General features: G+C 37.0%; 1 protein-coding gene across 1 annotated transcript; it reads right to left on the bottom strand.

The window, feature by feature from the left end:
• Positions 1-27,677: 27,677 nt before the first annotated feature.
• LOC149216390 (uncharacterized) lies at positions 27,678-59,235 on the bottom strand. The gene is given in 14 exon segments (XM_089389935.1): positions 27,678-30,946; positions 31,043-31,381; positions 31,505-32,639; positions 32,761-33,497; positions 48,310-48,335; positions 48,476-50,174; positions 50,177-50,620; positions 50,717-51,049; positions 51,176-52,307; positions 52,429-52,868; positions 56,137-56,274; positions 56,497-56,784; positions 57,061-57,130; positions 58,668-59,235. Coding segments are annotated over 14 exon segments (10,113 nt in total). The 5' UTR covers positions 58,940-59,235; the 3' UTR covers positions 27,678-27,886.
• Positions 59,236-72,089: the final 12,854 nt, after the last annotated feature.

The following is a 72,089-nucleotide window of genomic DNA, read 5'->3' as shown; positions in this document are numbered from 1 at the left end:
TGTTCATCCCAAAGCTTGGGATGCTTGCTGCAATAACCCCTGAGAAATTGGATCACTGTCCGGTTGACTACCTCTGTTTGGCCATTTGTTTTTGGATGAAAGGTTGTGCTTTTCTTCAGTCTAGTGTCCATTAATTCCCACAGACTTGACCAAAACTTCCCAACAAATCGGCAGTCTCGATCATATATTATGGAATTGGGTAACCCAAAATGCACCCAGACATGTTGAAAGAACAATTTCGTTGTTTGTTCAGCTGTAATATGCTTATTACAAGGTATTAAAATACACATTTTGATGAACCTATCCACAATAACATATAAATAGTCATGACCATTTCTAGATTTTGACAGTCCTCCAACAAAGTCCATGGAAACACTTTCCCAAGGACTGGAAGGGACTGGCAGTGGAGTGTACAAGCCTAGTTTTCTATTGGTGGGCTTGCTTTTAGCACACATGGTACACCCTCTTACATATTTAGAAACTATTTCATGCATTTTTGGCCAATAGCAGTATCTTTGTAGTTGTGCAATTGTTTTGCTTACACCAAAATGACTTGATATCAGAGAAGTATGTGCTTCCCTAATTGTACTAATTCTCTCTGTTTGTGGAATGCATAGCTTTCCCAAATGATACAAGAGTTGGTCCTTAATGCAATAATCCACTTCTTATACCTTTTTTCCATTACTTAAAGCTGCATATACATCTTTAAAGTCTATATCTTGAGCATATTGTTCAATGTAGCTTTCATGCATTACTGAGTTATGCTTAAGTATAGTAGATGCATTTATGATTGGTCTGGACAACATATCTGCAACTTTATTGTGTATGCCTTTTTTGTATCTGATGACTAAATGAAACTGTTGTAGGAAACCCATCCACCTATAGTGTCTTGATTGTTGCAACTTAGTTTGTGAGTGCAAGTACTGAAGTGGCTGATGATCAGTATGTATTACTGTTTCTTTGCCCATTAAGTAATGTTTCCACTTTTTCACACTCTGGACTAATGCATACAATTCTTTATCATATGTAGGATAATTAACTACTGCAGAATTAAAAGTCTCAGAATGGTAGCATATGGGTTTACCATGTTGAATCAACACTGCTCCCATGGCATAATCACTGGCATCTGTTTCGATCTCAAATGGTTGTTGAAGATTTGGCAATGCTAGTACTGGTGTTGTACTAATTTTTTCTTTCAAGGTGTCGAAGGCTTTCTGCTGTTTGCCTCCCCACTGAAACACCTTGTTCAATCCTGTCAAAGCATGTAAGGGAGCTGCAATTAAGGAAAAGTTAGCAATAAACTTTCTCCAATATTGTGCTGCCCCTAGGAAGCTTCTAACTTCTGTAGCAGACTTGGGTTTAGGCCAGTTTACAATGACTGCAACCTTAGAGGGATCTATCTTCAATTCACCACCCCCTACAATATGACCCAAATAATTCAAAGATGTTTTACCAAATTCACATTTTGATAATTTAACGTAGATATTTTCCCTTTTCAAAACATCTAGAGTCTGCTTTACATGCTTCAAATGTTCTTCCCATGTTTTACTGAATACAAGAATGTCATCCAAATATACAATTACAAAATCATCAATAAAAGGCCTGAGTACATCATTCATTACTCTCATGAAAGTGGCTGGAGCATTATTTAAGCCAAAAGGCACAACTAGCCATTCATGCATCCCTTGCTTTGTTTTGAAAGCAGTCTTCCATGCATCTTGCTCTGCTACTCTGACCTGATGGTAACCACTACATAGGTCCAACTTGGAAAAGTAAATAGCCTCTTTTAGCTGATCCAATAGATCATCTATGCGAGGAAGGGGATAATGATTCTTGATCATTATTTTATTCAGTGCTTGGTAATCAATGCACATCCTCCACGAACCGTCCTTCTTTCTCACCAACACGATTGGAGATCCGCATGGTGATGTGCTTGGCCTTATGAACCCTTTCTCGAGCAGCTCCTGTACCTACTTCTTGATTTCTGAAATTCTCTAAAGCAGATAACCTGTACATTCTGATGTTAGGCAATGGAGCATCTTGCTGCAAATTAATATCATGTACAATTTCCCTTTTTGGTGGCAGACCTTTAGGTTCTTGAAATAATATATCATATTCTAAAACAACCTTTTCTAAATCAGCTTGTTGTTTAGCATCACAGCCTTCAAATATATTGGTTTTTTCAGGTTTCTTTTCCTTTACAACCATCAGTAAAAATTGCTTGCATGAATTTACAATCCTTTTCATTTGCCCTGAGTTTATGAGAGTATAATTATTTTTGAGTTTGTGAGCTCTTACAGTGTATTCTATTCCATCTTTAACAAGTTGATACTTATTTTTTGCTCTATAGAAAATTGCTTTTCTATCATACAAGTAAGGACTTCCTAAAACAATTCCACATATATCCAAGGGAATTACATCTAACTCAACCTCATCTACAAATGTTGAACCAATGGCAAACCTAAGTTTACATTGTCTAGTCACTTGTAGCTTTGCTTTATCCCATAACCAACCCAATGGATATGGCTTCTTGTGAGGTGTGGTTAGTAATCCCAGTTTCTTTACAATTGCTTCAAAAATTAAGTTTACTTGTGAGCCACTATCAAACAAAGTATCAATCTTTTGATGCTTGGAAATAACTCTAATATGGAAAAGCTCATGTCTTCTTCTCTCATTTTCTTCACTATCAATAGTTTGGGTAGAATTACTAGAAGATGCTACAGAATTTTTACCTTGTATACCTGTGGCTGTGATGGTTGTTTCATCACCTGAGTCGCACCCCAAATCTTTTTGAACAACAGCAGCAACTTTCTTCTTCTTTCCATCGAACTTCTTGGGTTTCAGCTCCGGATGCAAAGACCAGCAATGTTCATCATCATGTCTATCCTTCTTGCAGTGAGTGCATGAGTTTTTGGTCTTTTGTACAGCATTGGCCTTCCTCTCTTTCCATTTCTACTTCCTCTTTTCCTTGTTCTTGTTTGCAGTGGGTTTGGATGGTCCCCCAATCTTTGGGTTCATATTCTTGCCTCTAGCCTCTAGATGGGTAGCTTGAACAGATACTTCATCTATGCTAGTAGGGTTAAACATGAGAATGGTGTGTCTCAAATAACTATGTAGACCACCTATATACTTCAGCAAAGTTTCAGGTGAGTCTAAAGAAATTCCTAGAATCAAAGCTCTTTTTCTAAACTCTTGGGTGTAACTTTGTACACTTTGCCCTTTCAATTGGCGAAGAGTTTGCTAACTCATCATAGCTTGCTGCATATAAGCTAGTGGATAGAATTGTTTTTTAATTGCAGAAACAAATTCACACTAGACAAAAATAATTTTACCATGCTTTTTCAAGTTAGCTTGTGTCTAGCCTTCCCACCATACCAAGGCGTAGGCTGGCCAGCTGAATTTTACTCCTGTCTGAGTCAATATTTTGCACCCTGCAATACACATCAATCTTCCTAATCCAGTTATCTAACTTCTCTGCATTTAGCTCTCCATCATATATTGGCAAATCAAATTTAACATCTAATTTAATCAAAGATGTTTTCTTCTTTTTATTTTCAAGGCTATCAGGAGGGGTGGGCAGAGGAACCTCTTTTCCTTTCCCTTTGCCTTCAGAATGGCCATCTATAAGAGATTCTTCTGTTCCCTTGTCTTGTTTGGAAGTGGAAGAATCTTCATTTCGACCTTTCTTAAATTCTCTATACATTTCTTCTACCATGGCTCTCATGGTCATGAAACTGTCCATGAACTGAGGGTCTGATTCCAAGGGAACTTCTTCTGACATTTTCCTCTTAGGATAGACTCTACCAATTTCTGGGTTAGTTTCAACCAATCCTCCTTCTCCTAATTTAAGCTTTGATCTAGTTAGCATTCACAAACAGTCTAGCACAAGCTTGTCTAACCTTGGCAACCTAAAGCTCTGATACCACTTGATCTGTAAATGAGATCTAAGACAATTAATAAGGTATTACAGACTCATGTGCATGGATGTGCCTATGTTATTTTGTGCAATGGATCGATTAGATTGCGAAATACATAGACTTTGAAGCAGTTAAAGACTATAATAGACAAACAAATAAAAACACAACAGATTTAATAAGGAGTTCACCCAATACTCCTGGGCTACATCTCCTAGTCCAGCCTTCAGTGGTGGCCTCTCTATTATGTCTTCAAGCAGAGTTTTGTTTACAACAGTGAGCTCTATTTGACCCTCACTCACAAATAGATTACAATAACAAGATCTTCACTTGAATCCCTTAAGCTTCCTCTGAGTACACAGACTCCCACACAACTCTCAATCTGCTCTAAACTCTATCTCGCATTGGATTTTTAACACTGCTTGCCCGTTTGCACTCTGTCTATGGCTTTTAAAGCCATTCTGGGCTGCCTGCTCGTTTCATCTCCTTGTCCTTCAGTCTCTCGGGCCTCTGTCCATTTGAATCCCTCTTCCAGCATTTCCCAATTATGGCATAACTCCTGAAGGGGAGATGGCCAGTGATTTTGTAACGTAAGAATGCCTAGGTCCTTGAACTCCATCGGATTCCCAAACGTAGCCGTTTTCATCAACACAGAGAAATATGCATAAAATAGGAAAAATCTCCCAAAACATGATATGTCGGACTTCAAAGTCCTTTAAATATGGTTCAATCCCCTATCAGGTCCATCCACTGGTCACATATCGCATATCAGGATGGCTCTGTCTCTGTGTATTTCGTTTAATATGAAAATACACTAAAACGTTATAATCCCCGCATTCCAGACTTGAAATTCTGCTTAATATTGTTAATGAGCCTTCTCGGGTCCACAATATCGCATTGGCGCCTTTCCCCTTGGTTTTTCATTTGTTCGCAAGAATGTGATTTACAAAGGAAAACACAGTTTTCTAAACTTCAATATATATGCAATTCCGCCTATCAGATTATCGGGTCCGTAATATCGTTGCCCTTATGGGTATCGGCCCACTCCACTGGATAGTTCCGATGCGATGCGGCGATGCGATATATCACAATCACTCCTCGCAATAACCCTCGAGCCATTATAAAGCGCTCCTCTGCATACTCCGACAATGATCTGCCGATTTAATATGGGCCATCGATCTGCGTGCTTGATCGATGGTCCAAATTCACTCCGCCATTCGCTCATCACAATTTATATATATATATATATATATATATATATATATATATATATATATATATATATATATATATATATATATATATATATATATATATAAACCGTCGATTGCGATTTCCCGATCCAATCTGGACCGTTGATCGGCCAGATCGGACGACTACTGTGCATCACTTATTCCGCCTATCTTTTTATTGATTTCACGGGTTTTGGGGCTTCCTGATAGTGTTTCTCCGCCCTGCTAAGGGTGTCCCTCTTTTGATGTTTTTGATCCTTTAAGGGATTTTTGGCTTTGGCATGATTTTTAATAGATTCATGAAGACTTAGAGGGCATTCTTGGATCCATTTGGATCACCACCTCAACTCCATACAATGCAATGTCACTACCATGTTATGAAACCAACTCACAAAAAGATAGAAAATATAGATCAATGAATTTAAAATTAGCCTCTTCGAGGGGGCAACCTCCTTTACATTACACAAATGAACAATTCTTAGATCATACAAATGACAAGACCTCCTTTCTATATATAGGAGTCTAAGGGGTCCCAATACAATCAGAGCATACATAACAATAATATTGTAGGGGCACAACAATAACAATAGTGGGCTTCTATGGGGTGTAATAATAACAACACAGGGACTATATGGGCACAATAATACAATAAGGGGGTTGCACTAATAAAAATAAGGGGTTACACTAGTAGTATAAGGACCTAACATGCCCCTCTCCTTCAAAAAGTGTTTTCCTCAATGCTTGAGTAGTTCTAGATGCTTCTGTATAAAATTCTCATCCTCCCATGTGGAACCTTCGGCGGGTAAGTTCTTCCACTTGATGAGATACTTTAAAATTGATCAATTCTGTAGTTGTCAATTTCTTGTTTTTGTGACTGCTTTCAGTTCCAATAATATTTTTCCTTCCTAATCAAGTTCTAACAATATTGTTTGAACTGGGATCTTCTCACCTATAACCTTCTTTAAGCATGAAACATGGAAAATTAGGTGCACTCAAGAAGACGCAGGAAGCTCCAATTTGTATGCCATAGTACCAATCTTTTGTAACACCTTTTACAGACCATAATACTTTAGTGATCATTTATTATCCTTCTTAGCTTGCTTGTGGGACATTTGCTTTTATGGTTGTAGTCGTAAAAATACCCAATCGCCTATGTCAAAACTTCTTTCACTGCGATGTTGATTTGCCTATTGTTTCATTCGATTTTGCGCGAAAGTGAGGTTATCCTTTTTCTTCTTGATATGTCCTTCTATATTGAGAGTTTGACGAGTGGTGATTCCTGTCAATGCATTACAAGATATGATCGGATTCATTTCTTCTTTCTTTGGGTTGGTTCCTAGTGTATATCCCCTTCTTTTGACGTTTCTTGATCCTTTTCTTCCTCCTCTTCACGATCAATGTAAAATAATTTCTTCTCAACACACTTATGACCTTCAGTGTATTTGTTGTCACAATTGTAACAAAGGTCATTTTCTCCTTTTTCTTCCAATTGTTGTGTTGTCAACCTTGTAGGTTGTGGAAGGCTAGGAGCAACAACACTTCCATCTTTATAATTGTGAGTGGTAGGATTTCTTGTGAGTGGCATGATAACAATGGTTAAATGAATGATATTCTAAGGCCTTCAACGTTAACCACATAGACAAAGAAAACTTAATGAATTTTAGTAGTAATTTGAATTAGGAAGATGTATGGGCATACCATGGTACTTCCGATTTTCTTTAAATTGAATTATGCGTCAATGGATGCACTAATTAGAAATGGGGCTCAACTTTGCAACACTAGTCTTTAATCAATTATCTCTTTTCCTTGTAATCTTTCAATTTGAAACTTTATTCAATATCCTTGTAAGTTAATAACTAGAACAATTCTACAGCACATCCATAGGGACTTGATCTCCAAACATGGTTTGTTCAAGGAATCAACATTACATGATAGAATACTTATTTTCAAGGTTGGTGACATGCCCTATTTCATGAAATTTTGTCCTTGAAAATCACTTGTTCATGGAATAACCTTCACAATCCTTTGTTGATCTGCAAAAAAACCTAACATTTTACCTCCAACACAAGGTGATATTATCGAGGAAAACAACTATAAACATTAAAATGACTGGAAACATATATCTTAAAGGATTCCTTGAAAAACAAATCATTGTTGCATGTTAGGGAGCAGTGGCCAGGCTAGACTACTTTGCACTAACAAATTTTCATCTGATGTCTAATAAGAGTGATTCCAAAGCGAAATTGAAGTATATCCATATGGTTATCTCCATTACACACAAGTTTTTATATGGATTTTAAATAATATACCAAACATGCTGAAAAACAGGTTATAAGGTATGATGTTTTCAATTCCCAAACATTACTAAGTTATAACTTCAGGTTTTCTTCCAATGGAGAGTCTACTTCAACTTCAAGGTTTAACATAAAATATATCCAAACTTCATAGTCCACTAATAATAATACTTGAATACTCCCTTCATTTACACCATCATGATGCATATGTTCCCATCATTATCAACACCATTTAAACAAACTAAACTTTGGACTATAAACATGCCATACTTCTAAAAAAGACCAAAAACACTTCACCATCTCAATTCCCATGCATAAACACCACTTCTTGGAATGCCTTCTCAAATTCTACTAATTTAATGTAGAAGCAAAGGTCACTAATGAATTCCACTTAAAATTTTGAGAAATATGAGTATAAACTTGACTATATTTTTCTTTAGCACCCAAAACCCCATCTAGCACACAAATCTATGTAGACTTGTACACAAAATTTTATAAATGACAAAACAGACCTCACGAATGAATGCCTTGCAAACTTCTGCGAATTTTGAGTATAAACATGACTATGTTTTTCAAGGTCACTTTGGACCCCCTTTTGCCTCGTAAAATATGCCACTATTTTTCCACACCTCGATCTGTGTGCAAATCTTATACCCACGTGTTGGAATATTTATGGTTTAAAAAAAATGGATTTTTTAACCAGTGAATCTATTGGTATATTGGTTAAACAGTTAGATATATTTTCATAGGGGTCACGGGTTCAAACCCTGTCGAGCCCCTTTTTATGGTATAAACTAAATGATATACCATAATGGATATAGCTGCAATAGTGCATGATTCCTAGAGTTTGAGAACATTGGCCAATACAGGACTTTCATGTGGAAATTGATTATTGGTCCACATACCCATCCCAGATCATGATACCACATCATCTGCACAGTCATGCTTCTGTGTTAGCACCACCTCAGTTGCCATGTGTCACCCATTTTCTATGGTACGTGTCCCCTGTACAAACTTGCCACCTCAACTCCATACAATGCAATGTCACTACCATGTAATGAAACCAACTCACAAAAAGATAGAAAATATAGATCAATGAATTTAAAATTATCCTCTTCGAGGAGACAACCTCCTTTACATTAAACAAATGAACAATTCTTAGATCATACAAATGACATGACCTCCTTTCTATATATAGGAGTCTAAGGGGTCCCAATAAAATTAGAGCATACATAACAATAATATTGTAGGGGCACAACAATAACAATAGTGGGCTTCTATGGGGTGTAATAATAACAACACGGGGACTATATGGGCACAATAATACAATAAGGGGGTTGCACTAATAAAAATAAGGGGTTACACTAGTAGTATAGGGACCTAACATGCCCCTCTCCTTCAAAAAGTGTTTTCCTCAATGCTTGATTAGTTCTGGATGCTTCTGTATAAAATTATCATCCTCCCATGTGGAACCTTCAGCAGGTAAGTTCTTCCACTTGATGAGATACTTTAAAATTGATCGATTCTGTAGTTGTCGATTTCTTTTTTTTGTGACTGCTTTTGGTTCCAATAATATTTTTCCTTCCTCGTCAAGTTCTGACAATATTGTTTGAACTGAGATCTTCTCACCTATAACCTTATTTAAGCATGAAACATGGAAAACTAGGTGCACTTAGGAAGATGCAGGAAGCTCCAATTTGTATGCCATAGTACCAATATTTTGTAACACCTTTTACATACCATAATACTTTAGTGATAATTTATTATCCTTCTTAGCTTGCTTGTGGGACATTTGTTTTTATGGTTGTAGTTGTAAAAATACCCAGTCGCCTATGTCAAAACTTCTTTCACTGCGATGTTGATCTGCCTGTTGTTTCATTCGATTCTGCGCGAAAGTGAGGTTATCCTTTTTCTTCTTGATATGTCCTTCTATATTGAGAGTTTGAGGAGTGGTAATTCCTGCCAATGCATTACAAGATATGATCGGATTCATTTCTTCTTTCTCTGGGTTGGTTCCTGGTGTATATCCCCTTCTTTTGACGTTTCTTGATCCTTTTCTTCCTCCTCTTCACGATCAATGTAAAATAATTTCTTCTCAGCACATTTATGACCTTCAATGTATTTGCTATCACAACTTTAACACAAGTCATTTTATCCTTTTTCTTCCAATTTTTGTGTTGTCAACCTTGTAGGTTGTGGAAGGCTAGGAGCAACAACACTTCCATCTTTATAATTGTGAGTGGTAGGATTTCTTGTTGCCGTAATTTTTCTTTCAATTTTTCTTGCCAACCTGAATGCCTTTTCCAATGAATCAGGTTCCCAAAGACGAACCTCATGTTGAATGTTATCCTTTAAAGTCCATATGAAGGCATCAATCCTCTACTTCTTTGGTATATCATTTACCATTATATTCAATTTTTGGAAGTCCTCAATGTGCTCTACCATTGAACCATTTTGTTTGAGATTTATCAATTGGCTAAAGAAGGTGTTTCTCTTTGTATCCTCATAATGTGTTATGATTTCCTCCATGAAAAATGACCAAGTGACAAGTGGTTTACAAGAAAAAATCCCTTTATACCATAAAAATTGATTCGGTTCTAAATATAAAGATGCAATATGTACCTTTTGTAACAGTTGCACATCATGTAGATCAAAATATTTCTCCATTTGTAGTATCCATGTTATGGGATCCTTGCCATCAAACTTCCTCATATCGATCTTTGGAATATGGTGGGTCTTTAATCCAATGTTAGATTCTATGAAATCATGATTAATATTTTTTTTTTCTCATCATGAGTTTCCTCTACTACCTTTTCATCATTAGGAGGCCTTTCTTGTAGCATCTTTGTCCCACCTTCCTTCAAACCTTCCATGTCTTTCTTCAAACCTTTCATGCCTTTCTTCAAATCTACTTCCATACCATTTTTATTAGCTTCCATGGAACATATAAAACTATTTATCTTAGCTTCGATCGCATTCTTCAAATCATCCATCCAATTTTGCTTACTAGGTGTTTCTATTTTCTTGATTCAAGTCATTCTTTTTCTTTCTTTTAGCAGCTTGATCTTGAATCTATTGTATCTATGAAATTTCAGATCTCCAAGGTCTGAAATGGCGACCTAAAGTATCCCTCTACGTCCTCTTTCCAATGCCACCAGTCTGATCGAAATTGGATTCTCCAAGAAAGCGTTATGCCCCATCTCCTAAGATGACCTGATTATATACATTTTCCATAGAGCAAACTTGTACGAAGTGCCACGTGTCACTGTTTCGACCTTCCGACCTGAAAATAATACACAGACAATCACATTCCGTCCTCTTTCTGTAACTTCTTACGAAATTTCAATCTAATGCTTAGAGAGAACATTATGACGATTTTCCCAAGGTCACATATTTGGGATGTAATTCGGGAGCCTACATAAACCCTAAATTTCTTGGACCGTATCTCCGAAAATATAGCGGCACACGATCTGAAATTTGGGCCCGAGCTTCACCAATATTTTGGCTCAAATGGGTTCGAATTTTAGAGTTTGAACCTTCGTAGAAAGAAAATTATAGCGAAAATTCCACAATGACCTGTTTGATATCGAATTCTGCAGCTTGCAAAAACCCTAACTTCCTCAGATCATATCTCCGAAAATATAGCGAGACAAGATATGAAATTTGGACTCGAGGTTAAGAACGATTGCAGCTCAAATTGGGTTTTGTTTTAGATTTTGAAACTTCGTAGATAAAAATTTATAGTGAAAATTCCACGATGACTTGTTTAGAGCAATGAAATCCTAGAATCTAAAGCTCTGATACCAAGTGTTATGAAACCAGCTCACAAAAAGATAGAAAAGATAGATCAACGGCTTAAAAATAAACCTCTTCGAGGGGGAAACCTCCTTCACATTACACAAATGAACAATTCTTAGATCATACAAATGGCAAGACCTCCTTTTTATATATAGGAGTCTAAGGGGTCCCAATACAATCAGAGCCTACATAACAATAATATTGTAGGGGCACAACAATAACAATAATGGGCTTCTATGGGGCGTAATAATAACAACATGGGGACTATATGGGAACAATAATACAATAAGGGGGTTGTACTAATAACAATAAGGGGTTACACTAGTAGTATAGGGACCTAACATACCATGTGGTAATGCATGGATCTACCAAATCATCATTTTAAGTGCCATGTGGTGCCTCGGTGCTACCACGTGGTAGTCTTGCAGACCTTTTTTCATTGTTTGGAAAAAACTTCATATTCTAATAAATTTTGCATATAGAATTTGTTTGATTATGTTCAAATTGTGTTGGAATTTTCTCCTTGAGCTCTACGCCATGGAGTCAATTTCATCTGCTTAGAAACCATTAAAGTTTGTCGATTTCTGAAGATCCTCTTTATATTTATATGAAATCATGCCACCTTGAAAATGATTTTTGCTCCATTGTTTTTTTCAATACCAAAGAGACTAGGTGTATAGTAGATGTAGTGAATGGTTTATGGAGGACATAAAAATGAAGGAAATGGTCATGGATTAATGGATGATAAGGGAGAGAAACAAATAAATGTGAAGGATTTTGTAACAACCTAATTCCCTCTCAAATTTTAACAAAGTGATATAACGCTAGGGGATTCTTTAGTAGAATGAAAACACAATTAGGCTATACCCATATGTCGCAGAAGATGAATTGGGGCTCAAAAGTTGATTTCTAGTTATCATATGAAAGAGGAAGCTATAACTTATGGTTCAAGTGTGGTTTGGGATGATGAAATCCTGACATAACCATAGTGGGAACCCTAGAGAATCCACAGAGTGCCTCATCATCCAGAGTATTAATTGACATAGCAAGAACATGATATAACCACCACAGAAACTCTGAAGAGTCCATGGATTTTCTCATTGTTAATGAGATTTTTCCACTCTATGTTCCAAAGAATCTAGAGGATTTGAAATATTCTTCAATACATGCAAAATAGAAGGCTTAACAATTTTCATAAAACATACATTCATAAAGTAACCCATCCTTGACTCCTCATCTAGTGGAATCCTCATTCACCAATACTTATTTCTTGTTCCAAGCTTCCTGCTAAAATATTAGTACTAAAGGTGGATCTTATTGTACCACAAAATAGGAGTATGTTTTAACTTAATTCATGCATCTATATGACCTAATGCAGGATAGCAAGGATGTATGTTATTGAAAGGGGTAGTCGACATTCCCTTTGTTCGCTTCTACTCCTAGTATCTTCTCTAAATTATAAGGGAAAGAATCCCTATTCTTTTCAAGTGCCTCCCCAACAATGATGCTAAAAATGATGGTGTATTTATATACTTTGTATTTCAATTGAAATTTGAGATACATTGTGCACTTTATTTTTCCAAACCAGGGTCAATAAGCTTGCAAGGCACTCTATGCAGTATACACAAGAAAGAGAATCCTCACCAAATTTCTAAATGACCTATGCTACAAAAAGAAAATACTATAATAGTACAAAGTCTAGGTGGAATATGGTCTTAGGATATCAACCTAAAGCATAGCTAAGTAGCACCTCACATGTTCAAGTTTCCTACTTTGAATGCTCAACTTTGTTTCACTGGTCAGTAAGCTAAGTGGCCATGTTTTAACACACAAATTTTGTAGCAACAAAACACACTTGCATAAAGGAGACACTCTTGCATGAAATCAAAAGTAAATTAATATAGGAAAATAGGAAACTATGATTCTTTTGATGCAACATTAAGTGAGAAGTTGTGAGAGAGTTAAGGCATTTTCCACCAAGAGAGGTAGCAGATGTCACTCTTGGTCCTTTGCTTATATTATCAATCAACTTGTCTTCAAAAGAAACAACTATTCTATGATAATTCGTTCATGAACAACACATAGGTAAAAGAAATAATATAAAATAAATAAGATTACATAAAATGAAAAGAGAATATACAATGGAACGAAATGCTACCATGATCTATTTGGAATGAGCTCATTTCTCTTAAGAACAAAGTAACAAGCTATTCCATAATACTAAATCAAAGCATTCTGCATCTAAAACTAGAGAATGGAAATATGAATAAAGAAGCTTGATTTTATTCCATCATATGTTGGACAATTTCTCTAAGAGTCCCCCCTTGAAATGGATATGACACTCTCTTTTATACACAAACTTGCTTGAAACTAAAAACTCACTTGAGGTTAAGAGATTCTCAAGTGGTTACAACAATTTGATAAATATATATCCACTAGATAATATCCTCAAATGGTTACAACAAATATGTAAATATAGATCCACTTGATAAAATATTCTCAAACAGTTACAAGAACTAGAATAGTTCCAAGATTCTTTCTAACTATATTTTGGGATGTCCCTACTTGTCAAATTCGAAATTAGTCATGGGGGCTAGAATAACATGCTCAAAATATGCTCAAAAATTATTATTATTTGTATTAAACTCTATTGGCCCATAGTATATATATGGAGGAGCTTTAAATCCATAATAAAAGTGGATATGAACACTTTAGCACATAGAAATATTCCTTTAAATTTATGAAATATATATTTCATTATCTCCGAGTAGTTGTATGATTGACAGTCCATCTTGTTGTAACAATTTGTTTGTAATGCACTTGAATCTCCTCCTGCTACATGTTTGATTTCACAACAATTGTAGGAGAACCTTGCAGTTGTAGTAGCCAACAAAATGACTTCAATCTATGGCAAGTGTTGTGCAAAAATCGTGATCTATGGCGAACATGATTTTGTAGCATGTAAAGAAAAACCCTATAACAACTTGTCCAAACATGAGTTATCGCCTCAAAATCAAATACATAATATACTAATTCTTTCTAAGGTTAATCAAAAATCAAATCAAATACTAAGAAATGCAATGAAAAACATCTAGAGCCTAAATCTCGCACGTGAACATAAAAGGGGATAACACATGGTTAAGGGTAAATGAAGAATGGATAAAAGGAAGGAAATGAAGGTATCAAATGGTGGTAATTTTGCGACTCGTCACTACCCCCATCTTGTTGTTTAATCTTGAATGCTACATCATGCTAGAGCATAGAAGTATTATAGATTTGGCTTGTATGTTTGTGCTACTATTTTGGAGAAATATTTGAAATGATCAAGTTTCACCTCCATGAAGCCTTGGATTGGTATTGTATGCTGAGGTAGGATCAAGAACATGGCTTAGAAATTCTTAGAACAAGGAAGGTTGTTGTTTCCTATGAGAAATTATCTAAATTTTCTAACTTATTGGAAAAGACAATGAATGAAGAGGAACCATGGTGGCTATGATCATTCTATGTTGAATGGGAAATCTTTATTCGAACAAAATACGAAAAATGCTACTATAGGAAACTTTAAAACGAGAAAATTTGATATCGTAAGCCATATAATCTTCAAATTTAACCCCTATTGGTATAGGTCAATCTATGTGAATGCATTTAATTGAATTCGAACATAGAAAGAATTAATTGGAGTACCAACTAATAATGTCAATCATTAACTCATGCGAGACAACTCATCGATAGTGTAAATAAGTGTCAAGGTACAAGAGTGCATTCTAACAAGTACAAACAAATGTTTTGAATTGAAGTCACCTATAGGATCTGACAATCAAGGTACAAGAGTGCATTCTAACAAGTACAAACAAATGTGTTGAATTGAAGTCACCTGTAGGATCTGACAATCAAGAGGCATTGAGATATTCCCTTGTTGTCAGCGAGGCAATATGTCATTGATGTATGCAAACTCCAAGGCACTCAAAAAAATCTTTGATGTTGGTCCTTTGATAAGGTGTTAAAGTCGATGGGACAAGATCTGTTGGAAGGTGGGCCTTAAGGAATTCCACATTATCCAACTTGACGATAAAACCAAAAGGATTTTGAAGAACCATAATAAAAGATTCAAACCAGCATGAACTTATAGAACTTTATTGTGAATCATGCTTGCCAGGAAGCCTAGTTTTCAAGCATGATTCATGTCTAATTGCACCACTTACTAGATTTTCACAACTAGACTTATTTTTCTGTTTACTATTTTATTTATTTCTTTACAATATCCTACCCTACTTGAAGAAAGAAAGTTTTTTCTTAAGTGTATGAATATTTCCAATGAAGCCATATGCATAATAAGATAATAGATATTCTCGTATTCAAGTTTGAAATATGTGATTTCATACAACCAGAACATGAGATACTAGCTACTTTGATTGAGCTTATGTCAAGAAATGTTGAAGAAGAGACTGATGCTTCGACCCGATACTTATCTTGAACCAAAGTTCAATGTAGTCATGATGGCCTTTATTTGCTTGTTCATTGGCATTACTTTATATGTCCTCCTTTTTCATGCCATGTAGATCCTCTAATATTTTCTGATTAGTTTCTTGAATGTAGAAATGATCTAATGATAGGCATAGTATAAATTCCTTGATTTTAGGTTCTAAAGTCTGCTCTCCGTCAAATGCGGTCCATGATCCTTTAGTCTCCTTTGGATCTTCTTATAGATGTTTTTAATGAACCTTTTTTTTTCCCTTTTATTACTTCTTGGAGTGCAAGTATGCTCCTAATGGTGGTTAAGATTTGTTCCCCCCCCAAGATGTAGAGATCTTTCCAGTTGTTGCTTGGATTTGAGATATTTCTTGGAGTAACAATCTTCTTTACTAAATGGATTCTTGAACATGCTTGAATTTCTAGTTGATAATCCCTATTTAACACATGGACTAGTACATGGGGGATATTAAATCACCCAAAATTGATTAACATTCATGTATCCTATTTATCATGATTTACTTATACAAATTAAGTGTATGCCTAAATGAACAACCAAATCCTATGTATAGTTGAGAATGGCGTGAAAAATGTCTGTCAAATTAACTGTACTAGAATTTCATTACATTTAAATTATCAATCTAGGTTGGTAAACTTGTGAAAATGTCTTATATGCTAGGTCTAGTTTTTAACTTAATCTATCGAAATTTGACATGAAATCAGAGTTCTAATCTAAAACACTTGCAATTTAAAGAATTTAATAGAGTCATGGTTCTAATTGTTTTCAAATCCTCTTACTATGTAAATAATTGGCATGTTACAATCACGAAATCAATTAATCATATAATTTATATTTAAACTATTCATTTTTGTAATTGAAGATGAACAAAACTTTCTTCTATTAGAAGTTTTGTATTAGTAGCCTCCACTAGGTTGACACACCACACCAAACTGCAAGTAAATGAAATTGAAAACACACTAAAATAAGCTACAATTAACAATAAGTAGACACAAATCAAATTAACTATAATGAAAAAAAACTAAGAGAAGAAGAGTAATGCATCCCTTACATAGGGGGTCATCTTGACTCGGTGAAGCGTTGGTAAAGAGTATACATAACTGAATTTAACCCAATACACATGCATTTGAAAAGAGAAAATTGTTGTCCTATTCCTTCTTCTAGTTCCAACATCCTCCAAATGACTTATATCCTCTCATATTTATACATATAACTCATCCTTCATAAAAGGAAAGAGATTACAACAAGATAGAACCAATCCCTAAATAAGTGGATCTAAAACCAACTTAACTTAGATGTAGGATAATGGAGATCAAGTGAATATCTTATGAATATTATGTGGAGATCAGATGTAGATCATGTGGAGATCATAAGAAGGTCAAATGACATCAAACCTCTTAAATTCCATGTTCCCAAAGTCGTACACAAGGTTTGTTGGTCAAACAACGAAGTGCATATTTCAGTGAACAATTTTAATAAATCCCCATGGAAACCTTATCCAAACATCCCATATGTTGCACTTTTTGAGGATTTTACTTGAAAATCACCTAAATAACCATATTTTGCACAAAATCCATGTTTTACATTTTCTAGATTGATCTTCATCAAATTTTAAATGATGTTTCAAAATTGACTCTCCAAATGTCTGTTACAAGAACTTTCTATAGGCACACCAAAATTTTTAGAGGTTAGGAAAAGACAAAAACCATTATGAGTGTTGGATAAGGTTGTCATTGATGTCAATATGATGTCATGTCCAGCATTGTTGAAGCTAACCCTATGTGTCATTGATGATGACAAACGCTAGAATCACTTAAGTCAATATGATGTCAAGCCATTAATGAAGTTAACCCCAGGGAAATTAATATAGTTGAAGATAAAGGAAACCCTAACCTTAGATGTTGTGCATTTATGTCAAACACTTGCTAAAGATGTTAAAGATACCCTAAATGAATATATGAAACTCTAGATTCATATGCTACATGCATGAAAAATACTAAATTCATATGAATCCTTACACACATAAATGATGCCCAACTAACCTTGCAAATGAAGAACATTTAAGGAACAATTTTGGAAGGCCCCTATAAAAGAATTCATGAATTTTAGGAAATCAAGAACATGAAGAGGGCACAGACATAATGACATGAAGACAAGGACATAAATTGTGAAGACAATTAACGAAGGAATCATCCATGAAGAGGAAGCCCATCTATGAAAGAATGTTGTTGTCCTATATTTATGCACTCATAAATATCAGTCACATTAAAAAATACCTTTTGCTACCTTAGAGGCATAATTATTCCATGAGACCTACACCATCTTAAAGAGCATAATTTTTCCTTTCCAATGGGCTATTACACGTCTTGAAATTCCAAGCGGTCAGAAAGTTATTGATTTTTTAAGTTAAGGTATAATTTCTAGCCAGCAAGCTGACCTGAACGTGTAAATTCAAGTCGGCCTACCTTTATGATGTGACCATTCAATTCATGAACGAAATGTGTATATATAGAAACCACAGACCTCATTTCTAATCATCAGTTTCAGTGATCATTTCAAAGGAGAAACAGAGAAGTCCGAGGAGGATGTTATAGAATACAGTTTGGGCAAATACTCTTTGTGATTGGGCTTCCTCCATTATAGCAGTTGACAGGTGTGAGAACAATTTCCTGTGGGTGTAGAACTCAAACCTCTTTTTCAGGACTCAGACTTGTTGATCTACAACTCATTTTTGTTGGGTGATCATTCAAGCTACATACTTCAGATTTCCTTCCTGTGGAGACTTGTTTTGGAGCTCAGACCATATTACATCACCTCAAACCTTGTGAACAGTCAACATTTCAAGCTGTGGAACAGTCAGACCAGAACCTTGTAATAGTTCAGAGACCTGTGGTGTCATCACAACTCGGACATCCTACCTTGTATCTGTGATAAGTGTGGTAAGCATATCTATGAGGGCTCAGATTGGAAAGAGAATCACAGTATTACAGTAGGACAAGTCTCTTATTACAACTCGGTTTTACTAAACAATCATCACCTCAACTCTATGGCAAGAGGACTACACCTCGAATAGTTGCATGTGGGCAATGTCATTGTGAAGCTTTAACCTGAAGAAGGTATGAACAACAGACTTGTAAGACCTCAGATTAGTATATGAAAGCTCAGGTGTCTATGGAAGGCTTGGGATAGTCTACAAGAGACTCATATATGTGATGTGTAGACTACCACTTATCTACAGTGGACAGCTTTTTGTGATTGCAGATTAGGACCTGAACTTGTGGAGGATTAGACCCATCCTGTGGAGAAATACAGATCTTTGGGAACATTCCTTTGGTAAAAGCGGAAACGGGTTTTTAAACAACTTTGTTGATCATTTATTGAAGCGGAATTAAAGGCTTCTTGAAGCATATTCGGAGCATCTCTAGTAACATCGAAAACCCACAGTAATCTCTTTGTGGACTTGTGACCTGAGTGTGGATTTGAAAGCACATTTGGTTTCGTGCAAGAGAGGTTCTTGGGGCAGTCTATTGTAGGTACTTGATTGAAAGCCCTATGGAGTGATCTTAAGAGAAGATGCTTTGACAATCTTGTGATCAAATTTGAAGAGCCTAGTTGAGGAACTGTAATGGAGAATACCTTGGGTTTAAACAAGCTTGAAATACTCTTGAAGGAGCATCTCTTTGGAGCATATTGAAGATTCTTAAACATACAACCTTGGCCTATTGAAGACATCTTGTTAAGAAGGTTTAGCTGATCTTGAAGGCACCCTTGGAGATGATGATACATTGAAGTCGTCATGAGGTGACCTTGAAGAAGTTTTGTTTGGGTAGCATGAAGAGAAATGGTGACACCTTCATGTGAAGAACAAGGTTGTCATTGATGACGTGACATGGAGACTAAAGTTAAGGCATTGCTGAATATTGACAAGGCTCGGTGAAGAAGACCTTGGGAGCCATGAAGTACAACTAAATGTATCGTGACGAAGTGAAGCTGAGGGTTGGATCCCAAGAGGTTGGAGCCTCAAAAAGACAAGGTTGGTGCCTTGGAGGATAGGGTTGGATCCCTAGAGGATCGATGTCCTTAAGAAACCGGGTCAGAGCCTGTACCAGAGAAGGGTTGGTGCCCTAGGGGTTGGAGCCTCTAAACACAAGGTTGGTGCCTTGAGAAGATAGGGTTGGTGCCCTAGAGGTCAGACCCTCACAAAAGTCCAAGTTGGTTCTTGGCAACAGGTTGGAGCCTGAGAGATTGAATATTGGTGTTTTCATCTAGGTTGGAGCCCTATATACATTGTACTTGATTTATTGTGAAAAAGAAATTAATAAAAGAATTTATTCTTATTGTTCATTTTGTGTTCTAAATATAAGTGATCTAACTGGTAAAAGTAACAATTGAAAAGAAACACTGATTCATCCCACTCTTAGTATTTCCAACAATTGGTAATAGAGCCAGTACCTTCACTCAAAGCCTAACAACTTGAAGTTGGATCATTAGAACACAAATGGCAAAGCCAAGGAAGAAAGTCTCCAATCCTCCTAAAGATGTGTCTCCCTCAACCACTGAAATTGAAGTCAATAAATTTGTGAAGGCTCCATTATTCAATGGAAACTTTGATATATGGGAGGCAAGAATCAGGAATTTCTTAAAGACTCAAGGCATTGAAGTCTGGAAATTGGTGACTGTTGATAGCATGATGGATGGAGAATCCAAGGAACATAATACAAAAGTAATGAAAGCAATCTTGAATGTGCTACCTAATTCTATGAAGGCCAATTTTGAAAAATGTTTGTCAGCAAAAGGAATATGGGATAATCTTCATGATCTTCACTCAAAAGGAGCATTGACAATGATCTCTAGTCAAGAAAATGATGGAAAAAAAGAAGGAAATCTAGAGCTGATCAAGGAAGTTGAAGATAAGAGTGATGACATCAATGCTAAAGAAGACCTAGAAGATGAAGCAAATGAAGAAGATTTTGAAGAAGATCTCCTCACTAAGATTATGGATGCCATGGAAGAGATTAACAATTTGAAAAGGGAAAATGAGGAACTTAAGAAGAAAGCGCGAGTTGGTGACCAGGAAAAGACAAGGAAGGAAGTTGACCTTGTCAAGCTTCAAGTACAAGAAAGAGATGAGGAGCTCACCAATATTAAGGAATAATTTCATCAAAACAAGAGAAATCATCATGAAGAAGTCATATCCATGACAAATCAATTGGATAAATCAAAGAAAAAGGAAGATACCTTGTCAAGACACCTTGAAAAAAGGCACAAGAGCTTGAAAAAAATTGAAGCAGAGATTAGTCAATACAAGGAAGAGGTCTCCTCCCTTAGATCTCAATTAGAAGAAGCAAGGAAACAAGCACAAGGAGCTGATAAGGTGATGGAAGCTTTGACATTCATAGAAGGACAAGTTGATGAAGCATAAAAGGAGAGAAACACCATGATATGCCAACTAGAAGAAAAGGATGATGACATTACCAAGTTAAGATTAGAAATCACTTCTCTTAAGGCCCAATCATGTGAAGCAACCAAGATGAAGGAAGAAATGGAGATCATTCTATCAAAGAAGGATGAAGAATGCAAGATAATGAAGGAATAAATTGTATTTCTTAAAAAGGAAGTTGACTTTATGAATAAGAACTTGAAAAGTTCGCAAACCCTATCTGACATCCTAAGTCATCAAAGGTCTCCCCTCGATAAATCAGTTCTTATCTATGCAGGTGAATCCTTAAGCAATAATGATAATGCTTCAAACAACAAAGATGTGAGGAAGCCTGGAAGAAATGTTGATGCTCCCAGCAAAGGCAAGAGTCAAGTTGACAATGGAAGAAATACTACTCCAAGAAGAAATGCAGATGGTGTCAAGGATGGAAGAAGCAATGGTTGTCATCAAAGGATCCCAAGGCAAAAAGACTTTAGAAGTACATCAAGGAAACCTTCTTCTCCCAGGTATCAAAGTGTATTTCTTGGTTATTGCTATTCTTGTACAAACTTTGGGCACATGGAAAAAGATTGTAGGGCATATCACAAAGATAAATTTAATGGACCCTGTCAATCTATGAGAAGCAATTTTGCAAGAATTCATGATTTTTTATACATGAAAAGCATAGAGTGCTTCAAGTGTCATAACATTGGACATATGGCATGTGATTGTAACTTGAATTGGGCCCCTACACAAGCAAGAACCATACTAGAGAAAAAGGTTACACAAGTATGGAGAAGGAAGCAAATACAATCTGGAAGTCTCTTGAACTCTCCAGCCAACAACACATGTTGTTGACTTGATGATGTCATCCTGGATATTCCAAGTATTTGATGGGGAGACTCTACCAAAAACAAGACCTTGCATACAGTTAGGGGGAGCTTATGATGATTAGGCATTCTTGCAGAAGCTATTTGTGAATGGACCCTATGAAATCCTTGATGAGCAACATGGACATTCATTCTTTGATAGATCATCTCTCGGGAACTTTCCATTGAAGAACATGATCCCTTATTCATCCATGAACTACTATTGAAGATCTTTTCCACTTGATCACTAAGCATGTAATCTTTCATGAGCTAGAGGAGGTCGTGCAGATAGGGGGAGTTGGTTCATCACATAAAGAAATGCAAACACATCTATTATGGACCACATTGCTAGAAAGAAGAGAATCTTGATAGGGGGAGCAATATATATATCATGGAGAACTATCATTGATGAAGAGAATACGATAAAGCAGCATGTCAATAAGCAGCTTGATAGGGGGAGTACTTGGGCACCCCAGTTGCCATTGATGTCAAAGGGGGAGAGAATGCTGAAAGGGGGAGAGTATTGCCATCAATGACAAAAGGGGAGATTATTGGATAAGGTTATCATTGATGTCAATATGATGTCATGTCCAACATTGTTGAAGCTAACCCTATGTGCCATTGACGATGACAAACGCTAGAATCACTTAAGTCAATATGATGTCAAACCATTAATGAACTTAACCCCAGGGAAATTAATATAGTTGAAGATAAAGGAAACCCTAACCTTAGATGTTGTGAATTTATGTCAAACACTTGCTGAAGATGTTAAAGATACCCTAAATGCATATATGAAACTCTAGATTCATATGCTACATGCATGAAAAATACTAAATGCATATGAAGCCTTACACACATAAATGATGCCCAACTAACCTTGCAAATGAAGAGCATTTAAGGAACAATTTTGGAAGGCCCCTATACAAGAATTCATGAATTTGAGGCAACCAAGAACATGAAGAGGGCACAGACATAATGACATGAAGACAAGGACATGAATTGTGAAGACAATTAACGAAGGAATCATCCATGAAGAGGAAGCCCATCTATGAAAGAATGTTGTTATCCTATATTTCTGCACTCATAAATATCAGTCACATTAAAAAATACTTTTTTCTACCTTAGAGGCAGAATTCTTCCATGAGACCTACACCATCTTAAAGAGCATAATTTTTCCTTTCCAACAAACTATGACACGTCTCAAAATTCCAAGCGGTTGGAAAGTTATTGATTTTTTAAGTTAAGGTATAATTTCTGGCCAGCAAGCCAACCTGAACGTGTAAATTCAAGTCGGCCTACCTTTATGACGTGACCATTCAATTCATGAATGAAATGTGTATATATAGAAACCGTAGACCTCATTTCTAATCATCAGTTTCGGTGATCATTTCAGAGAAGAAGCACAGAAGGCCGAGGAGGACGTTATTGAATACAATTTGGGCAAATACTCTCTGTGATTGGGCTTTCTCCATTATAGCAGTGGACAGGTGTGAGAACAATTTCCTGTGGGTGTAGAACTCAAACCTCTTTTTCAGGACTCGGACTTGTTGATCTGCAACTCATTTTTGTTGGGTGATCATTCAAGCTACATACTTTGGACTGCCTGCCTATGGAGACTTGTTTTGGAGCTCAGACCATATTACATCACCTCAAACCTTGTGAACAGTCAACATTTCAAGTTGTGGAACAGTCGAACCAGAACCTTGTAACAGTTCAGAGACCTGTGGTGTCATCACAACTTGGACATCCTACCTGGGACCTGTGATAAGTGTGGTAAGAATATCTGTGATGGTTCAAATTGGAAAGAGAATCACAGTATTAAAATAGGACACGTCTCTTATTACAGCTCAATTTTACTAAACTGTCATCACCTCAACTCTGTGGCAAGAGGACTACACTTCAGACAGTTCCCTGTGGGCAGTGTCATTGTGAAGCTTGAACCTAAAGAAGGTATGAACAACAGACTTGTAAGACCTTGGATTAGTATATGAAAGCTCAAGTGTCTGTGGAAGGCTCAGGATATTCTACAAGAGACTCAGATATGTGGTGTGTAGACTGCCACTTATCTACAGTGGATAGTTTTTTGTGATTGCAGATCCAGACCTGAACTTGTGGAGGATCAAACCCATTTTGTGGAGCAATACAGATATTTGGGAACATTCCTTTGGTCAAAGATGAAACAAGTTTTTAAACAACTTTGTTGAACATTTATTGAAGCGGAATTGAAGGCTTCTTGAAGCATATTCGGAGCATCTCTGGTAACATTGAAAACCCACAGTAATCTCTTTGTGGACTGGTGACCTGAGTGTGGATTTGAAAGCACATTTGGTTTTGTGTAAGAGAGGTTCTTGGGGCAGTCTATTATAGGCACTTGATTGAAAGCCCTATGGAGTGATCTTAAGAGAAGATGCTTGGCCAATCTTGTGGTCAAATTTGAAGAGCTTGGTTGAGGAACTGTAGTGGACCAGGCCTTGGGTTTAAACAAGATTGAAATACTCTTAAAGGAGCATCTCTTTGGAGCATATTAAATATTCTTAAACATACAACCTTGGCCTATTGAAGACATCTTGTTAAGAAGGTTTCACTGATCTTGAAGGCACCCTTGGAGATGATGATACATTGAAGCCGTCATGAGGTGACCCTGAAGAAGTTTTGTTTGGGTAGCATGAAGAGCAATGGTGACACCTTCATGTGAAGAACAAGGTTATCATTGATGATGCTGTGTGGAGACTAAAGTCAAGGCATTTCTGAAGATTGACAAGGCTCAGTGAAGACGACCTTGGGAGCCATGAAGTACAACTAAACATATCTTGGCGAAGTGAAGCTGAGGGTTGGAGCCCAAGAGGTTGGAGCCTCGAAAAGACAAGGTTGGTGCCTTGGAGGATAGGGTTGGAGCCCTAGAGGATCGGTGTCCTCAAGAAACCAGGTCGGAGTTTGTACCAGAGAAGGGTTGGTGCCCTAGGGGTTAGAGCCTCTAAACGCAAGGTTAGTGCCTTGAGAAGATAGGGTTGGTGCCCTAGAGGTCGGAGCCTCACAAAAGTCCAAGTTGGTGCTTGGCAATAGGCTGGAGCCTGGGAGATTGAAGATTGGTGTCTTCATCTAGGGTTGGAGCCCTATATACATTGTACTTGATTTATTGTGAAAAATAAATTAATAAAAGCATTTATTCTTATTGTTCATTTTGTGTTCTAAATATAAGTGATCTAACTAGTAAATGTAACAATTGAAAAGAAATACTGATTCACCCCCCTCTTAGTATTTCCAACAATGAGTAACCATCAAATGATGAAAATTAGCCATATTAATGCTCATATGTCTTATGAAGTTTGCAGGGGATGAGAATGGACAAATATATGGTAATGAAGGTAATGATGAATGAGGAATAAAGGGAAAATGACCTTTGAAATCATGTAAGAATAGGGGCCCAACATTTCCCTTACACTAGATATTTTGCATATCCTCATGCAAACAAGAGAGGTAGTCAATAACCGCAAAATTAAAGTAAATTGGTCCATATATCCTCATTTATTTGGATTTAAGTATTTTGATCAATGCCTTATTATATAAATCTAATAGTTTAGCTTTCTTATGCCATTTCTTCGGAAACCGAAATGACTTATGAGATGACATTTTTTTGTTGTCTTTGTATAGCTAAAAAGCGTTGTGGTGCTATTTATGAGCCCACAACGCAAAGAAGTTTGCATAGTATGGGAAACACACAATAGAGGAAGTGTTATTGTAAGTTTTAAACATTTACAGTAAGCAATGCATACACATATTCTTTATGAATAAAAAAGTAAAAACTAACAATTACACATAATACTCAGAGATTTACTCTAGAAACCCATAACTAGGAAAACCAACAAAATGTTTAGAGTATTACCTCTACATTTCTTCATCATTTACAATACAATACATAGGGTTTTATAACATCCAAAATCCTTAATCCAATGTTGCAGATTAGATTAAACCTTAATTCCTTAATGAAAATTAGAAAACCATGGGATAAAAAAACACCAAAAAATAGGGCTTAAACATACCAATAAATTTTTGTTGGGTCCTATGCCCTAGAACCCCCAAACAAAGAGTTCCAAGTTTCCCTTCCTCTCCCATGTCAACGTACATCACATGGGGTTAGTCGCTCAAATAATATAACACATACCCAAGAATTCTAAGGAAATGTGTAGTTCCCAACCATTACCAAATAAAGGGGTTGAAGCCCAGTGATTAAATAAGTAACTTGGAAGTTTCTGCAATATTGGAACCCAAATAAGGCCAAACCTATGACCAAGGATCATGATAAAGGGTACAAAGGCAAAAGGGACCTTGTCAAAAAGTATTAGACATTAGGTGGTTAGGCCTTGTCCATGCTCCTAAGGTAAAAAGGATGACTCAAAATGAAAAGATACTAACACAAATGATTTGTCACAAGGAACAATGAAAGGAAGGAGTATATTGTCATCCATAAGAAGATCATATATGGTCAATGTATCATAAATACTCCCTACACCCACATAGAAAAGTGTGCAGGCATAAAAAGTGTAAAGTGAAAAATTCATAGAGTACACCATACTTAATAGTGTCATCTTAGGAACAATGCAAGTAATAACTCCCTATCCATGCTTAAGTTCACCACCTGTATATTCAATTAAATGAAGTAATATGAAGCCAAACCATTAAGTATACAACTCATTGTTGTCATGACCACACATCCAATGAATAATCATAATGCATGATGAGAAGTATTATGAAAATATTGTCCAATGTCCTTTTGTATGGTGTCTAATTCCTTCTCTAATTCACAATTTTGAATGTGAAAAGAAAAATAGGCATAAAGTTGCATTAACAAAAGGTATACTTTTTATTAAAAAGTGATGAATATCTTTATCTAGATAATCATGTATTTCTTTCTTCATTAATAAAGAAAGAATATTTAAAATGACAGATAATAGTTTCTTAGAATTCATTACCACAATGTCTCTAATTAGAAGAAATGCTCATCTCATCTTACTTCAATAGTATATTTAATTAATACAAAAATATTATATTTTTAAAAAATATAATAACTAGAATTTTTCATTTTATTCATTAGAATATTCTAAATATCTAATTTTCAAATTACTTATTTTTCATATAAAATTTTGAAATCTTTTTCAAATAATTTTATTCTCATATCACTCTTTTTTTTGTAATATCCTACTTAATTTTGATTAATATTCAAAAATAAAATTTACCACTAATATGCTTTGTAAGATATTGTTTATGGTTAACTTTATCGATCAAAAATCAATATCCAGAATTAACCATTACCCCAAAACCATAAATACAAGCTAATAAAGAACATACATACATACTACCAAACTAGATAACAAACATAAAATAAATAAATAGAAGTCAGAAAACATAATAGCCCAACACAAAAACTGGATAATGGATCAAGAAAAATCATTCGTCAACAAAAATTATACATATCACTCATATTGTAAAATACACCTTTAAACGCTATAAACTTGAAAATCCAACAATATTATTCATACCTAAATTTTTTTAAGCACTATAAACTAGAAAATATAATTTTATATTTTCATAGTGTAGTGGGGAGAATTTTATATTTTCATAGTGTAGTGGAAACAATCCTATCGCGTCTCATTTAAAGGAGACCACGTTTAATTTGTGAGCTTCGAATATACCTTCTTTATCATCAATATTTTAATTTAGAAGACCACCGCTGTCTGTCATTATTTCAATGTAATTGCTTCTCATTTATTTATTTTTATTTAAATTTCATAAATATAACACAACTAAGATACCTTTCATATTTACACTCCACCGCAAACTAAACCCTTAACCAAGAGTATGCTGCCCTTAACTTTAAGGGTATACTGCCATTAACTTCATGTCGTTAACCAGTGAGGCAAAACGACCCGGCAGGACACCCTCCTGCAAAGCTGCCATCTCCTTCTCCACCTCCTCCTCCTGGGGGTTGTAAGTGTCAGTTGGGATGAATAAACGCGTGGTATTCCCGAAATGTGGCACCTCCCCCATTTCTATATTACAACACCCTCGCAGGTCTACTACCCACAAAGGTTCTGCCAACCCACTAAGCCCTTCTATTTTTCCCAACGCACCACAACCCCTCAAAATCAGACGCTCTACTGTTGCTGGCAATGAACCAACCTTTACCAAATCATTACAACACATGATGCTGAGGTATGTAAGGTTGATGCACACACCTTCAGGAAAGGATACCTCTCTTACTTCTGTGCAGTACAATTCTAACCAGTTGAGCCGAATCAGGCCTTTGTCCGTTGCTCTTCGCTTTCTCTTTCTCCCTGGGGCAGACGACTCCTTAAATGGCAGTTCCCGCAGCGGACAATCAAGTACTCTTAAAGTATCCAGATTGTTCATCTCCATGAGATCTGGTAACTCTTGTATTCCACATTTTGATATCTCCAACAGAGTCAACTGAGTCAACCGTGCAAATGAATCGGGCAGGCGTTTCAATTCGTGGCATCCGTGGAGCAGCAGTTCCCTCAAACTCAATAGGCATCCGAACGAAGGTGGGAGCTCTTTCAACAAAGGACTTCCTAAGAAGAGATATTTCAAATTGCTCAGGCATGCAGTCTGCGCATTGGTCAACTCTTTTAAGTTTGTACCCACCAGATTCAACCCAACTAACGACTTCTGATGTTCCACTTGGGCGGGCAATGCTGCCATTTGGACACATCCTGACAAGCCTAAGAATTGAAGCGTGGTGATGTTTCCAGGTAGTGCAATCGAACACGTGCTACAATGACTCAAATCCAGAAATCTCAGCTGCGATAGATTCCCCAACGAATTCGGAAGCTTCTTCAAACTTTTGCATCCAGACAGATCAATGCCTCGGAGATTTGTTAACTCCCCCAACGATTTCGGAAGCTTCTTCAAACTTTTGCAGTTATTCAACTGAATGAATCGGAGTTCTGTCAAATTTCCCAAGAAATGTGGAAGCTTTTCCAAACTTTCGCAACCGGACAGACCTACTGTTTTGAGATTTGTTAAATTCCCAAATAAATTATTTGGAAGCATCTTCAAACTTCTACATGCTCCCAGATCGATTGACAGAAGATTTGTTAAATGCTGAAAAGAATCTGTAAGCGTCTTCAAGCCTGAATCTTGCAGGGTGGTCCTTTGAAGATTCTTTAAATTCCCAAAGGAATCTGGAAGTACCTCCAAACTTTCGCACTTGTCCAGTCTGATTTCTCGGAGATTTGTTAAATCCCCCAAGGAATTTGGAAGTTTGTTCAAACTCTTGCAATTCGATAGATTAATATATTGGAGATTTGTTAGACACCCCAAGGATCTTGGAAGACGCTTCAATTTGTGGGAGCCGGACAGCTTGAGGTGTTGAATACTCGTTAAACCTGTGAAGGAATCTGGAAGCTTCTTCAATCTTTTGCAGCCAGTGAGTTCAATGCGTAAAAGATTTGTCAAACACCCAAAAGATTCTGGAAGTACCTCCAAACCTTCGCAGTTGTTGAGGGTGATTTCTTGGAGATTTCTTAAATCTCCCAAGGAATTTGGAAGCCGCTTCAATCTGCCGCAGCCTGACAGGCTGATTTCTTGGAGATTTGTTAAACTCCCCAAGGATCTTGGAAGACGCTTCAATCTGTCGGAGCCGGACAGCTTGAGGTGTTGAAGACTCGTTAAACCTGTGAAGGAATCTGGAAGCTTCTTCAATCTTTTGCAGCCAGTGAGTTCAATGCGTAAAAGATTTGTCAAACACCCAAAAGATTCTGGAAGTACCTCCAAACCTTCCCAGTTGTTGAGGGTGATTTCTTGGAGATTTCTTAAATCTCCCAAGGAATTTGGAAGCCGCTTCAATCTGCCGCAGCCTGACAAGCTGATTTCTTGGAGATTTGTTAAACCCCACAAGGATCTTGGAAGACGCTTCAATCTGTCGGAGCCGGACAGGTTGAGGTGTTGAAGACTCGTTAAACCTGTGAAGGAATCTGGAAGCTTCTTCAATCTTTTGCAGCCAGTGAGTTCAATGCGTAAAAGATTTGTCAAACACCCAAAAGATTCTGGAAGTACCTCCAAACCTTCGCAGTTGCTGAAGGCGATTCTCTGGAGATTTGTTAAATCCCCCAAGGAATTTGGAAGCCGCTTCAATCTGCCGCAGCTTGACAGGCTGATTTCTTGGAGATTTGTTAAATCGCCCATGGAATTTGGAAGACGCTTCAAACTGTCCGAGCCAGACAGGTTGAGCTTTTGAAGATTTGTTAAACCTGTGAAGGACTCTGGAAGCTTCGTCAATCTTTTGCAGCCAGTGAGTTCAATGCGTAAAAGATTTGTCAAACACCCAAAAGATTCTGGAAGTACCTCCAAACCTTCGCAGTTCTTGAGGGTGATTCTTTGGAGATTTGTTAAATCCCCCAAGGAGTTTGGAAGCCGCTTCAATCTGTTGCAGCCCGACAGATAGAGGTCTTGGAGATTTGCCAGATTCGCAAACGAATTTGGAAGAAGCTCCAAACTCCCGCACCCGTCGAGGGATATTCGTTGGAGATTTGTTAGATCTCCCAAGGATTTTGGAAGCCGCTTCAAACTGTTGCAGTCAGACAGCTGGAGGACTTGGAGATTTGTTAAATCTCTGAAGGAATTTGGAAGCTTCTCGATCCTTTGGCAGCCAGAGAGAACGATGCTTTGAAGATTTGTTAAATTTCCAAATTCCTTTGGAAGAATCTTGAAGCGCCCGTGAAGCTCTAGATATTTCAAGGAGCGGAGATGAAAGAATTCTTCTGCTAACGTTGACAGACCTGCCGGCCCTGGACGACCTAAATAATTATACTTCTTGAGGACAATCTTTTCGAGGTGTGTCAACTTCCCTATTGACTTTGGAAACTCTGAAAGTGCAGGACCAACAATATACAACTCCCGCAATTGTAAAGGTGCCTGCAATGTTGGACGTTTTAATCATAACATGAGAAAACAGAAGATACACAATTACTCTCATCTACTATTGCTGTATGTTCATCTACATTTACTCACCTGAGAATCACGACGCCATAATTTTTTCAGTTTCGTCCCACTCACTTCTAAAACTTTTAAGTGGTCCATTGGAATCCAGGTAGGCAGCGAAGAGCAGGGACAGTGATTCCAGCAGAGCCATATGAGATTTGGTGACCGCACCCTTCTTATTATGCCTTCCACAAATTCCCCTTCACTTTGAAGAAGTTGCAATGTTCTCATTTTGATCGCCGGCTCACTTGAATTTTTTTTCAGCGGTATCTCTGATTTTGTGCGTAATAATGCCTCCTCTTTTGTTATTGGTTGATGATAGGCTGACCACTGGGTAGGCATCCTAATTCCACGTACATCTGGTATTACCTGTTCGTTCGTTAAAAGACAGTATTACGACATAGTACCTGGCATATTATTTATTTATTTGCATAAAAAGAACTTGAAAATTGCGGACATGGATATGAACTCTGAAATGATTAACTCACTTACAGATGATAATGACTCCTCCTCGAACAGATCATGGACGTCCTCAACCGAACGCCAAAGACGACGGGGCATTGATACTTCCTCAGCAATATTTCTTCCCATGTCGCGCACATGATCATGCATTCTCATCCTCTTCACTTTTACATCTACAAACCCTAATTTCATCCACCGAGTCTCCTCCTTTACCTCTATATCTACAAGACATCTGTCTTCTAGAGTTTGAAACCCCGCCAATCCGCCCCATATTGTTACCCACTTATCCCTCTCTTCTCCTATGCCAAAACAAGCAATATCTAAAAATATTTGCTGTTCCTTTTGATTCAAGGAATTATAACTAATTTTAAGGCTTGCCAGGATCTTATCAGGCAATCTATGCAGTTCTTTCAATTTTTCTTCCCAATATGGCTGATCTTGCCCACATAAAAGAGCACCAAAAACTTTCAGCGATAAAGGCAAACCGTCGCAGCTTTTTACAAACCTGTCGACAAGGTTTTCAAACCCTGGTAGTGGATGTGGCCGATAGAAAGCATGCGAACAGAAAAGCTCTTGAGAATGTGATTCCTTGAGGCCCTTTAGGTGATAGATTGATGACTTTCCTATCCCTGCACTTCGAAGGACATGCTTGTCACGAGAAGTGACCAAAATCAAGCTCCTGGGATGAAGGACGCCCTTAATCGGCAACAATGCATCCAATTGATCGGCATCATCTACATCGTCTATAATTATGAGAGCACGATAAGACTTGAGATACACTTTAAGCACTCCTATACCTTGTTCACATCTATCAATTTTCTTTTCTATACCTTTCAAGTCTTCAATAAGCTTACTCTGCAGAGAAGGTAAAAACAACCTAGACGCCTTTTCTCTGACATCAGGTAGAAAGGACGAGCCATCGTAATGTGATCTCTTACAGTTGAAGAATTCGTTGGCAAGCGTCGTTTTGCCAATTCCACCTACACCTGCAATCCCCACAACCATGGCCTCCACCGGCTGCTCCTCCCGCTGTGATAAGACGGTCTTTTCAAAATCTTCAATTTTTTCTCCCAAACCAGTTGCATATTTGGCCACATGCAACTCTGGTTCTGGAACCTCTTTCAATACCCTTTGCACGACCTTATCCAAGAGATCAGCCTCGTCCCTGAATATGGGATATTCAGAGTGTAGAATTACAAACAGTAACCTGCCTAATTTGTCACGTGGCTATCAATCCATGAAAGAAAAACGAAGACAGGAATTGTAAGAGTGTCGAAGATACTTACCCATTACACGCCTCCAATTCAAAGCCGCTTATATTTGCAACCTGAGAAAGAGCCTCTCTCCAACCTTGAATTCTTCGGGGGTCGTATCGCCCCTTTTCTTCATGTTTGAGCAGGGCTTGAGCGTACGGTCCTTGTTGAGCTGCGTCCGCCCACCGGAGATCGGAAGGTTTAATATTGTAAAATACAGGTAGAATGGTAGCCCCGCGCTTCTCTGAGTCTACCATGAGCCGAAGCTCATCCAGACACCATTTCGAATTCGCATAGTTTTCTGAGAAAATGGCAATCTGGACAGAGGCCACTTGGATAGCCTCCTCGATTTGAGAAATAATTCTTTTTCCAGCCTCTAACTCTGGCCGGTCAAGAAACACTCGCAATCCATGGGAAGTAAGGCGCCGGTAGAGATGTGCGGCGAAGGTTTTCTTGACATCGCAGCCGCGGTGATTTATAAATATATGGAAGTAGTTGGGCGCGGATGAATTAGATGCAGAAGTAGAGGCGGTTGTGTTGTGTGCCATTGGAAGAAGAAGAAGAATAGAGGTAAGTAATGATAATAAGCAACCAGATGATGCGCGGGCAGGCAGATCGATAGGAAGTTTGAAGCAGGAGTAATAGTAACAATGAAGCAGATGATGCGCAGGCAGAGCGATGGGAAGTTTGAAGCACCAAAGTCTTTGAGATGGTAGAAAACAAAAGCAAGGGGTAGGTGTGGCTTTGGATCTTCTCGGACACACGGTGACCTGGAAACCACAAGTCCGTAATTTGCGCGTTGAACAGTGTTATGATGTGTCGGCAGGGGCCCGCCAGTTTTGTGATGCCGCGTTGTTTAGGGGACCGCCCGTTTTTGTGATGTGACGTTGCACATTGTCTGATTCACTTGCCAAACGCTACGCCTGTGATCGAATACGAAGATCGTCTCGATTCGCCTGTGATACCCTCCAATAACGTGTGATGTAGTGTCGTCTCATTTTTTTCTTGTCGACCCGAGCATCCCATACTTTCCGCGTGAGTACGGTGCCGAACGCCACGTGTCCCGTAGAGCAGGACGGAAGGGGTGGAGGACGGAAGATGATGCAGAGGGGCATCCAAAAGTAAAGTGAAAAAAATTATCACTTTATTACCGTAGACCAGTTTAGAATTTTTAAAACATTTAAGCTAATTGATTTAATAAAATATGATAATTAATAATATTTTTTGTATTTTATTTTTAATATAAAATTAAATCATAATTTTAGATAATTTTAAATTAATTGAAATAAATAAAAAACAATCAATATTACATAGTGACTTCCTGTACATCTCTGAATCCAAAAATGTATAGAGGTCGTTATATCTTTGCCCATGATTAATGGGCATTATTTATGTTAGTCTTATAAATTTAAGTATTTAAAATAAAACAATTATAAAAATGGATTTATAAAAGAATAATAATAAATAAATAAAAATGTATAGGAAAATAATAATTTGAAAAAAAAAATTATATAAAATGTTTAAAATCAATATTTATTAACAGTTTAATTAATATTATGGTATTTAAAAAATGAGATTGGAAAGTTTATTATGAGTTTGAAATTAATTATAAATCAATAAATTTTTATTTGAAATAAGAAAAAAAATCATTTTTTGATATTTTCAATATTCTTATTATTTTATATGGATGTAAAGTTTGGAGAAAGATAGAACAAATCTAAAAAAAATTATAACTTATACTCCCAAAATTAAAAAAAATATACTTCATCCTCAAAAACCAAACTAAACATAATAATTTTATTAACATGAAAGAAATATTAATGATTAATATAACGACGTGTTCTAAAATGGTTGATGCCCAAGAATTAGTTGTGGGTTTTGGAACGATTTTTGCAACCACTGGATCAATCACCAAAAAATAAATTAAATTCATGAAATGCAAGAGGGGCCTACAGTTCGTTGCAGGGAGAGGATAGAGAACATGTGCTTTTACCAAAGTCCCGAGAATGGGCTTTGCAGGTATTTGCAAGTTTAGAATTCAGTGCGAACATCAATAAATAGTCTTTGTTCTACGAAAGCTTAGATGATCCATTCATTCATGAAATTCTTAATTTCTTGCAAATGTTAACAATTGGTCTCAAAACTAAGGGAGATTCTTGCAAAGCCTAAGAATGCACATGTGATTACAATAGGGATCAAAGCATGGAGTTGGGTTACACTTTTTGGTGAAATGAGTCACTGGTTCACCAGTATGTTGCTCAATTGAGGGTTATTGCTCAATCGAGGGTTATTTCAACACTCGATCGAGCAATTTGAATGTTGAATTTAAGTGTTTAAAGCACTCGATCGAGCTCTTGAAGTCTTAAAAATTATAGTTTCAGCGCATTTTTTTCATATTTATCTGCAACCCCATTTTGCACGCTATCAGATTTAGGGAAAAAAATTTCCTTAAGTGGCGGAGTTGATCATGTTGGATTCATGAAAGAATCCTCTATCCAATGGCATATGAATTTGACACTTTTGAATTCATATGATATTTTTCATCTAATTTCTTTTAAACATAACACTTGAATTTTTTTTGGACACTCTAATGGCTAAATAAAAAATCAATAACATAAAATATACAAAAAAAAACAAAATTTCAAAAAATACCACTATCTTCGTTTATGAGTTCGCTTCAAAAGAGTACTCTTAGTTTTTCAATTTATTTAAAGAGTTGAACAAAATCTTACATGAACACATGTGTCTCCAAAATGCAATTCAAATATTACTTCACCAACTTAAATATAATTTTGCATTAAAAAAATAAAAATAGAAATAAAAAATATGAAAAACTTAGTTCTTTGTGTGTAGATCATGCTCATATATATTTTTTTTAAATTACACATTTTAAACTAACTTATGCTTTGCGAAAATTTGCAAGGACATATATCGCATTTAATGGAAAATTGAGAGATTATACGACACTAAATTTTTTGCAAAAAATATCATTAGAACAACAACATAATTCTTTGCAAGGACATATATTGCATTTAATGGAAAATTGAGAGATTATACAACACTAAATTTTTTGCAAAAAATATCATTAGGACAACAACATAATTCTTTGCAAAAAATATCATTAGGACAACAACATAATTCTCCACATATTGTCTTTTTACTCTGAACCAAAATTCACAATGTTTATATGAATTTTGACGGGTGCAATTCGATAAAAGAGGAAAAACTTGAAATTTCATCTCCACATTTGACCCAAAAGTGTAACCCATCTTCATGCTTTCACCCGTAGATAAGAAGACAGGTATGAGTGATTTCAGGATGGTCCAAGATGTCATTGATGCAGTTCCAACAAATAACAAGAATTTTGTCACCATTAACATGAAAGTAGACACCTATAAGCCCGAGCAAAGATTACATTCCATTAGCAACTCACTCTATCATGGATTTTATGTTAGTAGACTCACTAAAAAAAATCAATGTAACTAGTTCCAAATCTACCATTATCAATGTAAATATCCTTTGAATCAACCTTATTCCTTTTTGCAAACTTTACTGAGCTCTGTGAAACTTGGCATCTATGTTATTCTATATGGCCAATTTATTCTAGGTGATCTATATGCAAAATGAAAAGAAATTGAATAAATTGATTGAGTTTATTTGTTTCAATAAATAAAAAACCATATAAATTGGGTGGTGCCTTATATGGAATTAAAATAAAACTAATAGGAGAAAACAAAAATTACTTGATTCCTACTATTAAATTATACATGCAATTAGAGCAAATAAGTGTCTACAAAATATAAAATTCCTTACACAATTCAACACAAGAAATGGTCACTATAAGAGTGCTTTGTATTTCAGATTTAGGCGATAAGGCCTCTGCTTAACTGCCTTCGCGTCGGGCTTTAGCGTGATCTTCATCACTCCCAGGTCTCCGATTATTCCTTTCAAATCCATAAACTTGGTAGGGAATAAGTCCTGATATTTGCGGAGTAATTCAGTGACCTTATCCACCGTCGCGTCATCCCAGTAGTCTCCAATCTTCGCGAACTTGGGTTCTACCTCCGTACCAATGTTCACCTGTCTAGTTTTCACTGGCACGGTTATATTAGGGTTCTCAATCTGTGGTCCCTGAACCTCGCGGTGGCCTTCTGTCTCTGGAATGTTAATCTTCCGCAAATCCTCGTCCTCTTCTTCAGCAGTTACATTATAACATTCCAGCGCGCGACTCAGCTGAGTAGCCCATTTAGGCTGTGTCAGGTCTAAAGGATCCTGCGGTATCCTGAAGATGGCTGCTTTCACCTCTTGTAGTGCTTCATCAATACCGTCAAACCCGTCCTCAAAACTAAATGTCATCATGAATCCTTCGCGCAGGATATCCCATTCACCTGTGCCATGGCAAAGCTCTGTTTCTACATACCAATTCATTGGGATAACATCTAGGGTATGACAGAATAGGTGAACCCACTCAGGTTGTGGATTTTCCCCATAAGATTGCGTCCACTTGGCCAGATGCACGCCGATCATTCTTCCCATCGTACTTGTCTGTCAGTCGCATCTTAGGCTTCCCAAATCGTTTTCACGTCATTTTCCTACATTCGTGCCAATCATCAAAGCTTCCTTTGTGCGTACCCCACCATCTTGCGGGTGTAGCGCACAGTACCCAGTCCAAGGCCTAGAAGCATTGCTTTTCTAGCACCTCCCTCTCAAATGCATTCAAAAATATATCCACCTCATTCAGTCCATCATAAGTAGGCAGATTTCTTTCCTCCGATGACACACAGCGCAGCGACTGGGTCATCATGTTGCAATTCAACGTAGTTACTTCGTGTAATCGATTCTACCAACGTTCTATTTCTTCGTCAGAGTCCGAAGTGCAGGAACTCTCGCTCTTCCATGTAATCCACCCATCTGCAGTGGGATTCAACCAGTCTTGGTCTCGCGCTGTTATCTTATAGATGCAATCCAGATCATCATCACTCTCATAGTCGCGGACCGGTTCCGTATAGTGCAATCCTTCAGCAGGATCCAGGGGTATTATTACGCGCAGTGATTTCTTCTCAAATATCATCTTTCACTTCTTCAGATTAATTACCCCATTCATATCAGTAACCCAATCAATTCCCAAGAGCATAGGGTAGGGATTGCTATCATCAACAATCTCTATTACTTCAAAATCTGCCAGCACGCTCGCTCCCTCAATATCCATGGTCACTCCCTGCGACTGCCCCATGGGTATTATTTTTTGTTGATTCGCTATCCTTAGCTGAATCAGAGACCATTGTAGTGCAGGTCTCCCCATTCGCTCCCATGTCTATTTCAGTAAAACATTCGCATCTGATCCCAAATCCAGAATGACTTGATCCATCTCGTATTCTTCGATCTGCGCGGTGAGTCTCATTTCACGTCTCTTCCTTGTCTTATGCTTTCTGATCTTGCAGACTACGCGTGGTCCCAGCACATCTATTGATAAGTTCCTGTAACCATTTCACAGCCTTACTGTCACGCAGTAACTTCATACAAGTTTCGAGGAAAGTTGTCAGCATAGAGGGGTCCATCTCCGACTCCGGTTTATCCTTGCTTCCTGAAGTGGAGGCCTCAATGAAGATCTTCTTAGCTTCCATGAATGCTTCACAAGCGTGCTCCAAATCGAACTCGGCCTCTTTCACCGGGGCTTTGCGAACCCATGTATTGTCTTCCAGTTGTTTCCTCTTGTCATCTCCCATCGTGATTCCACTTTGGAGCACTATATTTACGTTCGGATCTTCCTTGCGTGGCTCAGACCTCATCATTTGCAGGTTCTAAGTCGGGGGAGGTGGTAGCACTCCTTTGTCATGTATCCTGGCTATTAGCATAGGACAATATTTTGTTTCATGATCAAACAATGTGCAATACTTGCACGATGGGCGCGTTGGATTAGTGCAATCGCGGGCATAGTGTCCTAGCCCTCCGCAATTGTAGCAAATCAATTTTCCACGACCTCTACCAGGTCCTCCTCCACCTCGACTTCGTCCGCGCCCCTGAAATCCTGTCCACACCATCCCTGCATTCTAGTCAAGGGGTTGCGTTTCGACCTGAACCCTATAGGTGGGAGTTCTATCCATCATCAATTCATAGCTCCTGCAGGTATGCTCATCATGTCCCACTGATCTTCAAAAGTTGAAGAACAACTCTTTTGGAGTTTGCATATACTTTTGTAACAGGTGGCAGTTATCCGTGGCATGTTTTCTGACTATTTGACAGATAGCGCACCACAAAGCAGGCGCCGCACTAGGTCTTGCTTGAGTTTCCAGCCTTAAAGGCATCGGTCCTCCTCCTGCAAGGTAATTTTTAAAGACTGGGCAGTGGTCTTTATCATGACCCTGGCTCTTGCATTTCACGCACCATACTTCTTCGCGTACCTCTAGTCGAGCCGTCCTATCCTGCTTCAAGCTTTGCATCTCAAGGCACAGATTCTTTAGCTCTGCATGGATCTGTTGAACTCCTAGATTAGGATCTTGCATCGGAGTCTCATGTAGTCTCATGGCAATCTCCAAGGCCTCTGCCTGAGTTGTTATCTTCTACTGCGACAACGCACTCCTTAAGTGTGGTAGTAGCAAAGCCACAAACCAATCACGATGCTGTCCATCTGTCAAATTCATGTTGGCTTCCCAGATCGTACATTTCAGCCTCTGATCTAGTTCCCAAGGCATTTCGCCTGGTAGCATCGCGATCTATTTGAATCCCACAATCAACTGCGCTTCGGATTTAGGCCTGCTAAATTCCCTATTTAGTGCTGTTTGGATGTCTGCTACTCTAGCATTCGGGTTATCGTTGGAGTACTTAATATACCAAGTTAGCGTGCGATCTTGCAGAGCACTAACCAATGTTTCCTTCTTTATGTTATCATCTGTAACACCTTGAGCTTCCCATACAACCCTCACAATGAACCAGAATTGGTTTGGGTCCTCATTTCCCAAACCTTTGAACAAAGGAAAATTCACTGTGTTTTCCATACTGAATCGTTGTGGTGGTGGAGGTGGTACGGGTGAAGTTGGAGGTGATGGCAGTGAAGATGGAGGTAGTGTGGGCAGAGGTGGTATTCGCAGAAATCCCTGTCTTATCAATTGAATATCACTTCGTGGAGAGACCTTAGCTATCCCCTCTTTATCCCTTCGCGGTGGTGAAATCAAGGGGCTATACTCTGGACCCTTATTTCCTTCGTTTCTGTAACTTTTTCCGCTTCGCATAGTCCCAAACATCAAGGTAGTTGCATAACCCGTTTTTCACACAACAACATTTTAATCCAAGTATTTAGAGATTTTACGTACTTACCTCGCGGTCCTTTGAAAAAGCATCGCTCTGCCTCGCTATAGCTAACTAAGGTGTCAACTGTGAACTCAGTAACAAATCCTCCTATAATGCAATTGAGCCAGTGATCGACAGCGCGCGCGATCTTATCCTCCAATGCTTCCAACCTTCGCACTAGATCTGGGTTCCACACAATAGGACCGTCAAGTTTCCACCTTCCTTGGCTATTTTCTAGCTTCGCGATCAGCTCTTATAGCTCAGTAGGGAAAGAGGCGAAAAAGATTTCATGGATCTCCGTATACAGGTATTGGTCCAACCACTATTCTTTTGACAGTCGCGGGTTTCTGTTCTCCTGTGCCGCGAACTCGTGAATCCTTCTGTCCAACCAACCTTCGATTTCTTTCTTAGTTGGATTCCAGTGATATGACATCACACATCTCTCATGTAGATTCCAGTCCCAGCAATGGAACCATTTGTTGGCTTGTGGGGGCCTGACCCAGGTTCAGCATTAGTTAGCCAAACAAATCCCTACACTACTGGCCCTTTCGGCATCAGCCCGCAGAGCGCGGACTAAAGTCTCACCCGAAGCAGTATGGGGGGATGTTGGAACCAAGTTTCCACACCCTTGAGATGGATGTGATGTCAGTTTATTCCAACTATACCTACCTTCGCGCAAGTATCTTATCCCTCTACTCTGCCCTTCAGTGCCTTCGCGAAATGTTACAATCGGCTTTCACACAACCCTAACCAGGGGTTGATATGCTTTCGCGCTGCTAGGGCAACGAAATGTGATATTTCCCAAACTACACTAAGTATCTTACTTGATTTATTAACAGATCTTAGTTGGCTTCACGTAAACAGATGCTCTTACTTGCATTCACTTAACCAATACATTTACATACATTCGCGCATCATATAAGCATTATAAGTTAAATTTATACCCAATATAACAGATGCATAAACAGGAAATAAAGATGCAGAAATTATAGAATACTTCTATTTATTGATAATTCCAGATGATTACAGACTCGACTCGCCTTGCGCACTCAACTGCAGGGATCCGTGCACTCAGCTGCATACTTCTAGGCCTCTGCGCACTCAGTTTCAGAGCCTCTACCTACGCTACGACCCAAAACTTAGACTTCTACTTCAGATCTATCTCTCATATATCTTCGATCATTGATTCCTTCGTGTCTTTTAACTACTTAGAGCTTCGCTCTATTTATACAATCACATGGTCCATTGACCATGGGTAGATCTTTTACAACCGACATTACATTATCAAAATAAGGGTGGACAACCCTGTGACTCTTTAACATCTATGCGCTCCGCGACCACAAAATGCGGAGTCTTTACATTTGGATTACAAAATTGGACCAAAATATGGGCTTTAAGCCCCAAAACTGCCCTTGGGGGATCCCGTGCCCAACAGGAACCTCAATGCATATTGTAGCGAAAACATCTTGTGCTCCAGAACAGAGCACTCGAGCAAGTTAAAGTGTGGTGGAAGTACTTTGGGTCCGATGAAGCTACATGGGAGATGGAAGATCATATGCGGGTTATGTATCCTTCATTGTTTTTCGGTGAAGGCAAATGAGTCTTGGAATTTGTACATATTTATGTATGGTTTCTATTGTAAATTCCGCAATGAGCTACGTTATAAAGCTCCAATAAGCGGTACGGTTGTCATGTTGTCATGTTTTACACGATGGTTTTGCTTTTGAGCAGGATGTTATTATAAATACTGCAACGAGCTGGGTTATAAAGCTCCATAGGTAGTATTTTTTTTCTCTTCAGTGGTTTTTTTGGGTGTAGGTATGGTTTAACACCGAGGATGGTGTTCCCCTAAGGGGGAGGGGTCTGTAACAACCCCGGGTTAAAAGTTCATGTAATAAAAGTTAATAAAGGTAAAATAAGACCACCGACAATGGACACTTATTCCAAGCTAAATGTTGGGAAAAATATCCTAGTGGGCATCACTTGTGGTGTTCTATGACTAAAGGGAAATTAGCAAAGACAATGGCTAAGCTTTTGGAAAGTAAAAAAAAAGTATTTTTGGCATATTATTTATGAAAATAATGGAAACTATAAGAAAAGGAAGGTGAAAAGTGAAAGGTTGCATGTGAGGAAGAAAATTAAGGAAAAAAAATTGAAGAGAATAGAGGCCCCATTAATAAAAGGCTTCTGAGGATCAGTTAATGCCTTTTATTAGTTTAGTGTTAGTTTTGTCTCAAAGAGCAGAAAGAAAGTAAGCAAGCAAGGAAAGGAAAGGAAAGGAAAAGCAAAGAAGGACAAGGAAAGGAAAGGAAGGAAAGGATCAAGCAACTTTAATGGGAATACTTGCAGGTAACAGATTGCATGTGTGATTTCGTAGCTGGTTTTGACATGCATGGTATGTGGATGTTGGTATTTGGTTATTTTGTTGTCATTGGCATGGATTTTGTCGGGTTTTGACAGTGGATTTTAGCCTAGCATTTCCATTTTCGGGTAGCCATGGTGTGATGGGATTCTTTATCGGTTTGAGATTTGGATTCTCAGATTGTTTCAGAATCCGGGGTGAGGTGGTCTCAGGAAAATTCCCAAAGGCGTAGGAATCCCTTGACTGCTAATGGTAGGATATATGGTAAATCCTGAGGGTGGAGTCAAGAAAATTCCTCAAGGATGGTGAAGAAATTATGAGGCATCCAAGCTCGGTTTGATTTTTTGATCTCGACAACAGTATGGAGAGGGTGGAGGTGGTTAAACCTATGGATTCCCTTGGTTGTCTATGGATTGGTTTATCCCATGAGTTCCCACATTCATGCTTGGAATATGGCACGGGGGTGATTGGTTGAAAGAAAGATCTGGTTCAGTCAATCTATGGTTGGGTGGAACGTGGAAGTCCTGAACCCAGTTGGTGTTTGCCTATGGTTAATAAAGCTAAGTTTCTCTTACTTTTGGTAACGAAATGTATTGGTTATTATGTGGCTTTAATGGTTTTTCTCTTATGGTTATTTATCTGGTTATATGTTGGTTATAAGCATGGTTTTATGACAAATATCATTAGTGGCTCTATTTATGTTTTTACTTATAACTGAATAAATAATGAATGCAAGACCTAATTGGTGTTAAGATAGCTAATGGGAGAAGGTAGAGACCCTTCTTGTTAAACCTTAGATAATTTTTCAGTACCTTATGTTCAAACTTGCATTCATGACTTGTAGGTTGCATATCTACCAAGTGTTTGACAAAATGTCAGTCTCGGTTGGGGATGGTCAGTTTAAGTCCTGGTTCCAATTTTGGTTTACAAGCATTGTCTTCATGTCTTTTATGAGTTCTGGAAGTTTCATAGCTTTCTAGGTAGAGGCTAAGCCTTAGCCCTGGAAAATAACCTTAATTCTCGTAGTCGCTAGCACAACACTAGTAGAAAAAGGCCACAGTCACAATGATGCAGGCCTATGGGAGCGACTGGGAACCCATAGTTACATGGAGGCCTTGGAAAGGGAGTGACTAGGAACCCATAGTCGCATGGAGGCCTTGGCAAGGGAGCGGCTAGGGCTCTAAGTTAGGGAAAAGGTGAGTTGTCTCAAGGATTGGACACCTGGAGGGGTTGGGTTACTCCTGGGGGTCTTGTGGCTCCCGAGGGAAGTCAGTAAGGTCTAGTTGTGTCGACTAAATTTCCTTGAGGTCATATAGGAGGTTGAGTCATATCATATTAGCCCCTCATCTCATGTTTACCTCGAGTAAGCTGGTGAAAGTGGGTAGATGTGAGAGGAGGCATGTTACATCATGATTCATGTCTAGTTGCACCACTTACTAGGTTTTCACAACTAGAATTATTTTTATCTTTACTATTTTATTTATTTCTTTACAATATCCTACCCTACCTAAAGAAAGAAATTATTTTGTTAAGTGTATGAATATTTGCAATGAATCCATATCCATAATAAGATAATAGATATGTTTGTATTCAAGTTTGAAAAATGTGATTTTATATATACCAGTAAATGTGATACTAGCTACTTTGATTGAGCTTATGTCAAGAAATGTTGAAGAAGAGAGTGATGCTTCGACCTGATATTTATCTTGAACCAAATTTCAATGTAGTCATGATTCCATTTATTTTCTTTTTCATTGGAATCACTTTGTATGCCTTCCTTTGTCATGCCATGCAGATCCTCTAATATTTTCTGATTATTTTCTTGAATGCATAAAGGATCTAATGATAGGCATAGTATAAATTCCTTGATTTTGGGTTCTAATATTTTCTCTCCATCAAATGTGGTCCATGGTCCTCTCATCTACTCTGGATCTTCTTATAGATGTTGTTCATGAACCTTTTTTTTCCATTCTATTACTTCTTGGAGTGCAAGTATGCTCCTGATGGTGGTTAAGATTTGTTCCTCCCGAGATGTAGAGATGTTTCCAGTTGTTGCTAGGATTTGAGATATTTCTTTGAGTAACAATCTTATTTACTCAATGGATTCTTGAACATGCCTGAATTTATAATTGATAATCCCTATTTAACACATGGACTAGTACATGGGGGATATTACAGCACCCAAAATTTATTGATATTCATGCATCCTATTTATCATGATTTACTTATACAACTTAATTGTATTCCTAAATGAGAAACCAAATCCTATGTGCACTTCCTCGACAATGGCACCAAAAATGTTGGTCAATTTAATTGTACTAGAATTTCGTTACAATTAAATCATCAGTACGAGTTGGTAAACTTGTGAAGTGTAATGCACAATATATGCTAGGTCTAGTTTCTAACTTAATCTATCAAAATTTGACATGAAAGCAGAGTTCTAATATAAAATAATCGCAATTTAAAGAATTTAACATAGTCATGGTTCTAATTGTTTTCAAATCCTCTTATTATGTAAATAATTTCCATGTTACAATCACAAAATCAATTAATCATATAATTTATAGTTTAATTATTCACTTTTGTAATTAAAGATGAACAAAACTTTATTCTATTAGAAGTTTTGTATTAGTAGCCTCCACTGGGTTGACACACCACACCAAACTGCAAGCAAATGAAATTGAAAACACACATTAAAATAAGCTACACTTAACAATAAGTAGACACATTAACTAAGCATAAAATCAAACTAACTATAATTAAAAAAAACTAAGAGAAGAAGAGTAATGCATCCCTTACATAGGGGGGCCTCCTCACTCGATGAAGCATTGCTAAAGAGTATACATAACTGAAGTTAACCCAATACACATGCATTTGAAAAGAGAAAATTATTGTTTGATATTAATCAAAGGAGTAAATAGAAATATTCTACATTTAATTCATAATCATATGCTTAACACTTAATCTATCCTCTTCCTTCTGATAGTTCCAACCTCCTCCAAATGACTGATATCCTCTCATATTTATACATATAACTCATCCTTCATAAAAGGAAAGAGATTACAACAATATAGAACCAGTCCCTAAATAAGTGGATCTAAAACCAACTTAACTTAGATGTAGGATAATAGAGATCATGTGAATATCTTATGAATATTATGTGGAGATCAGATGTAGATCATGTGGAGATCATAAGAAGGTCAAATGACATCAAACCTCTTAAATTCCATGTTCCCAAAGTCGTACACAAGGCTTGTTGGTCAAACAATGAAGTGCATATTTCAACGAACAATTTTAATAAATCCCCGTGGAAACCTTATCCAAACATCACATATGTTGCACTTTTTGAGGATTCTACTTGAAATTCACCTAAATAACCATATTATGCACAAAAGCCATTTTTTACTTTTTCTAGATTGATATTCATCAAATTTTAAATGATGTTTCAAAATTGACTCTCCAAATGTCTGTTACAAGAACTTTCTATAGGCACACCAAAATTTTTAGAAGTTAGGAAAAGACAAAAACCATTATGAGTAACCATCAAATGATGAAAATTAGCCATATTAATGTTCATATGTCTTATGAAGTTTGCATGGGATGAGAATGGACAAATATATGGTAATGAAGGTAATGATGAATGAGGAATAAAGGGAAATTTATAAATGAGGAATAAAGGGAAATTTATAAAATATTAGGTAAAATGACCTTTGAAATCATGTAAGAACAGGGGCCCAACATCTCCCTCACACCAGATATTTTGCATATCCTCATGCAAACAAGAGAGGTAGTTAATAACCACAAAATTAAAGTAAATTGATCCATGTATCCTCATTTATTTGGATTTAGGTATTTTGATCAATATCTTATTATATAAATCTAATAAGTTAGCTTTCTTATGCCATTTCTTCGGAAACCTAAATGACTTATGAGATGACATTTTTTTATTGTCTTTGTATAGCTAAAAAGCGTTGTGGTACTATTTATGAGCCCACAATGCAAAGAAGTTTGCATAGTATGGGAAACACACAATAGAGGAAGTGTTCTTGTAAGTTTTAAACATTTACAATAAGCAATAAAAACCCATAACCAGGAAAACCAACAAAATGTTTAGAGTATCACCTTTATGTTTCTTCATCATTTACAATACAATATATATGATTTTATAACATCCAAAATCTTTAATCCAGTGCCCCATATTACATTAAACCTTAATTCCTTAATGAGAATTAGAAAACCATGGGATAAAAAACACCAAAAAATATGGCTTAAACATACCAATAATTTTTTCTTGGGTCCTATGCCCTAGAACCCCCAAACAAAGAGGTCCAAGTTTCCCTTCCTATCTCCCATATCAACGTACATCACATGGGATTAGTCGCTCAAATAATATAACACATACCCAATAGTTCTAAGTAAATGTGTAGTTCCCTACCATTACCAAATAAAGGGGTTGAAGCCAAGTGATTCAACAAGTAACTTGGAAGTTTCCCCAAGATAGGAACTCAAATAAGGCCAAACCTATGACCAAGGATCATGATAAAGGGTACAAAGGCAAAAGGGACCTTGTCAAAAAGTATTAGACATCAAGTGGTTAGGCCTTGGTCATGCTCCTAAGGTAAAAAGGATGACTCAAAATGAAAAGATACTAACACAAATGATTTGTCACAAGGAAGAGTGAAAGGAAGGAGTATATTGTCATCCATAAGAAGATCATATATGGTCAATGTATTATAAATACTCCCTACACCCACATATAAAAGTGTGCAGGCATAAAGAGTGTAAAGTGAAAAATTCATAGAGTAAACCATACTTAATGGTGTCATCTTAGGAAAAATGTAAGTAATAAATCCCTATCCATGTTTAAGTTCACCACCTGTATATTCAATTAAATGAAGTAATATGAAGCCAAACCATTAAGTATACAACTCATTATTGTCATGACCACACATCCAATGAATAATCATAGCGCATGATGATAAGTATTATGAAAATATCATCCAATGTCTTTGTAAGGTGTCTAATCCCTTCTTTAATTCACAATCTTGAATATAAAAAGAAATATAGACATAAAGTTGCATTAACAAAAAGTATACTTTTTATTAAAAAGTGATTAATATCTTTATGTAAATAATCATGTATTTCTTTCTTCATTAATGGAGGAAGAATATTTAAAATGACAAATAATAGTTTCTTAGTGTTCATTACCACAATATCTCTAATTAGGAGAAATGTTCACCTCATCTTACTTTAATAGTATATATTTAATTAATAAAAAATATTATATTTTTAAAAAATATAATAACTAGAATTCTTCATTTTATTCTTTAGAATATTCTAAATATCTAATTTTCAAATTACTTATTTTTCATATAAAAATTTAAAATCTTTTTTAAATAATTTGATTCTCATCACTCTTTTTTTCATAATATCCCACTTAATTTTTTTTAATATTCAAAAAGACAAAATTTACAACTAATATACTTTGTAGTATATTGTGTATTGTTAACTTTGTAAACCAAAAATCAATATCCAAAAATAACAATGGCCCAGAACCATAAATACAGGCTAATAACGAGCACACTAAATTGACCACTAACAAAAACATACATACTACCGAACTAGAGAACAAACATAAAATAAAATAAAGTAAAGTCAGAAAACATGACAGCCGAACACAAAAACTGGATAATGGATCAAGAAAAATCATTCGTCAACAATATTATACATATCACTCATTGTAAAATACACCTTTAAACGCTATAAACTTGAAAATCCAACAAAATTATTCATACCTAAATTTTTTAAGCACTATAAACTATCGCGTCTCATTTAAAGGCGACCACGTTTAGTTTGTGAGCTTCGAATATACCTTCTTTATCCTCAATATTTTAATTAGAAGACCACCGCTGTCTGTCAGTATTTCAATATACCTTATTTATTTCAAGACCACTGCTGTCTGTCAGTATTTCAATGTAATTGCTTCTCATTTATTTATTTTTATTTAAATTTCATAAATATAACACAACTAAGATACCTTTCATACTTACACTCCACCGCAAACAACTAAAGCCTTACAGCTCAGAGTCTAGTGCCCACCACGAATGGACATAACCCTGACGGCAAAACGATGCGGCAGGACACCCTTCTGCAAAGCTGCCATCTCCTCCGTTGGGATGAATAAACGCGTGGTATTCCCGAAATGTGGCACCTCCCCCGTTTCTATATTACAACACCCTCGCAGGTCTACTACCTCCACTGTTGCTGGCAATGAACCGACCTTTACCAAATCATTACAAAACATGATGCTGAGGTATTCAAGGTTGATGCACACACCTTCAGGAAAGGATACCTCTCTTACTTCTGTGCAGTACAACTCTAACCACGTGAGCCGAATCAGGCCTTTCTCCGTTGCTCTTCGCTTTCTCTTTCTCCTCGGGGCAGACTCCTCCTTAAATGGCAGTTCCCGCAGCGGACAATCGCGTACTCTTAAAGTATGGAGATTGTTCATCTCCATGAGATCTGGTAACTCTTGTATTCCACATTTTGATATCTCCAACCTCCACAACTGAGTCAACAGTGCAAATGAATCGGGCAGGCGTTTCAATTCGTGGCATCCATGGAGCAGCAGTTCCCTCAAACTCGATAGGCAACCGAACGAAGGTGGCAGCTCTTTCAACAAAGGACTTCCTAAGAACAGATATTTCAAATTGCTTAGGCATGCAGTCTGCGCATTAATGGTCAACTCTTTTAAGTTTGTACCCACCAGATTCAACAATTCCAAGGACTTCTGATGTTCCACTTGGGCGGGCAATGCTGCCATTTGGACACATCCTGATAAGTCTAAATATTGAAGCGTGGTGATGTTTCCAGGTAGTGCAATCGAAAACGTGCTACAATGACTCAAATCCAGAAATCTCAGCTGCGATAGATTCCCCAACGAATTCGGAAGCTTCTTCAAACTTTTGCATTCAGACAGATCAATGCGTCGGAGATTTGTTAACTCCCCCAACGATTTCGGAAGCTTCTTCAAACTTTTGCATCGAGACAGATCAATGCCTCTGAGATTTGTTAACTCCCCCAACAATTTCGGAAGCTTCTTCAAACTTTTGCAGCCATTCAACTGAATGGATCGGAGTTCTGTCAAATTTCCCAAGAAATGTGGAAGCTTTTCCAAACTTTCGCAACCGGACAGACGTACTGTTTCGAGATTTGTTAAATTCCCAAATAAATTATTTGGAAGCATCTTCAAACTTCTACATGCTGCCAGATCTATGGACACAAGATTTGTTAAATGCCGAAAGGAATTTGGAAGCGTCTTCAAGCCGGAATCTTGCAGGGTGGTCCTTTGAAGATTCTTTAAATTCCCAAAGGAATCTGGAAGTACCTCCAAACTTTCGCACTTGTCCAGTCTGATTACTTGGAGATTTGTTAAATCCCCCAAGGAATTTGGAAGTTTTTTCAAACTCTTGCAATTGGATAGATTAAAATATTGGAGATTTGTTAAACACCCCAAGGATTTTGGAAGACGTTTCAATATGTCGGAGCCAGACAGCTCGAGGTGTTGAAGACTTGTTAAACCTGTGAAGGAATCTGAAAGCTTCTTCAATCTTTTGCAGCCAACGAGTTCAATGCGTAAAAGATTTGTCAAACACCCAAAAGATTCTGGAAGTATCTCCAAACCTTCGCAGTTCTTGAGGGTGATTCTTTGGAGATTTGTTAAATCCCCCAAGGAGTTTGGAAGCCGCTTCAATCTGTTGCAGCCCAACAGATAGAGGTCTCGGAGATTTCCAGATTCACAAACGAATTTGGAAGAAGCTCCAAACGACTGCACCAGATTCGTTGGAGATTTGTTAGATCTCCCAAGGATTTTGGAAGCCGCTTCAAACTGTGGCAGCCAGACAGCTGGATGACTTGGAGATTTGTTAAATCCGTGAAGGAATCTGGAAGCTTCTCCATCCTTTGGCAGCCAGAGAGAACGATGCTTTGGAGATTTGTTAAATTTCCAAATTCCTTCGGAAGAATCCTGAAGCGCCCATGAAGCTCTAGATATTTCAAGGAGCGGAGATGAAAGAATTCTTCTGGTAACGTTGGTAACGTTGATAGATCTGCGGGCTCTGGAGGACTAGTTGAATAATTAGAATCCTTGAGGACAATCTTTTCGAGGTGTGTCAGCTTCCCTATTGACTTTGGAAACTCTAAAAGTGGAGCATCAACATACAACTCCCGCAACTGTAGAGGTGCCTGCAATGTTTGACGTTTTAATCATAACATGAGAAAACAGAAGATACACAATTACTCTCATCTACTATTGCTGTATGTTCATCTACATTTACTCACCTGAGAATCACGACGCCATAATTTTTTCAGTTTCCTCCCACTCACTTCTAAAACTTTTAAGTGGTCCATTGGAATCCAGGTAGGCAGCGAAGAGCAGGGACAGTTATACCAGCGGAGCCATACTAGATTTGGTGACCGCACCCTTCTTATTATGCCTTCCACAAATTCCCCTTCACTTTCAAGAAGTTGCAATGTTCTCATTTTGATCGCCGGCTCACTTGAAATTTTGTTCAGCGGTATCTCTGATTTTGTGAGTAATAATGCCTCCTCTTCTGTTATTGCTCGATGGTTCCACCGGGTAGGCATCCTAATTCCACGTACATCTGGTATTACCTGTTCGTTCGTTAAAAGACAGTATTACGACATAGTACCTGGCATAATTATTATTTATCTATTTGAATAAAAAGAAGTTGAAAGTTGTGGACATGGGTATGAAGTCTTAGATGATTAATGACTTACAGATGATAATGACTGCTCCTCGAACAGATCATGGACATCCTCAACCGAGCGCCAAAGACGACGGGGCATTGATACTTCTTCCTCAGCAATATTTCTTCCCATGTCGCGCAGGTGATCATGCATTCTCATCCTCTTCACCTTTACCTCTACACCTGTTGACGATTTCCGCATTGTCTCCTCCTTTACCTCTACAAGACATCTGTCTTCTAGAGTTTGAAGCCCCGCCAATCCGCCCCATATTGTTACCCACTTATCCCTCTCTTCTCCTATGCCAAAACAAGCAATATCTAAAAATATTTGCTGTTCCTTTTGATTCAATGAATTATAACTAATTTTAAGGCTTGCCAGGATCTTATCAGGCAATCTATGAAGTTCCTTCAATTTTTCTTCCCAATAAGGCTGATCTTGCCCACATAAAAGAGCACCAAAAACTTTTAGCGATAAAGGCAAACCGTCGCAGCTTTTTACAAACCTGTCGACAAGGTTTTCAAACCCTGGTCGTGGATGTGGCTGAAAGAAAGCATGCGAACAGAAAAGCTCTTGGGAATGTGATTTATTGAGGCCCTTTAGGTGATAGATTGATGCCTTTCCTATCCCTGCACTTCGAAGGACATGTTTGTCACGAGAAGTGACCAAAATCAAGCTCTTGGGATGAAGGACGCCCTTAATTGGCAAAAATGCATCCAATTGATCGACATCATCTACATCGTCTATAATTATGAGAGCACGATAAGACTTGAGATACTCTTTAAGCACTCCTATACCTTGTTCACATCTATCAATTTTCTTTTCTATACCTTTCAAGTCTTCAATAAGCTTACTCTGCAGAGAAGGTAAAAACAACCTAGGCGCCTTTTCTCTGACATCAGGTAGAAAGGACGAGCCATCGTAATGTGATCTCTTACAGTTGAAGAATTCGTTGGCAAGCGTCGTTTTGCCAATTCCACCTACACCTGCAATCCCCACAACCATGGCCTCCACCGGCTGCTCCTCCCGCTGTGATAAGACGGTCTTTTCAAAATCTTCAATTTTTTCTCCCAAACCAGTTGCATATTTGGCCACATGCAACTCTGGTTCTGGAACCTCTTTCAATACCCTTTGCACGACCTTATCCAAGAGATCAGCCTCGTCCCTGAATATGGGATATTCAGAGTGTAGAATTACAAACAGTAACCTGCCTAATTTGTCACGTGGCTATCAATCCATGAAAGAAAAACGAAGACAAGAATTGTAAGAGTGTCGAAGATACTTACCCATTACACGCCTCCAATTCAAAGCCGCTTATATTTGCAACGTGAGAAAGAGCCTCTCTCCAACCTTGAATTCTTCGGTGGTCGTATCGCCCCTTTTCTTCATGTTTGAGCAGGGCTTGAGCGTACGGTCCTTGTTGAGCTGCGTCCGCCCACCGGAGATCGGAAGGTTTAATATTGTAAAATACAGGTAGAATGGTAGCCCCGCGCGTCTCTGAGTCTACCATGAGCCGAAGCTCATCCAAACGGAGTAGTCTACGGAGGCTGTAGAATGGCCCCTTTTCCGGCATCGGCTGGAAAATCGTCCGGCTCCGGCGATCGGTAAACTCTCCACCCTCCACCACCATCTCCCCGCTCCGCCACCACCTTTCTCCGTCACCCGCCCTGACATCCCTGACCGATCGCCTGACATCCTGCGGCGAGTAATGAGCTGGAATTCGGAGAATTCATGCGGGGAGTAATTTCCACCCGCGCCCATTCAAAATTTCCTCCATTCGAAATTTCCACGCGCGCCCATTCAAGCTCTGATGCTCTGCGCTTTCGCTACGGCAAGAGGGATACGCTTTCCTCCAGGGAGGTGCAGACTGCTGTTAAACTTGTTCTTCCGGGTGAGCTCGCTAAGCATGCCGTCTCTGAGGGCACGAAGGCTGTTACCAAATTCACCTCTACCTGAGCCGAGTTCTTTTACTCTGTAAATATTTTGTCACGGTGTCTCTTGACACCACCTTTTCTTGCAGAATTTGGGCCCTTCTTCTCCTTGATCTGTTGATTAGGGTTTTCCTTGCTATTTTGGGGGAAATATTTCTTCGATTGTTCAGCTTTTGGTAAAAGGTTGTATTCTGCTTCTTTTTAAAGTGTTCTATATTCTGGCTTGAGGCAAATGCTGTATCCAATGCATAACATGTCTTAAGATTCATCGTCGCTGTTGTTTATAAGTTGCAGAGGCCTGCTGTAAAACAGTCGTTAAGGTTCAATGCTATGTGTGATCAAAGTTTGGTTGGGTTTGGCCTGGAGCACACTAGGTACATGATGGCTCTGTTTCTTTTTTATTCTGTGTTTGTATTTTGATCTATATTATTACTATGTATGTGATAGCTCCGTGTGTTTTTTTTTTTTTGTGGGGGGGAGGGTATTCTGTGTTATGTTTGTAAATATTTGGGTATTAAAAGTTAATTAAGGTATGCATTGGCTGGTTCTGTTCTGTATTGTGAGATTTCTTCAGTGTTGAATTGGTTATAGATTTGAATATCTCGATTTTCTTATGATTACTCTTTATAATTCTTGGGATTAAATGATGCAAAATATTTAAGAGGGTATTGATCTAAGAGGGGCAGATGAGATTGAGTTGTTATAAGAGGTTTCAGTTTTTTATTTTGTTGCATGAGCTTAAGACTGTAATTGGTTTTGAATAGCAATGGGTATGCCGTTGTGTGCAGAAGGTTTTAGTTTTTGATTGTCTCAGGAGGTAGAGACATAAAGCTGCTTGATTGGTTTATTGGTTTGGGTGTGCTCTTTTTAAGTGTCAAGAGGCTTCTTTCATTTCGTTTCAGGAGAAATTGCTTGTTTGATTCGTTGTCCAGAGGATTTATAATTGGTTTTTAATGGTATTATGTATGCAAGTGTTCATGTGAAACAGTACTGGTTTTCTTGCTCTTGGGGATTCTTACTAAATGTTTCTGCAAATGCAGCTGTATTCTCGTCGCTTACCTAGCAACTATTTTAAAACGGAATGAAAAATGCCATTAACAACATGCTTTTTCTCTGTTAGTTTGATTAATGCATTGTTCTACGTAACAAAATGGAAACTGTTTTTATTTGTACAATTCAAATGCTATTGGCTACATCTTAACAACATAAGTAAGAAATCCAGAGACTACGACATTCACAGGTAGTTACGCTAGTTTACGACATTCATGCACAGTCATGTAATGTGGCATGGTTATTCCATTCTGTCTGTTTTCTGTAGTTTGGAAAACACTTCTTGGTGTTTTTAGACTTTCAAAACTCGTGTTTTTAAATGAGAGTTCTTTATTGGGTTTGAAACATTACTTACTTTGAGTCGTTCATTACTGAAACTTTCAATTTCTGTACGATTAAATTGTTTTTAGAATCTTCTGAAATTAAATTCTTAAAATTTTATGACGTTTTTCATAATTTCAGCTCTAGCTTTAAAAACTACAATCTAGAACATAAAATGGCGGTAAACGCATTACTCTTTGCAGTCATATATAAATTTATGAGTAAACTCTCGAGTATAATATACTTGTATTATACTCATTTATACTTGTATTATCTCTCTGAAACTTACATGGGATGTTAAATATCAAAATACCTATTTTATTTTATGGTATATTCAAAATTTGTGATATCCTGCATATGGTTAAAGTTGATTTATTTATTTGTAAAAAATAATCAAATTATAATTAAATTTTATATTATAAATTAAAAATAAGTATATAATGATTTAAAAAAATTACCATTTATTTCCACTCTGGTTTGTTTTATCTGGGATAAAATATGGCAATCATTAATCTATCAACAACCAATCTATCAACATGAAAATACTTCTTATGTACCCTAAATCTTCAAGTTGTTGAATCAATTTGAAGTAGAGTAACTCAAGTCTCAATTCTAGAAGTTGTTGAATCAATTTGAAGTAGAGTAACTCAAGTCTCAATTCTAGAGACTTGAGAAGGAAGAGTATCTCCAAGTCTGTTTTTATTAATTAATGAAGGTTGTTTCTATTTTTATAGTAAAAAAGCAAGAGTATCTTCCAGGAAACTCTTTCAATTCAAGACTTTGGAATACCTTTTAGCTTTGTACTTCATAATGCCCCCATTAGTTACAATCATGGAATTAATTTCAACATGTTTGAATCAAAGCATCACACTTTTCTATTTAACAATTGAAGTTCACGGATGGAGGAAACCATTGCAACATAATCAACATACCTCTTAGGAGGTATGCCTCTCCCTCGTTGATAATTTGGGGGTTCATATATGTTCTTGAGCCTCTCGGTCAACAAACTCCACATTTTCCTTAATCATGAAAAGAGAAACTTGTGCAATGAAGATTGTTGCATTCAAATTGTGTGACAATTTTCCCTCTTATTATGTCCAATAAAAAGACATAAATCACTATAAATAACAAAACATTAAGAACTCATGTAGCTTGATTTCAACCTTGGAAATGTCATATATAAAAGCTTAAAGATTGAAAAACTTGTCTTTTTCCATGAAAATTTTAGCATTTCATAATCAATCATACAAGATCAACATCAATTCACAGATAGTAGATAACCATGAGGTTGCCAGAATAGTGACTCAAAAACAATAACCGATATCGCAAAGCAGAAAGCATAAAACTGAGATACTTGAGATGCCATACTGGAGACAATTTTAATCCTTTCGTTGGCTTTTAAAACCTTGTAATAATGATTAAAACACCCATACAAAAAAACAGCGTGGCATGCCAAATCTTGATATTGAGAATACCTGTAATAATAGTCTGTTCTTACATGGAAATGTAGTCCTCACTATACCATTTTACCACAGGGTAAAAACAAAACAGAGAAAAAGATGCTATATATTCCAACAGACACAGTTATAAACAGAATTCTAAAAAAAGCCCTCTGTTTATAACAGGATTCTATTGGAAACATTCAATGAAAATTTATATATGATATCATATCATCTGGCACAATGGTAGAACCTGCCAATGATAATAATCAAATAAATGCAGGGAATTTATCTCAAGGTTTCCCAGAGAAGAAGAATGGAAGTTGGCACTGGTGAAAAGGACTTTCTCCCTCAATCGAGTTTTAAAATTGGTTCCCAAGTCTTTTAAAGGCTGCAAGCATAAACAAAAGTTCAGTAAAGCAAAAAGATTCAAAACTCATGTCAGGACGCTTTCAGATTGAGGGTTGAATAACTGAACTCCTCTTCAGCAGTGTCGCTCACATTCCCCTATAGCATAATTTGAGAAAACTTTATTTTGAAGGAAAGCTTCGACTCCCCTTCAAGGAGTCTCTCTACTTTCCATCGGTGATCTAATGAGCTCCAGTATGTGTACCACCTCTGACATGGATGGCCTGTTTGAAGGTACTTGTGAAGTGCAAATCAATCCTAACTTGATCACAGGAATAACCTCATCCTCTGGGTATTCAGATAAACTCGAATCCACACAAGTCAGTGCCTTCCCTTCATCTAGCAATGACCGCACATTGTCACATAAGATCACAACATCATCCTCCATGTATTCAACTGGCCTTCTGCCTGTAACAAGTTCTAACAGCAACACCCCAAATCCATAGACATCACATCTTTGAAAGTCTAAAAACACCAAGAAGTGTTTTCCAAACTACAGAAAACAGACAGAATGGAATAACCATGCCACATTACATGACTGTGCATGAATGTCGTAAACTAGCGTAACTACCTGTGAATGTCGTAGTCTCTGGATTTCTTACTTATGTTGTTAAGATGTAGCCAATAGCATTTGAATTGTACAAATAAAAACAGTTTCCATTTTGTTACGTAGAACAATGCATTAATCAAACTAACATAGAAAAAGCATGTTGTTAATGGCATTTTTCATTCCGTTTTAAAATAGTTGCTAGGTAAGCGACGAGAATACAGCTGCATTTGCAGAAACATTTAGTAAGAATCCCCAAGAGCAAGAAAACCAGTACTGTTTCACATGAACACTTGCATACATAATACCATTAAAAACCAATTATAAATCCTCTGGACAACGAATCAAACAAGCAATTTCTCCTGAAACGAAATGAAAGAAGCCTCTTGACACTTAAAAAGAGCACACCCAAACCAATAAACCAATCAAGCAGCTTTATGTCTCTACCTCCTGAGACAATCAAAAACTAAAACCTTCTGCACACAACGGCATACCCATTGCTATTCAAAACCAATTACAGTCTTAAGCTCAGGGAACAAAATAAAAAACTGAAACCTCTTATAACAACTCAATCTCATCTGCCCCTCTTAGATCAATACCCTCTTAAATATTTTGCATCATTTAATCCCAAGAATTATAAAGAGTAATCATAAGAAAATCGAGATATTCAAATCTATAACCAATTCAACACTGAAGAAATCTCACAATACAGAACAGAACCAGCCAATGCATACCTTAATTAACTCTTAATACCCAAATATTTACAAACATAACACAGAATACCCAAAAAAAAAAAAAAAAAAAAAACACGGAGCCATCACATACATAGTCTACTCAAGAATTATATGACCTAATCCTAAAAAAATCAACAATCAAATCTATAACCAATTCAATACTAAAAAATTCCCATAATATAGATTAAAAGACAAAACACATAATAATATAGATCAAAATACAAACACAGAATAAAAAAGAAACAAAGCCATCATGTACCTAGTGTGCTCCAGGCCAAACCCAACCAAACTTTGATCACACGTAGCATTGAACCTTAACGACTGTTTTACAGCAGGCCTCTGCAACTTATAAACAACAGCGACGATGAATCTTAAGACATGCTATGCATTGGATACAGCATTTGCCTCAAGCCAGAATATAGAACACTTTAAAAAGAAGCAGAATACAACCTTTTACCAAAAGCTGAACAATCGAAGAAATATTTCCCCCAAAATAGCAAGGAAAACCCTAATCAACAGATCAAGGAGAAGAAGGGCCCAAATTCTGCAAGAAAAGGTGGTGTCAAGAGACACCGTGACAAAATATTTACAGAGGAAAAGAACTCGGCTCAGGTAGAGGTGAATTTGGTAACAGCCTTCGTGCCCTCAGAGACGGCATGCTTAGCGAGCTCACCCGGAAGAACAAGTTTAACAGCAGTCTGCACCTCCCTGGAGGAAAGCGTATCCCTCTTGCCGTAGCGAAAGCGCAGAGCATCAGAGCTTGAATGGGCGCGCGTGGAAATTTCGAATGGAGGAAATTTTGAATGGGCGCGGGTGGAAATTACTCCCCGCATGAATTCTCCGAATTCCAGCTCATTACTCGCCGCAGGATGTCAGGCGATCGGTCAGGGATGTCAGGGCGGTCAGGGAGGGTGACGGAGAAAGGTGGTGGCGGAGCGGGGAGATGGTGGTGGAGGGTGGAGAGTTTACCGATCGCCGGAGCCGGACGATTTTCCAGCCGATGCCGGAAAAGGGGCCATTCTACAGCCTCCGTAGACTACTCCCATCCAAACACCATTTCGAATTCGCATAATTTTCTGAGAAAATGGCAATCACCATTTCGAATTCGCATAATTTTCTGAGAAAATGGCAATCTGGACAGAGGCCCCTTGGATAGCCTCCTCGATTTGAGAAATAATTCTTTTTCCAGCCTCTAACTCTGGCCGGTCAAGAAACACTCGCAATCCATGGGAATTAGTAAGCTGCCGGTAAAGATGTGCGGCAAAGGTTTTCTTGACATCGCAGCCGCGGTGATTTATAAATATCTGGAAGCAGTTGGGCGCGGATGAATTAGATGTAGAAGTAGAGGCGGTTGTGTTGTGTGCCATTGGAACAAGAAGAAGAATAGAGGTAAGTAATGATAATAAGCAACCAGAGGATGGGCAGGCAGATCGAAAGGAAGTTTGAAGCAGGAGTAATAGTAACAATGAAGCAGATGATGGGCAGGCAGAGCGATGGGAAGTTTGAAGCACCAAAGACTTTCAGATGGTAGAAAACAAAAAGCAAGGGGTCGGTGTGGCTTTGGATCTTCTCGGACACACCGTGACCTGGAAACCACAAGTCCGTAATTTGCGCGTTGAACAGTGTTATGATGTGTCGGGCCGCGTTGTTTAGGGGCCACGCCTGTGATCGAATACGAAGATCGTCTCGATTTTCCTTGGTTTTCTATACCCTCCAATACCGTGTGATGTAGTGTCGTCTCATTTTTTCCTTGTCGACCAGAGCATCCCATACTTTCCGCGTGAGTACGGTGCCGAACGCCACGTGTCCCGTAGAGCAGGACGGAAGGGGTGGAGGACGGAAGATGATGCAGAGGGGCATCCAAAAGTAAAGTGAAAAAAATTCACTTTATTACTGTAGACCAGTCTAGAATTTTTAAAAACATTAAAGCTAATTGATTTAATAAAATATGATAATTAATAATATCTTTTAGTTTATTTTTAATATAAAATAAAATCTAGATAATTTTAAATTAATTGAAATAAATAAAAAACAATCAATATTACATAGTGACTTCCTGTACATCTCTGAATCCAAAAATATATATTGGTCGTTATATCTTTGCCCATGATTAATGGGCATTATTTATGTTAGTCTTATAAATTTAAGTATTTAAAATAGAACAATTATAAAAATGGATTTATAAAAGAATAATAATAAATAAATAAATAAAAATGTATACGAAAATAATAATTTGAAAAAAAAATTTATATAAAATGTTTAAAATCAATATTTATTACGAGTTTAATTAATATAATGGTATTTAAAAAAAATAAAGGAGATTGGAAAGTTTTTATGAGTTTGAGATTAATTATAAATCAATAAATTTTTATTTGGAATAAGGAAAAAAATCTTTTTTTTTTGATATTTTTATTATTTTATATTGATGTAAAATTTGAGACTGTACTATGGGTAAAGAGTCACGGAGAAAGATAAAACAAATCTAAATTTTTTTTATAACTTACACTACCAAAATTAAAAGGAATATACTTCATCCTTGGGATATTTTGTAATATCCCAAGAACCAAATTAAACATAATAACTTTAGTAAGGAAATATTAATGATTAATATAACGATGTGTTCTAAAATGGTTGGTGCCCAAGAAATAGTTGTGAGTTTTGGAAGCCGTAGTCTTTAACGCGACTTTTTGAAAGCCTTTCCGGCGATTTTTTCCGGTGAAAATCCGGCAATAATTTATTGAAATCCAAGTTTGATAACTAGTTTCTGCACAATGAAAGCGTCCTAGGGGTTCTTCAGGGTGCTGAATCCAAATATGCAGTTAAAAAACCATTTTAACTGCAACAAATCATGATTTCATCTCAATTTCTTCCGCCGGATTCCGTCACCGGAATCTCAAAAAGTCGCATTATAGACAACTCCGTTTTGGATCTACTTTTACCAATGTTTGCAGGCCTAGAATTCAGTGTGAACATCAATAAATAGTCTTCGTTCTACGAAATCCTAGATGATCCATTCATTCGTGAAACTCTTAATTTCTTGCAAATGTTAACAACACAAAAATTGGGAGAAGAATTCTACGGAATTCTTCAGCAATTGGTCTCAAAAACTAAGGGAGATTTTTGCAAAGCCTAAGAATGCACATGCAATTACAATAGAGGTCAAAGCATGGAGTTGGGTAATAGTTTTTTGGTAAAAGTCCTAAAAATTACAGTTTGAGCACGACAGAGTTGATCATGTTGTATTTATGAAAGAACTCTCAATCTAATGGCATATGAATTAGACACTTTTGAATTCATAATCTAATTTTTTTTAAACATAACACTTGAATTTATTTTGGACCACTCTAGCGGTTGAATAAAAAATCAATAACATAAAATATACACAACAACAAAATTTCAAATACCACTATCTTCGTTTACGAGTTCTCTTCAAAAGAGTACTCTTAGTTTTTCAATTTATTTAAAGAGTTGAAAAAAATCTTACATAAACACATATGTCTCCAAAATGCAATTCAAATATTACTTCTCCAATTTAAATATAATTTTTCATTAAAAAAAAAATAACAAAAAACTTAGTTTTCTCTATGTAGATCATGCTCATATATATATATATATATATATTTTTTTAAATTACGCATTTTAAACTAACTTATGCTTTGCTAAAATTTTCAACGACATATATTGCATTTAATGGAAAAAAAAATAAAAAATTGCAAAAATATCATTAGAACAACTGTTGTGCTCCTCGTTAATGGCGGTGTAGAAGGATAATCCAACGCTCCCCATGTGTTTCGTGCAATGTGCTTAAATCTAGCAATGTGTCTATTTACTAATACCTGCAGATTTTGGTGTAACAGCAACCGTGACTCCAACAAGTGGTATTAGAGCCAGAGGTCTCGAGTTCAAAACACACTGGGCTCGCGTTGGGGGGGGGAGATTGTTGGCTCCCCATTAATGGCAGTGTAGAAGGTCAACGCTCCCCATGTGTTTCGTGGCATGTGCTTAAATCTAGCGATGTGTCTGTTTACTAACACCTACGGGTTTTGGTGTAACGACAATCGTGACTCCAACAAGTGGTATCAGAGCCAAAGGTCTCGAGTTCGAAACACACCTAGATCGCGTTGGGGGGGAGATTGTTGCGCTCCCCATTAATGGCGATGTAGAAGGATAATCCAACGCTCCCCATGTGTTTCGTGGAATGTGCTTAAATCTAGCGATGTGTTTGTTTACTAATACCTATGGGTTTTGGCGTAATGGCAATCGTGACTCCAACAACAACAACATAATTTTTTGCAAGGACATATATTGCATTTAATGAAAAATTGAGAGATTATAGGACACTCAATTTTTTGCAAAAATATCATTAAGACAACAACATAATCCTTTGCAAAAAATATCATAAGGACAACAACATAATGCTCCACACATTGTCTTTTTACTCTGAATCAAAATTCACAAAGCTTATATGAATTTTGAGAGGTGCAATTTGATAAAAGAGGAAAAACTTGAAATTTCATCTCCACATTTGGCCCAAAAGTGTAACCCATCTTCATACTTTCACTTATTGATAAGAAGACGAATATGAGTGATTTTAGGATGGTCCAAAATGTCATCGATACAATTCCAACAAATAACACGAGTTTGTCATCATTAACATGAAAACAGACACCTATAGGCGCGAGCAAAGTGCAAATATCACATTCCATTAGCAACTCACTCTATCATGGATTTTATGTTAGCAGACTCACTAAAAAATCAATGTAACTAGTTCCAAATCTACCATTATCAGTGTAAATCCCCTCTGAATCAACCTTATTCCTTTTTGCAAACTGTACTTTAGGCCCAGTAGGGAGATAATGTACCAATCTCGTTTTCTCGACCACCAGGAAAGGGCAATGCCACTATTATATATGTTGCATCACGCTCGACCAACGGCTCTGTGAAACTTAGGCGATCTATATGCAAAATGCAAAGAAATTGAGTAAATTGATTAACTTTGTTTGTTTTCAATTAATAAAGAACTATGAGTTTGTTTGTTTTCAATTAATAAAGAACTATGTAAATTGGGTGGTGTCTTATATGGAATTAAAGTTAATTAAAATAAAACAAGTAAGAGAAAACAAAAATTACTTGATTCCTACTATTAAATTATACATGCAATTAGAGCAAGTAAGAGTCTACAAAATATAGAATTCCTTACACAATTCAACACAAGAAATGGTCACCAAAAGAGTACTTTATAAATCTATATATATAAAAGTGTGGTTTCACAATGGTAAATACATTTCCAATAAGTTAATGCAACAATAATTTGATAATCATTAACCTCTAGCAATGGCCAATGCATTTGTGATATTAAAATAGTCGTGACTTGCAATGGTTAATGCATCTAATTTTGTATTCATAGAAATAATATAAATATGGTTTTATTAATGCATAGGACTTTGCATTTTCAACCATAAATAATCAGGCTTTTATAATTGTATGCATGCATGTGAACTATGAATGAAAAGACATGTTTTTATAATTTTTAAGGATTTATTTAATGCATGTGAAATAGAGGATGAATAAGCATGTTTTTATAATTTATACACATGTGAAATATGGGAAAAATAGATACACACTTATAAATGTGTGCACTTGTATTATATTTTGGGAATAAAGATAAAAGTATTACCTGTATTTTATGTTATTAATTTATGTTATTGCAATGGTAATAACAAGATTGGTTTTGTAGTAGAAGAAACAAGTAGAATATTACCCATGGTTTTGCAACAAGAAGAATGACTAGAAAACAATACCATGGTTGTGCAAATATATTTCCATATCTTTTCATTTGGATTAAATGCATTAAAAATATAGTTTTGCATATAATATTTAAGGTATTGTAAGTATTAAATAGTTATGGTTATGCATGTAAAAGTAAGAGATTAGTTATGGAGATGACTTTTACTTTTACATGTGCAAGAAAGTGTTTTCTTGAAAAGAGGTATAATGCATAGAAGATTATTAATGGTTCTGACATAGAAATGTGAACCAGTAAAGATTGAATATGATGAAAAAGGTCATAATTTTTTGGGTTTTGATATTCATGATGTTAGGGTTTATTGATGATAGTGTTGTAGAAAAGAATCATGACCTTCACAAAAAAATGTAGTATTTCTAAACTAAACTCTTTTCCAACAATTGAAAGATAGATTTTAACTAATACTATGGAAAATAATGAGGTCATTATACATAACTAATGTTACATGTAGAGTGAAAGATCATCAATGTAGTTTATAAGAGGTAACTTACCACATGAAACAACCATGCCACGAAGACATTGTGCACGAAGAACTGTTAGGTAATGTGGTTGAGAAACATGACATCTTGTTTAATGTAATTGCTTCTAGTTAATTATGCTTGAATTAAATATTATGTTCCTTTTATAAAAATTCAACAATGGACAAGGGATAGAATCCCTTGTTGAAGCCCCAAAAGATAGCTCAATTGGTCGAGTTCCTGTTTCTAAGTACCTTGCCAATTGAGAGGTCACATGGTCAAATATCCTTGACCCCTTTGGGATTAAGCCCGACCAGATAAGTCGATGGGTAGATCCCTTCGAGTGGATTTGCCTGGATTATTACCGTGGATGTAACATCCATTCAGTGACCGTGAACAACAATTGAAAAAATAATCCCTTGTTTCCATCGAGTACACGATGAACTCCCTCACAAAATGTTTAATAAAATAAACGTTTGTTTTTTTTTCCCTTCGGGGTTTCGAGGGTATATCGGTGTCCATTTATGTGTTTGTTTAACTTGATGATATTGCTACCTTGCATGATGTTGAAACTTATATCATTCAATGTGTTATTAACAAGCCTGATTAAATGAAAAATGTTATGATGCAAAGTTGCAGTAGAAAGCATTATGTTAGCAAGTTGTATTAATGGTTATTGATTTATGTGATTTACTATTCTTTTTCTAAGGTTACTTTCCTTAAGGATTATGACTATACCATTTGATTATTAGTTAAGGATTATGGGATAAGTCACTGGGAAAATTACATGCTGGTAAAACTCGTAAAATTTTCTAACTCTATGTATTTTGTATGAAGTATACTAAGGGATATTACAATCCTATCCTCGGCATATAAGCAATCATTTCCACAATTGAGAGCACAACTATGACAAGTAAATAATGTAAAAGAACAATTTAAATAACATGGAAGATAAGAGACTTCTTAAACTTGCTTTAAACTGTGGCTAACACCATCTTCTGACTCAAGAGGGGATGGTGTGACGGTTTGAGTCTTGGCTCAACCCTTAGATAATAAAGGAAGGGATCATTTTGCAAATTAAGGATATAATTAAAAATATTATCACATCAAACTTTAAGTAGAAAATGGTGCAATAAAAAATTGGAGGGAAAAAGAAAATTACGATATTATAAGGAGGTTATCAACCCCACTTTAGAGAATCAAAAGTATATCTTTGTTCTAAAGAGTGTAAAAAATAAAATTAATCTTGTTAAAATAAGAACTTATTCTAATGAGCTCCATAATAAAACTAGGCATTGGTCAATTCTCAGAACTCATTGGGATGAAAGGGTTTGTTACCTTTATGACACTGACAAGGTGGAAGATAAAAAACACTTTCTCCTAGAATGTCTTGCATATATTGAGATTAGATTCCAATTTCAAAATATGTGTCACATGACCAACCTTCCTAACCTTTTAACTCAACAAAACTATGGTGATCTTGGAACACTTATCTTAATGGTTTTCAAGCACATAAATAAAATTCTAAAAAGTTTCAAGTAATCCCTTACTTTCTTAAGGTCTAATAGACCAATTTGGTCTCAGTGGACAGTAATCATCAACATCATCATAATTATTAATTTGAAGTTAAATTTTATTAATAAAGAAATATTTTATAAAATATAATTTTAATCATGATGATTTATGTTCATTCAAATTATAATTGATTTATCATACCTTAAAAAAGCTAAATATTACTTACTCCTTTAGAGTATTTATTTCCATGCTCAAAAAGTAGTAAGACAAGTGTTCTAAGATTATCATAGTTTTGATGAATTAAGAGGGTAAGAAGGTCAGTGTTGTAACAAATATTTCAAAATTGAGTTCTAGTTTGGGTGTATGTAGGGCACTGTAGTAGAATGTGGCTTTCATATTCAACCCTCTTAGTGTCACAAAGATGATAAATTCTTTCATTCCATAATGTTTTGGTAATGTCCAATGCCTAGTTTTGCTATGTATCTCATGGGAGTTGGTTTGTATTTTAATAATGTTTATTTTCTCCATTGTGCTAGTTAGAACTCAAAGATACTTTTGCTCTTCTACATTAGGGTTGACACCTTCTTGTAGTATTTTCACTTCCTTTTATGTTCCAATTCTTTATTACACTACAAATTGTCTTTATCTTTAAATGTAATAATATTTTTTAGATGGTTAGTATCTGTTGGGATGATGTATTTCTATATTTTCCAATGATTTAACCAATAATTGGTGTCTTGATGCCATCCTCACTTAAGATCTTGGTGGTTATGGTTGGAGATGGACACAATTTTGGGGAGCCTCTTGTCATCCATGTTGTTTGTCTTGTTATTGTAGATTAAATACCTAACCATGACCATGCACTCAATGGGGGAGGGGCTCACTTTTATGAGGAGAATAGGATAGGGTTTATTGCTTTTAATATTAAGATTATAAGCTATAAAATTCTTTGGATTTTCTCTCTCCTCCAAGATTCGCTATATATACTACATCCCTAGAATTCATATCTGTATAAGATAATAGGAGTGACAAAAGTACCAAATAGGATTTTTTCTTAGCACACAACCAAAGGTTTGCTAAATTACACTTGTTTTCATTCCCATAATGATCTTTCCACCCTCTATTATCCCTTTTTCCACATTATATTCTAATTGAGCTTATAATGAGTATCAAATCCAAGATATTTGTATGAAGGTAATTTTGTTGGCATTGTATTGTCATCATTGATGTCAATAGGTTGGAGATAATACTGGTCATATACATGTGTGATGTGTGATGAGTGCTTGGTGATGGATGTTTGGCTTGATGGTCTTGTTAGTTTGCATTGATGTCAACATACCTATGACTAGACCTAGTGGAGTTGATTTGGAGATAGATTCCACATGTGATGTTGGTTTGAGTATGATATGTTGTGTTGGTTGGAGATATTGCTGTTGCAAGAGGTTGGAGTGCTACTCTAGATGTTTCATATGTTTATACATGTCTTGGAGACTTTAGATTGCTGCTACATCTGATAAGATGAGGTTGTTTGTATTGGAGTTGCCTCTATCAGTGTTGGAGGCAATTGTATGACATGATGTTTCTACTACATGAGTTGGATATGCCACTATAGGAGTCAGAGATGTTGATACAGGTCTTAGAGGTGTTGATACAGTGACTTGGTGGATTCAATAGAGGGAAGAGGTGTATCCATCCAACATGATTTGGATAGTCCAATGGAAGTTGGGTGAGGATCATTGATTGGGGTGGCCTTCAGCGGATGGTAGTCCATAGATTCGAGAGAGAAACAAGTTCATGTTTAAAAGGACCAACATATTATGAAATAAGTCAAGTATTCTATCTATGGGTGTGGCTAATACATGTAAAATTTGTTTAGCTATTTTAATAAAAAAATTGAGTAGCGTAGCAGCAAGAGACTGATATTTTTCCTAGTGAAGGGTTTTCCACCAAAAGCACTTGTTTCCTTGTGTCCTTGTGTGATTTCTTTTTATGGTTTCATGTTTTTTTTTGTTGTTGCTGTTATCTATGTTTATGTGTTTCAGTTCATTCATGGTTATAATATTAATATATTGGAGAAAAAGTTTATGTGTTCTCTCGCCACTGATTCACCCCCACAGTAGTGATCTAGTTTCCAACAATTGGTATCAAAGCAGGGCTCTCGGGTGCAGCTTGATCGCTGATGAGTGGATCTTGGAGATTTTGATAGAAATTTGCATATTTTTTTTTTCGAAATGATTTCTCCAAAGAATTTGGTTCTTATTTCTACAAATTTCAAAATATCGAAAGAAAATGTGAAAAATAAATTATTGATTTGTGGCTATAACATTTGGAGATTGGTTTGTGAAGGAAATGATGAAGATTTTCCTGCATCTAAATTATGGAAGCAAAATGCTCAAGCAAGGTGTTGAGCATTGGAAAAGGTATGTATTTACCATTTATTTCTTTATCTTTTCCTTTGAATCATAAATTCTTTACATTCTAAGATGGTAATATGTTAAAGAATTATGATAGAATTAAGGAGATTTGTGTTTGATGCAAAATGAATAATTATTGTCTTTTTCTATACAGAAAGTGAAGAAAATGGAAAATCACTATTCGGGAGGAAAAGACAAAGCAAAAGCAACTACTGTCCCTTTGACAAGAAGCCGTATCCAGACGAGGAGATCAAGATCGGAGCGCATGATCTAGGAAAAGGAAGAGGAAACGTGGCATCAGCACAAGAAGACAAAATGATAACTGGAGATCAAAGATAAAGCGAATCCCTCAGGATCCTTTGATCCTAAGGGATCGCTGCTTCAAGGCTTATCTGTATTCTTGATACTTCTGCCTGGCCATTATAAAAAGGGACAGTGCTGGTAGCCCGGTGCGTGGATATTATTGTCAATTTGTAGAACTTATCGTTGTAATCTTAACTTTGATCATCGACTCTATTTGAAGAGCGATAGCTGTAACTCTGCCATTTATGATTAATATATAACTCAGTTGCCGTTCCATTATCTGATCCTGAAGTAAATGCAGCAGCGCTTCCCTGGTGGCTAAGGGCCCGACCCTAGTGGATCCGTTTGCTTCTTGTATCATTATTTTATGATTACAGTTGTGTGTGGTTTGATTTCCTTTGCATTTCCTTAACTTGCTTTACTTAGTAATCTTTTGTTTCTGAACATTTCACTAAATTACTCTGTTATATTGAAATCATAATTGGATAGCGGGATTATTATTCACAACTTGCAATGTCATGTTGTTCATTTTGAAATAATATTGCACTGTCTAATTCGGATTCTGTTGTTCATTTACAGATTGATATTGTTGTTCATTTACAGTTGTGATTGTTGTTCATTTGATTACCGTTCTATTATAACTGCAATTGTCGTTTCTTTATAACTGTGGTTAATGTCCATTATGCTAGAATAAGATTACTGATTCAATTACTCTATAGTCGCTGTGTGTTTACACTTAATTCGGTTTGTTGTTCCTTTCTCAGATTGTTGTTCAATTCCTTTATTAGTTAAGATTGTTGTTCAATTCCTTTCGGTTAAGATTGCTGCTCAATCCAGTTCTGTAGATTAAACCTTGTTGTTCAACCTGTTCAATAGAATTAGTTGTTGTTCCTTTTCTGCTAATCGAATTGTTATTTCTAGTATTTGCTTTAGTGTGGATAGAAAATATCTACAACTGTAATGAACATTGACTCTACTGTCTAAGTTCTCAGATTGGAGGTCTTGTCTGTGATTGATTTTCATTTACATTAGTTTACAGGGGAAAGAGTTGTCATTACTGCATCCTTGACTGATGATTGTTGTAGTTTCTTGAGTGAATGATTTAGTTACAGAGCATTTAGGTTTCTTGCCATTACAATTAGATTTTATTTCTAGCATTCATTTACTTTTGTAAGCACTATACTACAAAAATTACTCTTGAACAAGTGACCGCCTCAGACTGAGTACACTCTTGAGATAAAAAATCGTGCCTGGATTGATAAGTAATGTAAGATAAATAGGGGTTTAAAAGACACATTTGTATCACTCAACATTTTGGCGTCGTTGTCGAGGAGAGTGTAGCCATTTTTTTCTTTTGAAAAGAGAGTAGTGTAAGTATCTACTAGGAGAGAGTTGGGTTTTAAAAACGGAAGGTAAGAACCTTCATACAGAGCATGTAATAACCCTGCTCCCTCGCCCGCTTTCCTGCAAATTTGTTGATTATTTTGGGTAGAAATAAGTATTTGATTTGTGTGCATGACTAAGTAGAAAAAGCCTGAAAAGAATCCAAAACCACTACCCAAACCTGATAAAGCTAAGGGACCAGTGACCCTTGGCTGATTGACCTTTATAGATGATATCCTTAAAAAAGCAGAATCTCAACCATCAGTAGGCCCTAGAAAAGCTGCTTCTAGACAACCTACTAGTTCCCTTCGGGCCATAGAATCACCATCTGTAGCCTTTGCTAAGGTTCACAGCCAAACAAAGGAGCAATATTTTCAAGAAATTGAGAATTCTAGCCCAAAATTGTTACAAGAATGGAACCTTAGTAATCTCTGCGAAGGAGGAGGAGAAACAGGGGAAACCAAAGAACCAAGATCTCCTCTTGGAATAGTTCAACCACTGAGCAGCCCAGATAAGGGAAGTGCTATCAAAATCATCCAGAATAAAGTTGAAGAACCTGAAGAGCTAAGATCCCCCCAAATATTAGTTCAGCAAGGAACTCTCATCATACCAAGACAAAGAAAGTGTTGTTAAGGCCATTCCTGCTCCTTCTAACCAGCCTAGGAATACACTCCTAGAAATCCCAGAAGGATATTGACACATATTTGACCAAATGGCTCAGAACCAGCAAACACCTCAAACCTCCACGCTGCAATATCCCATTGTAGATATTGCAGTTAATGCACCTATGAAGGCCATTCCTCTCCAACATATTCCTACATTCCATGGCCTAACATCGGAAGATCCAGACGCATTTTTGTTTGAATTCGATGTATTGTGCCGGGGGTATGACTATACCACCGATCCCCAAAAGCTAAAATTATTTCCCTCCACATTAAAAGGAGCAGCTTTACGATGGTTTATGGGGTTAGGTGGAGGTGTTATAAATGACTGGGATCAAATGAAAGGTGCTTTTCTAAAGAAATATTAGGATTATTGTAGGTCTAGAGAATTAAAGGATGAAATATTTCAGATGGTAGCCAGACCTAATGAGACACTAGAAGAATATGTTGAATGTTTTCAGTATAATCTTCAGAGATCTCCTTATGCATCATTACCCTTACCTGACAATGTATTAAAAATGACATTAATTAAAGGGATGAAGGAACAATGGGTTGAAACATTAAATATTATGGGAAAATGTGACATCTATCGAGAAAATTTTACTGACATTATTGATTTGTGCATTAGGAGTTCACAAGGCAGTACAAGGCTAAAACTAGCGGAATGTGACATGCTCACAAGGGACAACAAGATCTACGGTGGAGGAGTAGCCTGTGCAGAAATCAGGAATTTATTGGAGAATTTCAAAACTGATATATTGGGGACTCTGACAATGCAGCTCGATATTATGCAAGCTAAACAGAAATAAGCAGAAGCAGAGCAAAATCTGGCAATATTCTGCCCTAGATGCAAAAAGAAACACAACCATAAAGAGTGCCCACTAGATGCAGTTCAAGTCTGCGCTATTTGTACAAAAGATCACTCCACAGAGAACTTCCCCTCACTCCCGGGTTTGAAAGCAGTGTATAAAGAAGTGGAAGAAGAATCAAAACCAGTGTACCTACTCAATCAGCGCCGTCAATGGCAACCACGACAACCAGGTATGCCCTTCGATCCATCTTCTTCTTTCCAACCTCCACAATATCATGCTTAGCAATATAATACAATGTGGCAAAATCAGCCTCCCTTTTCAAACTGGTCACAACAACCATTTCCTTCATCACCATGGCTAAATCAAACAAGCCAACCTAATTGGCCAAATTTTCCCTACTCTTCACCATTTTGGCAAAACAATGCATATCCAACACAATGGTCCCCTCCCACTTCGCAGAGTCAAGCCTGGTAGTCAAACTGGCAAAGACCGATGAATCAGCTAGTTGGAACCATCCCACTCCCTCAACCCACACTGCCAGTGCCATATACACTACAACAAAATCCCCAGTCCAACTTAAGACCACAACTCCTAGCCCAACCCAACCCGAACCCAAATAATATACCGGTTCATTCTGTTCAAATAATCGAAACACTAGAACTAGAAACTGGTATAAGGGAGTGCAACGATATTCAATTAAGGTTTGGGCACATAATAGAAACTGAGGGAGATAAAAATGCTCAAGTTGAAAATCAGTTACCCGTAGAACAATCACTACAAGAAGAGGATGTGGTCATACAACAAACTCATGACTAAGCAACCACGTCTTCTCCCCCATTCCCAGAACGATTAATCATACCACGCCCTATAGAACATCCTGACTTTGATATTCTGGGAGAACTAAGAAATTTGTGTATAAAAATCCCACTCCTCCAAGCTATCTAAAATATACCAATATATGCAAAAACCATCAAAGAGCTATGTATAAGAAAGCCAAAGAGGAGAATAACAACTAACCTAACCATGCAAGTAGTTGGCACCCTATCTGATCTATTATCAGGAAGAGAAGCACCTGTCAAATATGAAGACCCAGGGAATCCTATAGTGATGGTGTAATCAATGGACAAACCTTTTCAAATGCCCTAGCTGATTTAGGGGATGCAA

The sequence above is a fragment of the Pinus tabuliformis genome, chromosome 1_1, assembly GCF_031772625.1.
Source record: "Pinus tabuliformis cultivar Carrire ecotype Pingquan chromosome 1_1, CPIR1, whole genome shotgun sequence".
Lineage (NCBI taxonomy): Eukaryota > Viridiplantae > Streptophyta > Pinopsida > Pinales > Pinaceae > Pinus > Pinus tabuliformis.
Note: the sequence above shows the minus strand (reverse complement) of the source record. Positions and strands in the feature narration are given on the sequence as shown.